Source organism: Adiantum capillus-veneris, chromosome 29, assembly GCF_014529385.1.
Source record: "Adiantum capillus-veneris isolate H3 chromosome 29, ASM1452938v2, whole genome shotgun sequence".
Taxonomy (NCBI): Eukaryota; Viridiplantae; Streptophyta; class Polypodiopsida; order Polypodiales; family Pteridaceae; genus Adiantum; species Adiantum capillus-veneris.
In genome coordinates, this window is record NC_140959.1 from 133954028 (window position 1) to 134026116 (window position 72089).

The 72089-nt window shown below is 42.6% G+C and overlaps 1 protein-coding gene across 2 annotated transcripts; it reads right to left on the minus strand.

Annotated features, from left to right (window-relative positions):
- Window positions 1-6409: 6409 nt before the first annotated feature.
- On the minus strand, window positions 6410-42215 carry ARA6 (Ras-related small GTP-binding family protein). 2 transcript variants are annotated; one of them, XM_086506023.1, is made up of 8 exons: window positions 42066-42214; window positions 41773-41834; window positions 41415-41498; window positions 41232-41326; window positions 41056-41161; window positions 40891-40980; window positions 40718-40804; window positions 6410-6670 (listed from the first exon to the last, which is right to left on the minus strand). In XM_086506023.1, exons 1-8 carry the CDS (start codon window positions 42088-42090, stop codon window positions 6626-6628), a joined length of 594 nt encoding a protein of 197 aa, XP_086362149.1. In that variant the 5' UTR covers window positions 42091-42214; the 3' UTR covers window positions 6410-6625. The 2 variants fall into 2 exon arrangements, with proteins under 2 accessions (XP_086362149.1, XP_086362150.1); XM_086506024.1 differs by lacking the exon at window positions 6410-6670 and having other exon boundaries at window positions 40685-40804; window positions 42066-42215.
- Window positions 42216-72089: the final 29874 nt, after the last annotated feature.

Genomic DNA, 72089 nt, shown 5'->3' on the forward strand with positions numbered 1-72089 from the left:
CTAGTGACCTAAGCCTATATAAAGATAGCTGAGGAGGAAATTTCAATTGATATCTTCTGCTCGAGACCCAGTTTTGGAGAAAGGGATGGTGGGCAAAGTATCTACACATGACCAACTTTGCATATAGTTATAGTGATATAGATGGGAACAACTACCAACCATAATATGAGTCACCTAGAATCACTAGTGATTACAAATTTGAGATAAGGTGGATGTACATTGTCAAAGATTTCTCAAGACTCAAGGCTAACCAAAAGGAGTGGGAAAATGAAGACTTGAAGAGCTTTAAAAAATGTAGTAGCTTGGAAGGTGGACTCTTTAGTTATGAGTTTAGGCATCTCCAAAGGCCACATCAAGGTCACTACCAACATCACTACCTAAGAGATAGATAAAGGTTGAAAGCACCTTGGATCTAGTAAGGTCAAAAATGACAGGGAGGCAAGCCAACAATGCAAAACAAGGCCACCCTCAAGAAAATCAAAGTAAGCATGAGAAAAATGAGAGCAGGATCCATGAGAGAGTTCATCTAAGCAAAATAGATTTTGAATTCTAGGCCAAGATAAACCATTTGGTCAAGCTCAAGCATGAGAAAAATGAGAGCAGGATCCATGAGAGAGTTCATCTAAGCAAAATAGATTTTGAATTCTAGGCCAAGATAAACCATTTGGTCAAGCTCAAGTTAACTTTGGGTTAGAGAATGTTGGGTTTCCAAGCCCTCATGGATTTTGATGTCAGCCCATGGGAACAAGTTCTTAAAGGCATGCGAGTCACTTATAGTTTGCATGGCATTTTTTAACTTTATATGTAAGGCTTTACAATCAATCAAAATATAGCGTGTTTTTATTTTTTTGACTGCAGTGTCGATCTCTCTCTCCTCTCTCGCTCTCGTTTTTGTTGCACCTGCACCACGCTATGGTAGTTCCTCGCCTTCACCCCCCATAGCCCCCTCGTTTCCCAACACCTGGTAGACAGCAGAGCATCAGGCTCTCAGGCGGGCAGGAAGATCATCACGCTACTATTTTGATAGGCGGCAACTGCGGTCGTTACAGCAGGCAAGAGCGTAGACGTCACTAGTAAGCACTGCATATCATGATGCAAGCAAAATAATAGGCGTTTAAACCAGTGATTTCAGCAAGACCAGGAAGGCGTTAACGCTGCCAGAGCCCAGGCACAACGAAAACTACCAATAGATTACTAGCTCATGCTGCATACGTCTGCTGCCTTTGGCACTGCATAGCTGGTGATCCTTTAGTTCTTTCAAACATGCTTAAAGAAGCCTAGAAACTTGTAGAAGTTGTTGGAAGCCCCTTATCTACAAGCTTCTGGCGTGAACAAAGACTGCGATGTCCCATGTGGTTCAGTGCTGGGACACAGTGACGAGCTTAGCAGTCCAATATGAAGTCCATGTAATCGATATCATGCGGCTCAATAACATGATGAGTGATCATGGCATTTATAGTCGGAAAAGGCTCTTAATTCCAGTCTTGCATGCAAAGATGGTAGTGGGAAGGACTGGCTACGTTGAGGTGGATCCTTCTGTGAAGTGCGAGGTGGTCGTATTTTATTTAGGGAATGACAAACCGCCTAAGCCTGCAAGGACCGAGGCAATTATTGCAGAAAGGTTTTTAAAAAAAGGAGTCATTGACTCTTTGAAGACAAGTTTGCAGTTGGATGATGCAAAGGAGGATTTGCAAAATATTCAAAAAGACTACACAGATTGGCAAAAACAACATGCCTTGTATGTGTTAAAGGTTGTTTCTCGATTTACATATGAGTTGTGCTCGAGCGGAGATTTTGGAGCTAAGTTGTTTTATATGAAACATCAGTTGTCATGCATGGATGTTGGCTTCAAAAATGCGGTATATGACTTCAAATTCAAAGCTCATGCAGCAAAAAAGGAAAGCTCATTCAACAGTTTGCTCAGAACATTCTACATATACATAGTCCAAAATTTTATTCTATGTTTCTTGTTGAGTGTCATAGACTTATGGTTTGTCTTTTGTCGACACAATTCTCTTTTTCAGTCAAAACCTCTTTTACCTGATCTGTTGTCAATCATGCCATGATAAAATTTGTACGGGCTAGACACTGCCACACATAAGTGGTAAGACCTCCCAAAAATATATCAGTTCTCAGCCTATTTTTCTCATCTCTTGTGAGGTTACTGGGTACACCTTAAACCCAAGGTTTGGCAGTGAACCAAAAACTCCATTTTTGGTAGCTAACTTTTTGACCTACACCCTATCTCTTCAAGGGGGGGTTACTGACATAGCACCAGGTTATGGATACACCAGAAATCCTTGGTTGTGAGAGAACCTAAAACTCACGGTTGACGAGTATACCAAAAAACTCGAGGTATCATGAGAGTGGTCTGTCCAGTTCAAGCTTGGCGGGGGGATTGTTGGGTTTCCAAGCCCTCATGGATTTTGATGTCAGTCCATGGGAACAAGCTCTTAAAGGCATGCAGGTCACTTATAGTTTGCATGGCATTTTTTTACTTTATATGTAAGGCTTTACAATCAATCAAAATATAGCGTGTTTTTATTTTTCTGGCTGTAGTGTCGATCTCTCTCTCCTCTCTCGCTCTCGTTTCTGTTGCACCTGCACCACACAATGGTAGTTCCTCGCCTTCACCCCCCATAGCCCCCTCGTTTCCCAACAGAGAAGAATGGGGATTTATCTAGTAAAGTGATGCTACAAAAAGCTCCAAAGCTGATTTCCATGTCACTTCATTCAGAAAGAAATTATAGGGGAGTGTTTTACACTTGCACCATTATCAATTCACAGCTTTTAAAAGACGATTATAAACTTACAAGAAAATCTAATTTTGGGCAAGTTTCTAGTGACCAAAATCTATAGAAATACAAACGTCCCAAGTGATGATGGGCAAGAGGACGGTGACACATTCAAGAAAATACTCATACGGTAACAAGTAAAACTCAAGTGGAAGGTCACATATGAGAGCCTAATCAAGGACGATCATGCACAATTAATCACAACCAAAAGAAACCACATTAAAAAATTTCAAATGGAAGTGACATCAATCTTGAAGGATGATGATGTCAAAGCTACAATTCAAGTGATACACTCCACTCCAAAGGTACAAATTGTTGAAGGCCCAGTAAAGCAAGGATTGTCTCAAGTTCAAAACAGAAACAAGGTCAAGGTAAAATGGCTAACAATGCTACCTTCAAAGATTGATTCAAAAATGATGCTTTTTGTACCTCTATTGGAAAGAGCCAATATGGGACCAGCACCTTGCAAATAGCTTCATCCAAAGGTACATTTGTGTAGTGCAAAGGAGTTACAAAAACCCCCATAGACATTAAACACTAGCTGTAATTAGAGAAAATATGTGTCATGGTTCGAAGAAGCTTGTAAGCTAGTTCCAAGTAGGACACATATGCATACAGCCAAATAAATACCGTTGGTGAAAGTGATTTCAACCACCAAACTCAATGGAGTTTTACATTATAGAACTAGTGGCTCTAAGGATAGGTGCTATACCAAGGCCATACTATGAAACCACCTCCCAAAGAGGCTATATCGAGTCCACAACAAAATGACCTTACATCCTCTATAGTTGAAGTCCATAGACAATCTTGTCTTTCCCAAGTAGTAATGCTTAATTTAATGATCTGGTTTGGCTTAAAGTTCCAAAAATACACGGGGTGGATAGCCTCTCAATATTGCTTGCAAGAGCAACACGACAATTGAGCTTCCTGCAACACTATGAAGTAAGTCTATTGAAACCCCAAATCTTGACGACCTTGGATGTAAAGACCCTCTAACTTGAATAGGGAGGCCAAAATGCTCCCCAAATGGAATGGAAATCAAACTGCCAAATTTCAGTCCAAACGACTTTCATCCGTCACTCTTGTTTGTTTCTCACAGGTCCTTAGCCACAACCAAGCTTTGATACCATGTAAAGGATAGAGAAGGAGAAAGCTTCAACTCTTGCAAGAACACATGCGCACACCTAGAGAGCACACTCATAGAAAATCAATGTTTGCTTCTCCACTACATAAAATGATAAGATAGGTCCACAAACATAAGTAAGAAATGCAACATACACAGTGCCTATGTACAACGTTGTGAATGTACAATCGCTAGTGAGTGAGCTAGCAAGGTAAGGAACTATCGCTCTTGGTAGTTAGACCACGTCAATGAAGTCGAGTAGTGGTATCATCAGTGATGATCCTCGCGTCCACTACCTCATTCTAGTGATCTGAGAAGTCATCCAGGCGAGCCATGTGTTTAGCTTAATATCTCAACAAGGTGGATATGCTAGATGCCCTTGCACGTAATCACACCAATCAAAGCAATCTAGGAGTTTTTGTCTCTTCCCATCTCTAGCACTCAATGCAGCAAGAAAAGAGCTTCTTTATGACACTTTGCGATTGGTGGAGATCACAACATGTGGCAAACCTTTGTCTATCGCTCAAATCCTAGGACAAGCTTTCATGCTACATGCATAGGTAACGTTATGTGGAAGGATGTCCTCATATTTGATTTATTCAAAATAGAGCATATCTTGCTATCAGACACCGCGGTTTGCATATGTCCATGAGACCACCACTTACTACAATGTGATACTTCAAGAAACATTGCCTTGGCTGCACATCAATCGCGTTGTACTATAAACATGAAGAAAGAAAGGTGACAGACTATGCCTAAATAGCATACAAACCATTGTATCTCATGTCGAGGGCGTTAACCATCCATAAGCTCATCCTCCTAAATGTGCCACTTGACCTTCTTGTTCTCCTCCTCTTGGCTCGTTAATCTCTTGTTTACTTTTGCAAGCTACACAGCTTCTCAAGTTGGAGCCCGGTTGTGGCTGCTGGATGTTTTGGAAAGGCATGGCCAATCCTGAACCCTTTCAACTGAGTACCTTAGCCAAGGTCAATGATCCCTTCCAAAATGAAGTTGAGATTAGATTCTCTCTCTTTTTAAAACAATTGGGCAAATCTTAAGACCATACACCAAGAAATAGAGGCATAATCAATGTCTAGCATACCGCTGATATGACTAATCCCTATTAAAAGCATCGTTATTAAGAGGCTTGAGGTCTACACTCTTTGAATTGCTTCTTTTTCTTTGGTACAATTATCTTTTCACCTCCATAGGCAAGCCCTTGTGAGTTTCTCACCGTGTTATTTATGCTCTTACGCCGCCCTTGTACAAACTACTTTTACCAAGAGTTGTAGGAAAGCACGCCCTTTTTGCTCCACTTGAAAACTTAATATTCTGTGCGCCAAGGCACAAGATCCATATTTATCCACTCCCATCATATCTGTAAAAGGGGTAAAGATACCTTGCACCAATTAACCACTACACCTCTCATACCGCCTGATGCGAGATGGTGATGGTACTCTCACACGAGGGAGAAGAGCAATTACTTAAGTTGTTCTCTTCTTGTTTCATGCAAAGAAATTAGTTGAAGCTCAAAGAGCGATTATTGAAGTTGTTTTCTTCTTGTTTCATGCACCAAGTAGCCCTCATGGCACTCGCTATTTCAAAAACTAAGGAAATTTTTGTTTGGTTGAAAACTCTTCGCTCAAGATTCGGGACTCCTCAAGTCCACCAGGAGCTAGCAAACCCCATTGATACAAACATAAAGAAAGAGGTAGTATTCAATAACAGAAGCTCTCTTGGCCCAATTAGAGTGTTCTAGGATGTCCTCTCAGCAATGTGCACAGCCCCCTATCATGGTCTGTACCCGATGCTTCAAAATAACTCCTATATAAGAACATGGTAAAGAGGCAGTGAGAGAGCATCCAAACACCCACATCAATTCGGCTATATCCATTGGTCTGCTATCTTCAGGTCTGTTTGTGGCTCATAGTTGGTCGTCTTATTGCAACATATGATTCTCTTGGCTATTACCATTCATTAAGCTCTATATCGCAGGAAGTGCAATATGTATTACTTGACTTCGCTTGTCTTGGCAGCGTGTGCTGGTGCAGCAGCAAGTTACACCCCACTTAATAGTGGTCATTAAGGAACAAACATTATATTTATGTAGCTACAAGCGGGCAGGACTATTATAACAAGCCGTTACAAGAACATGGGAGTTCCGTAAGGGGATGTGAATTTAATTGGTGGGGGTTTATGTGGGGTGTGCGCAAGCGTAGCTTTGCCCAGTGTAAAACCCATGTCCACCAAAAATGATTGACGTTGAACGTCTAAGACGAGACATTTGAGTTGTTAAACATGTACTCTTAACTACACATAACCATGACTTCTGACTGATTTGAATAAGTGTATCAACTTAAGCATGCATGACCACGCTTTAGTGGCCACCAAACCATACTCTTACAATCTCTGAGTATATCCTCTCAAGCATTTACAAGCCACCTAACACAAAAGGCAATTCCAATTTGCATAAGCAAAAAACAGCAGCCACTATCACTAACTAACAAATGAATTTCCAAAATTCCAAAACCATAACGCAGACTTATCTGACACTTAACTGCCTGCAATTCTTTTGCTTTTTGCAGTGATGAGAATCTTCAATATCAGCATCAACAATCTAAGCTGTCATTGCTTTATATGTACAGTAAAACTACAGAGTGAATGTAAACCCACATAGGTTGACAATCTACCCACATGAGCCTTTTGCTTAACTCTTCTGTGCTGGTGGTCGTGGCAACCTTTTTCCAATCTCCTGGGGCAATCAATAAACAGAAACATGTCATGAATAGAAATTAAGCTCAAAAACATATAATTCAGACCCAAACACACGGGAATTTGCAAATAAGAAAATAAATCCACTGATATGATACGTGCATTGTTCGTCACCCTCAGATAAGGTATGTGATGTATTGAAACAAACACGTTAAAAAAATTATTTCTACATCATTGATCATAGATAAAAGTTTTGGCAAACCACATACATAGAGTAGATATTTCAAGTGAGGCTACAGTGATGCTGTCAAACTATCAGAAAGAACTTGAAAGTGTAAAGGATGGCCATGCCACCACACCTTTTCTAATTTGAAAAAATGTAGTATTTGAGACAAACGTATCCATAGAATACGTAAGGTATGGGAATAAGGGATTAGGTACGCGAATGGATGCAACCGTACAAATCCCCCTGGCTAAAGGTGACCGATAGGAGTCTTAAGAGTATGTAAGAGTGCACGAGAGAGAGAGAGAGAGAGAGAGAGAGAGAGAGATTTTATTATTGTTCTTGGAGGTCAAATATGACCTATGGGACCAAAGATACATGTGATGTGCTATGTATGGGGCTGATAAGTGATTCTCGATGTTCCATGATTGTGGTGATGAGACTCGCAATGGAGATCCCACACTCTAGCTGGGAGAGGAAAGTGTGTAGGTCTAGGTCATGGCTGAAAATGTGAGGAAAGCAAGTTCAGATGTGAGCGAAAGTTGAGCACTCTAGAAGTGTGTGGTACTCGGACTCTCAAACTTGCAGTGAGCATAATGTGCTAGGTTTCTATATATACTTGCTTGTGAAAATTGCCCTACCCAATTTCCAACAAAAGTCACTTAAAAATAATAAGTGAAAACTGGCTAAAATAGGGAAAATAGATCTATGCACTGTAAAAATGCTCCTGATGGGTTCTGACTGAAATCTGATGATCATGGCATCATGCTATGTGCAATCAAAGGATATGCACCTAATCTAAGTGTCTGGTCGTCATGCACGGTGTGCGAACAGACTCCAAGAGTGCCAGAACACTTCCTATTCTAGACTGACTGAACCGAATTGCACCCTTGTCATAAAGTAGCTTGTCCACGTACACAAAGGGTTAGATGTGCACGTGACATTTTCACTGTAAACTGCTTTTGGGACCTAGGGCCTTTAAATATGAGGCCATGGGCTCATTCTCGGGCATCCTTCATGGAGAAGGTGCAGAGTTGGACTACCGGCTTGTACTGTGTTGATGCAATATAAAGAAATACCGAAAGGGGCGCCAAAATTTAAGATCAATACTCTCCGGGTGGAATTCCGTCTACGTTCAGATGCTCTGCAGAGTGGGAACCCAAATCACTTATTCAATGATTACAAGGGATGCCAAAAGCAGAGCCTCGAAAAGCTTCAAATCAAAAGCCTGAATAAAAGCAAAGGCTCTCTTCTCTCTCAAACTCTCTTGAGTTTTTTTTTTTTTAAATAAAGCAAGAGATTCTCTTTCTTTCTATCTCAATTTGCGTAGAGCAAAAAGATGCTTTTCCCAACGCAAAATCTTGAAAGTTCCGTACGGTGCCACGTCATCATGTCAACGCTTTTTCCGAGTTCAACTTGCTTTAGGGTTAGGGTTAGGATTTCTGCTGTTTTTAGGGTTTTTGGTAGATTTTAGGGTTTGCAAGTTTTAGGGTTAGGATTTTCAAAATTAGGGTTTTCAGCAACAGTTAGGGTTTCAGTTTCTGGGCGGCCACATCATCACTTTGTGACATACCCCCCTCTTGAAAGCATTGTAATCGCCCTCGATTACGCCTGCAAAACAGACAGAGGCCATAAACCGTCTTAGCAGACACTGACTGTTAGTACCTACGTACTAGGAACACACATCTAGCACATGCACCAATCAACAGTCACATCACAGGACATCACATGACATTCAACATTCATTCGGATCTTAGACCATGATTTATCGGTAATGTAGCTTACAATCGCATCTAGATCCAATCGGGACCTCATCGATGTCCGATTGACTAACCCTTATTGCAACCATGTCTATTCGAGATCAATCAGACCAAAATGATGCAGTCATTTCGAAGAAGAAGAAGAAGAATTGGATACTCCTTCAGATCGAACACGCTTCTTCTATTTCTTTGCCTTATCAAATGTTGATTGACGACCCAAATAACCCGAGAAGTCAATGCCTTTCTTCTGCTTTTTGCCGTGCTTTTTAGCTTTGTTCTGCGTGTCAAAAAGCTAAGCAATCCGTGCATCAACCACCTCTTCTAATTTCTTCTCTAAATATGTCTTGTGAGCAGAAGGTTTCTTGAGAGCGAGTTTCGGGGGTGGTGTTGTGGTTTTCTGCCACTGCTCGCGCACTTCCAAAAAAGAAGTCTCGCTCATATATTTTGCCAATTTTGGGTCCTTCGCAAAACTGAGCATCATCTTTGTTGCATCGCCGATCAATTGACGACGCTCCGCCTGAGTAGGCCGAGGCGGGCCATACTCCTTGCTTGAATCTTCGTTGTTATCCCTTCCCACATCTCCAGATGCAGAGAGAGTCGACTGACCTTTGCTTGAAGCCATAGGTGCCGCGGGAAAAAAAAAAAAAAAAAAAATCGGATCGGATTTCCCGTAGAAGAGAAATCGGTCGTGCTCTGATACCACTGTAACAGACTTGGACACTCCAAGTCAAGAATCTACCACGACAGCACCAAATAACCACTTCAAAACAGTTCACAGTTCACAATAGATTTGCACTGGCCCGGCGGAGATCCGTGCCTAGAGATATTGGCCGCAAAGACTGGCGCCCCTTTCGATATTTCTTTTTGTATTAATCTGTGTTCAAAGTACAAGAGTGGTTCAGGTGTCACTCTCAGACTTTGCGTCCAGATGCTCTGCAGCCCAAACCACTTATTTAATGATTACAAGGGATGCCAAAAGTAGAGCCCCGAAAAGCTTCAAATCAAAAGCCTAAATAAAAGCAAAGGCTCTCTTCTCTCTCAAACTCTCTTGAGTTTTTTTTTTAAAAATAAAGCAAGGGATTCTCTCTCTTCCTATCTCAATTTGCGTAGAGCAAAAAGATGCTTCTCCCAACGCAAAATCCGGAAAGTTCCGTACGGTGCCACGTCATCATGTCAACGCTTTTTCCGGGTTCAGTCTGCTGTCCTTTTAGGGTTAGGGTTTTTGCTGTTTTTAGGGTTTTTGGCAAGTTTTAGGGTTAGGGTTTCCAGAACTAGGGTTTTCAAAATTAGGGTTTTTAGCAGCAGTTAGGGTTTCAGTTTCTGGGCAACCACGTCATCACTTTGTGACATACGCTCTATGGCTACGACTCTTTCTTCGCTTTCTAACTTACTGTCCATCATCCTCTTGTCGAAAGCCTCCATAGGAGTTAGTGCAATCCTTGGCATAGATGGGGAAGGGGGAGGGTCGGAAAAACCTCCTGGTGGGGAAAACTCTTCTTCGCCACTCCCATGCTCACCACCTCCATGCGAAGTATCCATTCCACTTCGGGTGATGACCATCCACTGAAGTCTTGGGTTCTGAAGTTCACGAGGAACTTGGGTTCTTGTGGATCTTGGATTCTTGGGTTCTTGAGGTTCTTGAGTTGTTGAGGTTCTTGAGGTTCTTGAGGTTCTTCTTTCGCTTGCAATCTATGTTAGAGAAGGATCTTCTCTTCACCCGAGTTCTTCTCTTTTCCCGGGGCGCACCCCTTGGCAGCCTTGCGCTCACACCAAGGTTGCTTTTTCCCACCTCACGTCGATTGGCCGGTCGCTAAGTGCACCGTCCGCTCTCAACGAGTGAAAAGAGGCACAAGGGGAGGCTGGACAAGCCCTTCTTTCTTGGATTTCATGTCACTCTTCAAAAACATAATAAGGAATCGACACACCCAAGAGGACTTGGGTTACGTGCGATCGCAACAAGAAAAAAAATATTTCTTGTGGTTCTTTCCTTGAGTGATACAAAACACTATCAAAGCTCTCATACCAATGTCAGGTGCAGCGGAAGTGAATGTTGAACTTTGCTCAAGATGAGTGCTCCGAACTGTGCTCAAGGGTTCCTTTTACTTACGGAGGGAAGAGCCTTCCGTTCCTTTAGTGAGAGAGTGCAATGGACACAAACAACGTGGTGAACACTGTGAATGAAGGTGCACGAGACTGAGAGATATAGAGAGAAGAATACGACACCAGAATGTTGTCAAACCCTCCTCCAAAGGCCCCACTCTCTATGGCGAGAGCGATCTACTATTGATTGCATAAATCTCTACAATGCTTGGACTTGCCGACAATGTCGACGACAATGAGGACGACGACGAGACGGGCTGAAATCTGAAAACGCTGACGGCTGAAATCTGCAAATCTTTATCTGCTGAATTCTGACTCTATGTCGGTGACGATGTCGATGGCGACAACGACGCGCTGAAAACGCAGATGCTGAATTTTGGGGCTGAAACTGCAAACTTCGATGAATCTGACCGTGCAACGAGGATCTGCTGCAGGAAGGTGAGATCTGCGAGGTTTGGGACTTCTTCTGCACGTTCAAACAGCTGAAAACTGAAAACGCTGGTCTATGGGCTGATTCTGTCGCTAAGATCTGCAAAAACGCTGAGGGTGTCAAGCTGATGCAAAAACGTTAGGGCTGATTTGGGCTCTGCTGTGGAATCTGCTAACGCTGGGGCTGATCTGCTGTGTCTTGTGATCGCCGAGGCTGATCTGCCATGCAAAAACGCCAAGGCTGGCCTGTGGATTTAAAACGCTAGGTCCTTACTGTGATGGAAAAACGCTAGGCCTGCTGGGGGTCCTGCTGAGAAGGTGCCTGTTGAACCGAAGTCCCTGCTGCCTCCTCTGACAGAAAGTGCTAGCGCTAGGTTTCTTTACGTACTTGCTTTCTAAAATTGCCCTACCTAGTTCCCAACAAAAGTCACTTAAAAATAATAAGTGAAAATTGGCTAAAATAGGGAAAATAGGTCTATGCACTGTAAAAATGCTCCTGATGGGTTCTGATGGTAATCTGATGATCATGTTGTGTGCAACCAAAGGATATGCATCTATTCTAAGTGTCTGGTCATGCACGGTCTGCGAACAGACTCAGTTGGATGTGTCACGTGACAAGATTCTACCGCGACACGACAGAGATTTACTTTAAAACAGTTCACACAGACGACACAGCCCGGCGTGTGCCGTACCAAGAGGTATTGGCCCCAAAGACTGGCGCCCCTTTCAGTATTTCTTTTTATATTAATCAATGTGCAAAGTTCAAAGAGAGCCCGCGGGTGCTCACTCGCAGACTTTGCGTCCAGATGTCCTGAGAAGAGAGCCCCAAAGGCCACTTATAAAGGATTTACAAGGGATGCTGAAAATAGAGCCCCAAAAGCTTCTCAAACTCAAAAGTAGTGATCTCCAAAAGCTTTTAAAATTTAAAGCATAATGCCCAAAAAGCTTCTCAACGTAATTTCCGGAAATCCATACGGCTATCAACGTAAAAAGCGGGGCGTCCGTACTGCTGTCCCTATGGTGTCACGTGACACATTCAACCCTATGTATTCGTGGACAAGCTACAACATGATCAGGGTTCAGTTCAGTCAAGTCAGTCTAGAATAGAAAGTGATCTGGCACTTTTGTGAGTCTGTTCGCAGACCGTGCATGTCCAGACACTTAGATTAGATGCATATCCTCTGGTTGCACACAGCATGATCATCAACATTCCCATCAGAATCCATCAAGGGAATTTTCCAGTGCATTAAACCTATTTTTCCTATTTTTGACATTTTTCACTTATTATTTTTGAGTGACTTTTGTTGGAAAGTAGGTAGAGTAATTTTGCTAAGATAATATATAATCAAACCAAAACTAGCACTTTCTGGCAGAAGAGCCAGCAGGAGCATCTTGCTCAACAGGCAACTTCTCAGCAAGACCGACCCCCGCGACAACTCTAATGTTTTCAGCATTGCAGAAGGCCTAGCGTTTTTGCACCAGATCAGCCAACGTTTTTGCACTTGCATATTCCCGGCGACAGTAAACAGCAGATCAGCCCTAGCGTTAACAGATTTCCCCGAAACAGCAGATCAGCCATAGCGTTAGCAGTTTCTTCAGCAAGGACAGATTTCAACCCCTAGCGTTTTTGGTTTGCAGATCAACCTTAGCGTTTTTGTAGATCTTCGCGACAGAATCAGCCCTAGACTCAGCGTTTTCAGTTTTCAGCAATCAGTTTCCGCAATAGAACCCCCAAACCTCACAGATCTCACCTTCCCGCAGCAGATCCTCGCTGCACGGTCAGGTTCCGCAAGGTTTGCAATTTCAGCCCGGAAAACGCAGATTTCAGCATCTGCGTTTTCAGCGTGTCGTTGACGCATCGTCACCATCGCTCACCGACATAGAGTCAGAATTCAGCAGATAAAGATTTGCAGATTTCAGCCATTAGCATTTTCAGATTTCAGCCCGTCTCCTCGTTGTCCTCATCGTCGTCGACATCGTCGGCAAGTCTAAGCATTGTAGAGATTTGTGCAATCATAAGTAAACCACTCTCGCCATAGAGAGTGGGGCCTTCAGAGGAGGGTTTGACAACATTCTGGTGTCGTATTCTCTTCTCTCTCTATCTCTCAGTCTCAGCACCTTCACGCACAGTGTCTATTCACTTTGTTTGTGATCACTTGCACTCTCTCACTAAAGGAACGGAAGGCTCTCCCTTCCGTAAGTAAAAGGAACCCTTGAGCACAGTTCGGAACACTCATCTTGAGCAAAGTTCATCATTCATTCCACTGCGCCTTACATGCGGTCTGCCACGTCAGCATGTCAGCGCGTTTTGCGATGGATTTTCTGCAGGGACCCCAGGTTTACGAGTTTGTTTTGGATAGCTATTTAAGAGAACATAGGCACGCGGTTGCAGTTCTCATCATCGTTTCACCCGCCGACTGACGGGCAATCAAAGATTGCTAATTCAGTGGTACTGGATTTGTTGAAGTCTTCTTCGTTGGATCAGAAGACTACATCGAAAAGGTGTTTACCTTTGGTGGAATATGCCTACATTAACTCTTTGATGGGGAAGGTGTCATTTGACATTATTGAATACCTTGAAGCTTTTGGTTTAGCATAGTCTATTCCAAATGGAACCCCGAATTCAGCTTGGCCGGATATCTGGTGCAGTGGGTATGCACAAGAGGGGAGTTACTCCGCTCCTTTGTCAACAGATGCCTCGACCTTTGATACTAGAGTCACTGATGTCTCTTTGAGCTTCAGGGATACTGAGAGCTGACAGTATTCTCATGTATGACTTTATAAATTGGAATTCCCGAACATGATACTGACTTGTTCTTGACTTGTTTAAGTGCAGGAACTGATAGACGAAATGACTGCAGCATTTTGGTCTAAATGATCTAGATAGACATGGTTGCTGTCACGTGACACATCCAACCCTATGTGTCCGTGGACAAGCTACAGCACGACAAGAGTTCAGTCAGTCCAGTCAGTCTAGATTTAGAAGTGAGCTGGCACTTTTTGCGAGTCTATTCGTAGACCATGCATGCCCAGTCACTTAGTGTAGATGCATATCCTCTGTTTGCACACAGCATGATCATCAATAATTGCATCAGTTTCCATGCATCATCATTGTACCAATTTGTGCAATCATAAGTAGACCACTCGCGCCGACAAGAGTGGGGCCTTAGGAGGAGGGTTTTACAACGTCTCTGGTGTCGTATCTCTCTTCTCTCTCTATCTCTCAGTCTCATACACTTGCACGCACAGTGTCCATTCACTTTGTTTGTGATCATAGCATTCTCTCACTAAGAACGGAAGGCTCTCCCTTCCATAAGAACAAAAGGAACCTTGAGCACAGTTCGGAGCACTCATCTTGAGCAAAGTGCATTCATTCATTCCGTTGCACCTAACAGTTGCAATAGGGAATAGTCAATCGGGCATCTATGAGGTCCTGAATGGATTTAGATGCGATTGCTAATTGCATTGCTGATAAATCATGGTCTAAGATCCGAATGAATGTTGAATGTGATTTGTCATATGATGTCCTGTGATGTCAAGTGATGTCCTGTGATGTCGCGTGATGTGACTGTCAATTGGTACATGTGCTAGATGTGTGTTCCTAGTGCATAGGTACTAACAGTAGGTGTCTGCTAAGACAGTTTATGGCTTCTGTCTGTTTTGCAGGCGTAATCGAGGGCGATTACAATGCTTTCAGGAGGGGGGTATGTCACAAACTGGTGACGTGGCTGCCTAGTACACACCCCCCCCGCCCCTCTTGCTGAAAACAGTCCACAGCGTACGAACTCCTGCTGAAATGCTGACGTGGCAGGCCCGCAAATTGCGCGGAAAACAGGGAGAACTGCTGACGTGGCATGCTGTACGGAATTCTGTGTTTTGCGCCAGAGAAAAAAACAGCAGCTTAGTTCTACACTAAAGCATGAGAGAAAAGCTTTGGATAAATTGCTTTAATTGTTTAACAAGGCTGGAAAAGAAATTGCTTTATTTTAGAAGCTTTTGAAAGCTTTGCTTTATTTTTTAATGCTTTAAATTGGCAGCTTTTGGGGCTCTGCTCCCTTGTAACTCTTTATAAGCGTGGTTTGGGCTCCCACTTTTCAGAGCATCTGGCGTAGAGTCTGAGAGTGAGACCCAACCACTCTATTGTACTTTGGCAAAAGATTTAATACAAAAAGAAATACCGAAAGGGACGCCAGTCTTTAGGGCCAATATCTTTAGGCACGGAACTCCGTCGGGCCAGTGTCGAAACAATTGTGAATTGTGAATTGTTTTGAAGTGAATTCTTGTGGTGTCGCGGTAGAATCTCAACTTGGAGTGTCCAAGTTTGTTACAAAATCAAGATGGACGTCCTGTTGCATTTGAAAGTAAGAAACTTTCTGACGCTGAGATGCGTTATCCAACGTATGAGAAGGAGCTTTACGTCGTAGTCCAGGCCTTGAGGAAATGGCGACACTACTTGTATGGCTCTACGTTCGTTGCATGGACAGACATCACTCTTGGGCGCTATGTCTATAATCAGGGTGATTTCAGAGCCTGAAAGGCTAGATGGGTTGTGTCACAAAGTGATGACGTGGCGGACAGCAGAAACCCTAATTTCTGCCAGAAACCCTAAAATTCCTGCAAACCCTAATTTCTGCCAAAAACCCTAATTTCCGGAAATCGCGGAGGCTGAAAAAAAAAGAAAAAAATTTTATTTTTAATTTTTTTGGAAAATGATGAGCGATGCGAATCTTGCTTTTTTTTATAAAAAAAGAGAAAAGACTCTCTAAGAGAGAGAGAACTAATGCTTTTTATTTTAAAAGCTTCTGGGGTTTTGCTTTTGGGCATCCCTTGTACCTTTAAATTAGTGGTGAGGGCCTCACTTCTCAGAGCATCTGGACGCAGAGTTTGAGAGTGAAACCCTAGCCACTCTCTTGTACTTTGATGTGATTAATATAAAAAGAAATACTGAAAGGGACGCAAGTCTTTGGGGCCAATATCTCTAGGCACGGAACTCCGCCGGGCCAGTGCAAATCTATTGTGATCTGTGAATTGTTTTGAAGTGGTTATTTGGTGCTGTCGCGATTGATTTTTGACTTGGAGTGTCCAAGTCTGTTACAGTGGTATTAGAGCACGGCCGATTTCTCTTCGACGGGAAAGCCGATCCCCGAAAATTTTTTCCGCGGCACTATGGCTTCAAGCAATGATCAGTCGACTCCCTCTGCATCCGGAGATGCGGGCTGGGATCACAACGAAGATTCAGACAGAGAGTATGGCCCGCCTTGGCCTACTTAGGCGGAGCGGCGAGAGATGGAGCGTCGCCAGTTGATCGGCGATGCAACAAAGATGATGCTCAATTTTGCCAAGGACCCGAAGATGGCAAAATATATGAACCAGACCTCTTTGGAAGAGGTACAGATGGAGTGGCAAAGAACCACAACACCACTCCCGAAACCCGCTCTCAAGAAACCTTCTGCCTCCAAGAAAATATACGGAGAAGAAACTGGAGAACGTGGTTGATGCACGGATTGCTCAGCTTTTTGACACGCAAAAGAAAGCCAAAAAGCACGGCAAAAAGCGAAGCAAGAAACAACGCTTCGGAAAGGGCAAGAAAAAAGCAAAGAAGGCTACATCTCGCCCAGAGACTGACAGTTCTACTGAGGACTCGTCTACAGACAGCTCAAATTCCGATGACGGAAAGTTTTATGCGAACAAGAAGAATTTTTACAAAGCCAACCAGTATGACTTTCTCGAAGATAAAAGCAAGAAAGTCCGAGAGTTTAAGGAAGGTGGCCACTCGATCAAGTTTGATACTTTTTCAGGATACCGGGCTGAGAAAGCAACTTTGATAAATGAAGGGCTTAGAGATTGTACTTGATGAACTTCAGTTTCTTACTCATTCTTTTGGGAGAGAACTGAACGCTGGATAAAGGTTGAATATGTTTTGACCTGATCAAAAGAACGCCAAGATTTTTCTCCACACTCATGCCGATTGCTTTTCAAAGGGCCTGAAGATCAAACCATTGATCTGATACCTAGAAGCACGCCACCGAATCGGCCACCTTACCGTGTGAGCCGAGTACAGAATGAAAAGATTATGAGCCCAGTGAAAGACCTCTTGGAAAAGGGTCTTGTCCAGCCTAGTACTTCACCATATTGCTCTCCAGTGTTGTTGGTTTTGAAGAAAGACGGATCTTGGAGAATGTGCATCGATTATAGCACTCTCAACGAAATCACCATCAAGAACAGATTTTCGATTCCTAGGATCGATGATATACTCGACAGGTTACAGGGATCCTCGTGCTTTAGCAGGATTGACTTGAAGAGTGGATATCATCAGATCAGGATAGCACCGAGAGATGTCTACAAGACAGCTTTTCGGATGACTTTTGGGTTATTTGAGTTTTTGGTGATGCCTTTTGGCTTAACCAATGCTCCTGCGACATTTAACCGGATGATGGACAGGATTTTTCGAGAGTACAGGCTATTTATTGGCACTTTCTTTGACGACATCATTGTTTTCTCCAAGAATGAGGCAGAACACAGAGATCATCTGCTTCAAGGCTTTCAGGCATTACGAGATCACACGTTAGTGATTAATGCAAAGAAAAGTGAATTTTTCCTACCAGAGATACACTTTTTGGGACACATTGTGTCAGCAGCAGGAGTGCAAATGGACCCGGCCAAGATAGAGACTATCCATGATTGGCCCGATTTGAGGAATGTCCATGAAGTTAGAAGCTTCTTGGGACTGTGTTCATACTACAGGCGGTTCATACGAAAATTTGCAGAGGTTGCTTCCCCTTTGTATACCTTGACACAGAAAGGAGTACCTTTTTCGTGGAGACCCACAGAGGTGACTGCCTTTCGGACATTGAAAGAGAAATTGACTACGGGACCTATTTTGACTTTGCCGGACTTGCAGAAGTCATTTGAAGTATATTGTGATGCTTGTGGTCGTAGTCTGGGTGCGGTCTTGATGCAAGAAGGCCATGTCATAGCTTACGAGATCCGTTTGTTCTCTAGGCCGGAGATGACAGCACAGATCTATGAGAAAGAGCTTTTGGCGGTTATCCATGCTCTTACTCAGTGGCAGCATTACCTACTCGGAGCGGATTTTACTGTCTTTACAGACCATCAGAGTTTGCGCTACTTCTTGTCACAGAAGCAGCTTTCGGAAAAGCAGATGCGGTGGGCAAACATCTTGTCACAGTTCCACTTCCAGATTGTCCATGTGCAGGGACAGAAGAATGTGGTGGCAGATGCTTTGTCTCGGAAACCGTTGGTTCTGGCTGTTTCCGCGATACATCATAGGAGCTTCGAGGATATGGTCGATCAGTATGCCACAGATACAGATTTTGCAGATATTTTCACACGGATACAGGATGGGGAGACAGTAGCTGGATATTCCCCTCAGGAAGACTACATGATGAAAAAGACTATGTTGTGCGTTACACAGCCATTGAGGGAAAAGGTTATGACTGAATGCCACTATCCACCTTTTACGGGTCACCGCGGCATTGCTACCACCATGAAAGGGGTAGAGAGATACTTCTTTTGGCCATGCTCAAAAAAGGACGTGGAAGAGTTGTGCACAGTATGCCAGAAGGTCAAGTTTGACAGGCACAGGGATTGTTACACCCTTTACCCATACCTACCTGCCCCTGGGAAAGTATTGAAATGGATTTCATTTTTGATATCCCGAGAACACAGAATGATCACAATGATTTTCCGATTACATGGCACGTCTGAGACGATTGTCTCAGACAGAGACCCCAGATTTATGAGTTTGTTTTGGAAGGCAATTTGGGAGAACATTGGCACGCAGTTGCAGTTCTCATCATCGTTCCACTTGCAGACTGACGGGCAATTTGAGATTGCCAATTCAGTGATTTTAGATTTATTGAAGTCTTGTATCTCGGATCAGAAGACTCAATGGGAAAAGAACTTACCTTTGGTGGAATTTACCTACAATAACACGATACACTCTTCGACGGGGAAGACGCCATGTGAGATTGTTGAAAGTGCTGCGAAGGTTCCATCCTTCCTGAGCACAAATGATTAGATATTTGAAGCGGATGAATATTCGCGAGATTTGGATATGGCTATTGCCAAGGTTCGCGAGACTTTGCAGGAGTCTCAAGAACGACAGAAAAAGGCAGCGGATCGCCATCGTCGCGACTTGAAATTGAAGGAGGATGATTGGGTGCTCTTACTTTTGAGAAGGCACGCCTAGGAAAGAAAAAAGGGAAAGGAGAGGCTTTTTCCAAAGCTTAGTATGCGATACTACGGACCTTTCCAGATCACTGACAAGATAAATGATGTCTCCTTCCGATTGAAACTACCAGATACTTGGAGGATTCATAATGCATTGCATGTGAGTCTCTTGAACCCTGTTAAGGGTGATGTGCCTGATGATGGGAAGCCTGATGAGCAACCCGAAGTGGAAGAAAACGAGATCCTTGTTCCTGAACAGATTTTGGCACATAACGATATGAAGAAAGGTAAAGTTCGAAGGCGGTTCTTGGTTTAGTTCAAGAACTTTCCTGCATTTGATGCAAAGTGGATGGAGGAGGAGGACCTAGCAGATACTCCTCGGATTGTGAAACTTTACCTCGATGTTTTGGTTTAGCATAGTCTACTCCAAACGGAACCCAGAAACTCAGCTTGGCCGAAGATCTGGTGTAGTGGGATGCACAAGAGGGGAGTTACTCCGCTCCTTTGTCAACAGATGCCTCGATTTTGATACTAAAGTCACTTATGTCTCTTTGAGCTTCAGGGATACTGAGAGCTGACAGTATTCTACTGGATGACTTTATGAAATGGAATTCCTGATAATGATACTGATTTGTTCTTGACTTCTTTTGAGTGCAGGAACTGATAGCCGAAATGACTGCAGCATTTTCGTCTGATTGATCTCGAATAGACATGGTTGCAATAGGGGTTAGTCAATCGGACATCGATGAGGTCCCGATTGGACCTAGATGTGATTGCTAGCTACATTGCCGATAAATCATGGTCTAAGATCCGAATGAATGTTGAATGTCATGTGATGTCCTGTGATGTCTGGTGATGTCCTGTGATGTCGTGTGATGTGACTGTCGATTTTGTACATGTGCTAGATGTGTGTTCCTAGTATGTAGGTACTAACAGTCAGTGTCTGCTAAGACGGTTTATGGCTTTTGTGTCACGATTGTGACTATGTTAACAGCAATACATCTACTCCTAGTTGCAGATACGCGAAGTGCCATGCCAAGCAGAACCCCTGCGCTTGGATGGTCACACCCCTTCGCCCAAAGGACGTGTCTCTTCGCCAAAAGCCACACTCCTTCGACGACTGGTCACACCCCTTCGCTCTACGGGTGCGACTCTTCGCCCAATGGTTGAAGCTCTTCGCCGAAAGGATATGTCTTTACGTCTAAAGTCGCGTCTCTTCACCATGAGACGTGTCTTTTCATTTGTGTCTCTTCGTCTCCTATATAAGGAGCCTATTGTACTCAGTTTTCAACAAGTTCAATCAATCAAACACAGAGTCTTCTAAGTCTTGTTCCGAGTTCAGTTTCAGTTTCTTAAGTCTTAATCATGAGTTTAAGTACTTAATTAAGGATTAGCGACTAAAATCCTTACAGTGGTATCAGAGCAAAAAAATTTCCCGAGACCCTACGGTTGTGAGCCTCTCACCCTTGACGCTACACTCTACCCCTCTCCCGGCGTTGTATGGAATCCGAAGAACGGTGGCCTACGACCACATCTCGATATGAGGTAGCTTAATTTACTTCTGTTCTCGTATAATACATACTACACCCACCCAAGACAACAGTATGGCTGTGTGCAAACGTGATTCTCGTGCTGCTGAATGGACAAGAGAGAAAGTTTGTGCCTTTTCAAGCTACAGGGTGTACCTCTGCAATTGAGTACCCCTTCGTGTGAGAAGAAGAAATTATGGGAACGCTGGCTGAGTGCATCCCTTCGCTGGAGCCTTCTCGCGGTACATCCTCTCCCAAGCGGTACATGCTCTTATCCAAGCGGCACATGCGCTGATTCACCAAGCGGCAGAAGTCCAAGCAGCAGCTGAAATTTTCTTACGCAAGGCATTTTCTTACGCTGGGCACCTTAATACGCTGGCAGCCCTCCACTTTTACGTTTTTTTTTTTTTTTTTAAGGGCCCCTCAAATTCCTTGTTTTCAGTGGCCGCCAAAAGTACCAAATTTTTTAACCCAAGTGTGAAGCTCCTTTTGATTACACCTCTTACTGGGAATTGCAAAGGCATGGCTGCTGGAGGTTTTACGCAGGGCACTCTAAGTTGCTTCCTTCCTCTCCATGTGTCCGTCTGCACCCCTCTGGAATTCGTACGCTGGTTTGATTAATTCCGCTGGGCCTTTTCGCTGGTGACATTATTTCGCATGTGCCTATTGCACACTTCACATTGGTGGTCGGCCTTTTTCCCCACTTGGGCCACTTGATGACATGGAGATTTTTTAAATCAAGCAAACTGTCCAGCGCATAAACAGCCCGCGAACTGGGGCCTCCAGCGTATTTACCAACAGAGTTAAATTTTAAGAAAAAAAAGGAAATCGTGGGCAGCCAGGCAGTGTGGGATTCCAGCTTCGAACCCCATCATACCCCTGATTTGGGCGATTACCACTCTTAGCCCACAACATAGTTTCGCTACTCCTTGGTGCCGGATTTGCAGACAAGCAAAGCTCAGCAGGAAACATGTGTTCTTCCAAGCTTGCTCCCGATGTTCCTGGGTGGTTCCCCATACTCTTCTCCCAGTAGCTATTGTTACATAATCGGCGATGGAGATAAGATGGCGACGACACTATATCACCGAAGATCCGATAGCAATTTTAAAAAAACAGATGGAAGCAATTTCATCAATCCTTGCATCGATTCACACTCGCTTGGATCAGATGCAAATGCAAACCTCTTCTCGGAGTCAACCAACAGCTTCTCGGACAATACAGGCATCTTCTTCCGACGCTTCAGTGGTCGCCCAGAAAGAACCACTCAAACATAAGCCTTCAGAACTCAAATTTTCTCACCCAAAGCATGGTTTCTCAGAGACAACTAGACACAAAGTACCTTCGTGCGAGCAGCAAAAGTCTCAACATGAATATACTTGCAAAAGTTACAGTCCTAAGCAGCAAACTTCTTATTGGAATCATCAGCAACAAAAGCAGCAATATGAAGCTTCCAACAGATCATCAGCAATATCACGATGGGCTTACTTAGTGGCACATATATCCGACCCTCGTCAAGTATGGTCGTGAACGCCGCGACGCTGGACAAGTTCCCCCTCGCGAGCCAAGCCCTACATTTAAGTCTTTCTTGTCTAATGGTGGTAAAGTTGAAGATTCATTAATCCTTTCCTTGTGCAAGACGATCCTTCAGAGGTCTAAGAGGCGACAACTCCCTCGACCTCCCCCTTCCCAACTGGAAGCCTTAATACCCGCTAAGAAAGCTAAAGATTCAGAAGATTCCAATTCTTATGTGACAACCAACAAGCACATAACCCCTTCTTTGGCCGTGATCCAGGCAAGAAAATTCGCCTCGTCACCACCCTTACAGAATACAGTCTTTGTTTCTAAACAGATACCAAATGCAGTGGTGAATGATAATTCTTCAAAGTTGAAGACTCCACTCTTTACCTTCAATGATACAAAGGATAAAGCAGATACAGACTCTTGCAGCAAGACTTCAGTCGCTGCAAATGAATCTTTGGACACAACTTGTTCCACAAATAAACCTTTACAGATGGATATACCTTCAAGCACTACTCAGTCTCAGTCTAGGACATTCCTTCAAAAGGATTTTACGGTTCCAGACAAACCAATGGAATACCTTACAGAATTCCAACCAGTGGTCTTTACTCAAAAGAAAACTCAAGTCAGTTTACCAATAATTTCACTCGAAGCAGATACAGACTCAATCTTTTATAGGACAAAGCTCGAAGTTACAAATGACTTTGACAAAGGCAATAATCAAGTTGCAAATGTGATACTCATACTTTTGACAAAGATGAGACAAGTTGAAGATATGATCATTTCACAGTTTGACAAAATAGTCATGGTCAATAAGAGTGCCATGACGTGGGACTTAACAGAAAGAGCTTTGGATGCAGAAGCACAACAACAATACATTTCCTTCTCTCGGAGTTTCTTCAACTACCCTGGGTTTTATTTAAAGAGGGAGGGAATGTCACGATTGTGACTATGTTAACAGCAATACATCTACTCCTAGTTTGCAGATACGCGAAGTGCCATGCCAAGCAGAACCCCTGCGCTTGGATGGTCACACCCCTTCGCCCAAAGGACGTGTCTCTTCGCCAAAATCCACACTCCTTCGACGACTGGTCACACCCCTTCGCTCTACGGGTGCGACTCTTCGCCCAATGGTTGCAGCTCTTCGCCGAAAGGATGTGTCTTTACGTCTAAAGTCGCGTCTCTTCACCATGAGACGTGTCTTTTCATTTGTGTCTCTTCGTCTCCTATATAAGGAGCCTATTGTACTCAATTTTCAACAAGTTCAATCAATCAAACACAGAGTCTTCTAAGTCTTGTTCTGCTTTCAGTTTCAGTTTCTTAAGTCTTAATCATGAGTTTAAGTACTTAATTAAGGATTAGCGACTAGAATCCTTACATTTTGTCGGTTTTGCAGGCATAATCGCAGTCGATTACGATGCTTTCAAGAGGGGGGTATGTCACAAAGTGATGACGTGGCGGACAACAGAAACCCTAATTTCTGCAAGAAACCCTAAAATTTATGCAAACACTAATTTCTGCCAAAAACCCTAATTTCCGGAAATCACAGAGGCTGAAAAAAAAATTTGGAAAATGATGAGCGACGCGAATTTTGCTGTTTTTTATAAAAAAAGAGAAAAGACTCTCTAAGAGAGAGAGAGAGAACTAATGCTTTTTATTTTAAAAGCTTTTGGGGCTCTGCTTTTGGGCATCCCTTGTACCTTTAAATTAGTGGTGAGGGCCTCACTTCTCAGAGCGTCTGGACGCAGAGTCTGAGAGTGAAACCCTAGCCACTCTCTTGTACTTTGATGTGATTAATATAAAAAGATATACCGAAAGGGGCACCAGTCTTTGGGGCCAATATCTCTAGGCACGGAACTCCGCCGGGCCAGTGCAAATTTATTGTGATCTGTGAATTGTTTTGAAGTGGTTATTTGGTGCTGTCGCGATTGATTTTTGACTTGTAGTGTCCAAGTCTGTTACAGGTTGAACTTATGCAAGAGTTTGACTTTTGAGATCCGTGATAGAAAAGATCAACAATCGAGTTGCCAAAGCACTCAACAGAATTCCTGAAGTTAATGCTATGGCTAAACTCTCTACGGATCTCTCTCTCTCTCTCTCTCTCTCTCTCTCTCTCTCTCTCTCTCTCTCTCTCTCTCTCTCCAAGGGCTATGTCGTTCCGACAGCCATTTTAGCAAGATATGAGACGAGGTCGAAGCGAGGCATGACTCGTGTACAAACTTGGGTGGTGCGCAGACCCAAGTGAGTCGTGCTAGAGAGACGAGACAACGACAATATTCCATTAGCTTCAGAGGGCAAGTAGCCCAACAAGTGCGGGAGTACGAGGGCTTGCTATGGATGTGTTCGGTTCGCGAAACGGAGCCCAAAACTGAAAATTACAGTCTGGTGTGTAAATTTGCAGGTTTAGGGTTTCGACCCTACTTGGTCCCTAATACCCCAGGAGGTCCAGGGAAGCGAGGGGATCGTTAAATAGGCGATTTGGCACAATTTCAGGGCAGGAAACAGAGAACTCGGCGTGCTGCAGATTCTCGCCAGGTTTTGTAAAGTGTCCGTATGCGCCATGAAAGTCATCCATTGCGTGGGGATTTTGTCTATGAAGTTTCCTAGTACAATTATGCTGCCAAAATTGGGCCAGAACAGGCCTTTTTCAAACGGATTATACGGGACAGCTTGTAGGAATTCACAGGTTTTGTTCCCTTTTTTATTTTATAAGAATAAAGAAATACCGAAAGGGGCGCCAGTTTTGGGGCAAACAGGTTGTCAGCATTTTCTTGGAACGCTCTCTCTTCCAAGCCGTGTGTGTTCGAAGTGTTAATTCCAATTCCAGGTTTTATTTGCAAAATTTCTCTGTGTCCTAAAGTCTAAAATAAAGTTTCAGGTGAAACCCAAAGTCTACTGTCACGTGACACATCCCAACCCTATGTGTTCGTGGACAAGCTACACCACAGCAGGGTTCAGTCAGTTCAGTCAAGGCTAGATTAGCAGTGATCTGGCACTTTTGTGAGTGTATTCGTAGACCGTGCATGCCCAGTCACTTAGCATAGGTGCATATCCTCCGGTTGCACACAGCATGATCATCGGAATTCCCATCAGAATCCATTAGCATCAATTAGGGGAATTTTCCACTGCATTTAGCCTATTTTTCCTATTTATTGGTTATTTTCACTTATTATTTTTAAGTGACTTTCCAACAAAAGTAGGTAGGGCAATTTTGCTAAGTTAATATATAAGCAAACCCAAGTTAGCACTTTCTGGCAGAAGAGGCAGCAGGAGCTTCCCGCTCAACAGGCAACTTCTCAGCAGTACTCCCCCTCAAGGACCCCTAGCGTTCCTGTTCCCAACAGTAAACCCCCATCTCTGGCGTTTTCCTCACTAGCAGTCATCGCCATCACCATCAACACACTAGCATTAGCAAATTGTTGCCATCGCAAAGATCATCAGCATTAGCGTTTTTTCCACAGTTCAGCCATGCCAGCGTTTTTGCTTTGAAGATGCAGATTAGCCTAGCGTTTTTGACAATAGATATAGCCATCCAGCGTTTTTGATCCTCAGTCCAAACCAGCAGCCTTTCCAACGTTTTCATCCTCAACTACTAACGCTAGGAAACCTGCAAATTCAGCAGTGACAAAACGCAGGAATTCAGCAGATCAGCCTTAGACGGTTGCAGATGTTTCCCCAAGTTTAGCCCAAGAAAATGATGAGCGTGCGGCGGTGTGTGCAAGTGAAAGAGCACGCGAGGAAGTGCAGTGTGTGTGCAGAGAGGGGAGGCGAAGAGCAACAGGAAAGGAAGCACTATCAGAAGAAGAGGGAGAGAGAGAGAGAGAGCTCACGTTTTTGGGGAAAACTCAATAAGTGAGTTTTGGGTTTTTCCACTTTTATTATAAGTGACCTTTAAAAAATGTGTCCAGGTTCAATATGAACCTGGACAAAGTAAAAAAATGTACAAAAAGGGGTTATTTAGGCCTTTAACCCAACAACCTCCCACTTAAAGGCATAAATGGCGCCTTTAAGCTACGTGACTCCCACCATCTCTCTGCATAGATGATGTTGTGCTTTGGGTAAGCACTTAGTGAGAGCATCGGCTGGATTTTGTGATGTATGGACCTTAACCAATGTAATAAGGCCATCCTCAAGCACTTCTCGTATGAAGTGATACCGCACATCAATATGCTTTGTGCGTGCATGAAACATGGCGTTCTTTGCCAGACATATAGCACTCTGGCTATCACAAACAAGCATAGGTGCCTTGGCAAGCAAGCTAAACTCACTGCATAGGCTTGCTAACCAAATAGCTTCTTTGGAAGCCTCAGTGGCTGAAATATATTCAGCCTCTGTAGTAGACAATGCAACAATCTTTTGCAATCTAGAACACCATGAAACAGCACCTCCCGCAAGAGTAAATACATAGCCACTTGTGGATTTCCGTGTATCCACATCACCAGCCATGTCAGAGTCACAAAATCCCTTCAACTCCATTGGTCCTTTACCATAGCAGAGGTATTTGTTTTTAGTCCCTTTCAAGTACCTCATAATGGACTTCACTGCATCCCAATGTAACCTACCTGGATTAGCCATAAACCGGCTAACAACTCCCACTGCATGGGCTATGTCAGGCCTAATAGCAACCATAGCATACATAAGTGAACCACAAGCTGAAGCATAAGGCACACTTTGCATGTCATTGGCTTCTTCCTTTGACTTGGGACAATCATCCTTGGAAATTTTAACACATGGCTGTAATGGCACACCAAGAGGCTTTGCTTCAGCCATGTTAAATCTGTCCAACACCTTTTCAAGGTACTTTTCTTGCGACAAATACAATAGGCGCTTGTCTCTTTGCTCTGTAACACGCACTCCAAGTATATGTTCAACTGCCCCAAGGTCTTTCATTGAAAACGCAGATTTCAGCTGCCCTTTAAGAGCATCTACAGTGCTTCTTTTCTTTGCAGCTATCAACATATCGTCTACATAGAGCACAAGAATGATCGGTCTGCCATCCTCATCACGTTTGGTATACAAACAATGGTCTTCATGGCTTCTTTTGTAACCATGTTTAAGCATGAAGTGATCAAACTTCTTGTACCACTGTCTACATGATTATTTCAGCCCATACAAGCTTCTATTGAGCATACATACCAAATGTTCCTTGCCAGGGATGACAAAACCCTCGGGTTGCTTCATGTAAAGCTCTTCTTCCACATCACCATGCAAGAAAGCGGTATGTACATCCATTTGATCCATTTCCAAATCAAGAGCAGCCACAATGGCAAACAATACACGCAAAGTGGTCATCTTCACAACAGGAGAACACTTCCTGAAAGTCTATGCCCTTGGTTTGAACATATCCCTTTGCCACAAGCCTTGCCTTATACTTGGGTTTTGCATCAACAGTCTTGATTTTATACACCCATTTGTTAGGAATAGCCTTCCTTCCTTTGGGCAATTCAACCAAATCCCAAGTATGATTAGCATGCAAAGCTTTAATCTCTTCTTGCATAGCAAGCTCCCACTTGTCGTTGTGCTCACGTCTTTGCCTTTTTATACGTAAGAGGTTCTCCCTCATCTATCAACATAATGTAATGCAAAGAGGGGTCATATCGACTCACAGGCCGTCTTTGACGAGTAGACCGCCTCACCCAATGATCCACATTATCCGGCAATGGGTTTACATCAGGTGGCACGACAAAATCATCAACAATGGGCTGTTGTACATCATTTCCAGCACCATTTTCAGCATTGTTTCTTGGCTGCAAATGCCCTTCACGACCCTCAATTTGCTGTCCAACATCATCTGGCTCAAACACCACTGGATCATCTACATTTTCAACCATTTGTGGTGCATCCTGAGGGTCAAAAATAGGCCTAACAGGTGGCTGGTCATGCTGAAATTTCACCCTTTTATGGTCATGCATTGAGAGACAATTGTTTTGAAGCAGCCTTGCCTCATTAAAAACAACATCTCGGCTGCGTACAACCCTTTTGAGCCGAGGTAACCAAATCTTGTAACCCATTTCGCCTTCTTCACCATATCCCATGAAGAGGCCTTTAATGGACTTCGCATCTAGTTTACTCCTCAACTCAGGTCTGACATGCACAAAAGCTTCGCAACCAAAAATGCGTAAGTGATCATATAAAGCAGGCTTGCCAGACCAAACCTCTTCAGGGATGTCACCTTTCAAAGACATGTGAGGGGATCGATTTCATATATGCACTGCAATTTTCAAAGCTTCTCCCCAAAATCCATGAGAGAGATTAGCTGTGGAAAGCATGCATCTCACCCTCTCACAGAGTGTCCTATTGAATCTTTCAGCCACACCATTAGAAGAGGGACTGTATGGTACAGTAAGCTCCCTCTGAATGCCCAAATTTTCACAAAACTTGTTAAATTCAGCACTTGTGTACTCCCCCCCATTGTCTGTACGCAAGCATTTTAGCTTTCTACCTGTTTGGGTGGTCACAAATGCATGAAATCTCTTAAACACAGCAAAGGCTTCATCCTTAGACTTAAGCAAATAAACCCAAATTTTCCTAGAATGATCATCAACAAAGGAGACAAACTAACATGCACCACCCATAGACTTAGTAGGCATGCTACATACATCGGAATGTACAAGATCAAGCACACAAGATTTACGAGCGACACCAGAGTAATAAGAACGCTTTACTTGCTTGCCATATTGACATTCATTACAAAAGTCAAGCTTTGTGCCTTTAGCATCAAGCTTGTTCAAAGTACAAAGCTTAGAAAGGCCCTTTTGGCTCATATGGCCAAGCCTCTTGTGCCACAACTCCATGTGAGAGTTAATTTCAGCCAATGCAATAAACTTGCCCAACACGGCCTTTCCATGCATGCAGTAAAGTGTCCCTTTCTTTGTGCCCTTTACAATCAGCCTTAAGCCTTTGGTCATTTTCCATGACCCTCTCTCAAACAAGATGGTGTAACCATGACCCTCTCTCAAACAAGATGCTGTAACCATGCATATCCATCTGACCAACAGAAAGCAGACTCTTCTTGATTCCCGGCACATATCGAACAGCATGCAAGACAAGCTCATTTGTGCCATCTATGGAGAGATGCACAGTGCCAATACCCTCAATGGAATATGCATGATTGTTTCCAAGGTATACATGGCCACGCTTGCCTGCATCAATAGTAGAGAAACACTCCTTGATAGGAGTCACATGAAATGAAGCACCGGAATCAACAATCCAAGTCTGGGACAATGCATCATTGACAGTCAACAGAGCATCGATAAGATCACTCTTGGTGATCTGCATGTCCTGTGAATGAACATTAAGAGAGGCATCATAGTCATAAGCATCATCATCTGACAAAGTGGCACACAAGATGTCCTCTACGTCTGACAGCTCCTCAATCACGACACTAGAAGCCACATTGGCCTTCTCTTTGTCCTTTGAGCTATCCTATGCGTTTGCCTTGACTTCCTTCTTCTCTTTCTTTTTATCTCCGCCATTCCTTTTCCTTTCTAACTCAGCTTCATAGTACCTGCAATCGGGTTTCTTGTGACTTTTCCTGCCACATTGATAGCAAGTCACATCACCCTTGCCTTTGCTTGCATTTCCCCTTTCTTTACTCTTACTCTTACTCCTTTGTGCATAAGCATTCTTCTTTTCTGTCCTGCCTCTGACCATGTTCGCAGAGCTGCCTCTCTCTCCACTTGCTTTCCTGCTGATTTCTTCATTCAAGATACAACCCCTAATACCATCAAAGGTCAAATTGGGGTTATTGGACAACGAAACCACCAAAGTTTCCCATGACTCATGTAAGGTCATAAGCAAGAAGATAGCTTTCAGCTTATCATCAAAAGGGGGCAAGCCAGAATCCTGTAACTGCGACAAAGTACCTGCGAACAATGACAAGTGCTCTGCCGCGCTCTTGGACTCATCTAGTTGCTTGCCAACAAGTTTTCGCATCAAGCGCACCTGGTTGACAGGCATCGTATTTTCATACATTCCCTTTAACTTCTCCCACACATCAAAAGCAATCGTGAGACCTTTCACATCAATGACGGTCTCATCTGTCATGGCCATTTTAATGTATGTAACGACCTTCCTGTTCATGCTAACCCATGCTTCATCTGTCATATTCTGTGGCTTCACCTGTTCAAGTGCCCCTTCGCAATCCTTAAGAAATAGGATTCCCCGAATCCTGTCTTTCCAAAGATCAAAACATGTACCATCAAACCTCCTAATCTCGAGGAGGTTCTTCACATCCGAAGAAGATGAGGCCATAGTTGCACGAAATAAGAGGGATAATACGCTGATTTTTTTGGGCAAAATGCGCAAAAATCGGAGTATAGCCTCACAGAGATGTGCACTACAGCTCCAAATGGTCACAGGAGCAATTTGGGGCAAAATAGGACGATTTGGACACAAAATTCAATTTCTAAAATTTATGCGCAGGAAATTTCAGCGAGCGAATTTGTGCTCGAAAACAACGAATTTAGTTGTTTTTAGCCTCAGAAGACATACATAAGGCTAATACACAGCCTTTAGAAGCATGTAAGCGCAAAAGCCCCAATTTGTAGCATCAAAATTACATGAAATGAGCCACAAATGGTCATACATCGACAAAATTTGTCAAATGTGCGTAGATTGCATCGATTTGCACTTTCTCGAATGTAATCGCACCATAAAAACACTTGCAAAAACCTGCGTAAATCTGAAATTTGCTTAACACACCTGTTTTAGGGCTTGTTTTTCGGCAATTTCAGGGTTTTTGGGTAGCGGGGACTTAGCAAAAGTATTCCCACACCTTATGTCACGATTGTGACTATGCAATACATCTACTCCTGGTTGCAGATACGCGAAGTGCCATGCCAAGGAGGACCCCTGCGCTTGGATGGTCACACCCCTTCGCCTAAGAGACGTGCCTCTTCGCCAAAAGCCACACTCCTTCGACAAATGGTCACACCCCTTCGCTCTACGGGTGCGACTCTTCGCCCAATGGTTGCAGCTCTTCGCCGAAAGGATGTGTCTTTACGTCTAAAGTCATGTCTCTTCACCAAGAGACGTGTCTTTTCATTTATGTCTGATCGTCTCCTATATAAGGAACCCTTGTATCACACATTCAATCAATCAACACAGAGTCTTCTAATTCTTGTTTCTGAGTTCAGTTCAAGTTTCTTAAGTCTTAATCATGAGTTTAAGTACTTAATAAAGGATTAGTACCTAGAATCCTCACGGTATCAAAGCAAGTTTTGAGCCTTCTTGGAACACTTAATGGTCGCTCCATCAATATTTTGGTGGACAACGGATGCTCGAATAATTTCGTCAGCACTCAGATAGTTCAACAGCTTGGCTTACCAACTCAGAAGACATCTCACTTATATAATGTGGAATTAGCAGATGGATCGATTTTAACTTGTGATCAGACAGTTCGACAGTTGCAATTTGAGATTCAAACTTATGCAGATCAACTGGATTTTGAAGTCATGCCTTTATCTTATTACGACATGATTCTTGGTCAGCATTGGTTATTCCAATATGATCCAGCAATTAGCTTTCGAGGACATACTATCAATTTGTTCAAAGATGGACATGAATTGACTTTACACGGGCTTTCTCATGCGGAAAGAGTGATTCAAGCCTCACGTGTACTAGTCAATTGCAAACAGCATGATACAATGGATTATGAAGAGAATATGATTTCCAATGTAGATGCAGATATTATTATTGATGAATTTTTGAATTCATTAACTTCTCCTGAATCAATTGATGAAGACAAAGATAAAAATATAGTTGCAGATTCTGAGTCTGAAGACGACTATGCTTTCCTTGATTCTTTACTGGATGATGATATGCCAATTACAAGTCATAAAGTAACAGTTCCTGAAGATAATTCTGAAGAATTTTGGAATTCGTTATTGAAAGATGATTACAGTCTCAAGCCAAAATCCTCTCCAGTGATTACTAAAGTTGAAGTCACCCCATCTGAAGAGTACCTTGAGAAGATTTCCTCTTCCCCAAATATTTCGCAGTTACTCGAAGATTTTGAACCAGAAATCTTACATCGCATAAAGGATTTTGAAGATCAACCTCTTGTTGCAGTCAACCTGATTATGCCAGATTCCTCTAAAAAGTCTTTGAATAATGCAATGATATGGGATTTAGCAGTCAAAGAAAAAAGGTTTCGCAAGAAGCAAAGGTTCAAGACAAAGACTTCAGATAACTCAAAGACTGAAGATTTTCGAAGATTCAATGCGTTTCCAGAGTACTATCAACATCAGAAGTCATTTCTTTGACACGGGCTCTCATTTTAAATGGGAGGGAATGTCACGATTGTGACTATGTTAACAGCAATACATCTACTCCTAGTTGCAGGTACGCGAAGTGCCATGCCAAGGAGGACCCCTGCGCTTGAATAGTCACACCCCTTCACCCAAGAGACGTGCCTCTTCGCCAAAAGCCACACTCCTTCAACAAATGGTCACACCCCTTCGCTCTACGGGTGCGACTCTTCGCCCAATGGTTGCAGCTCTTCGCCGAAAGGATGTGTCTTTACGTTTAAAGTCATGTCTCTTCACCAAGAGACGTGTCTTTTCATTTATGTTTCTTCGTCTCCTATATAAGGAACCCTTGTATCACACATTCAATCAATCAACACAGAGTCTTCTAATTCTTGTTTCTGAGTTCAGTTCAAGTTTCTTAAGTTTTAATCATGAGTTTAAGTACTTAATAAAGGATTAGTACCTAGAATCCTCACACCTTAATACATCATTTGCAAAACCTGTATTTTCGTTGTCATAACCTGTAATTTCTTGTTTTTGACCTAATTTCAGACTGTTTTAGGTCAATTTGGGTTGCCGGGAGCTCTCTGGTGTCCGGGGACGAGTCCTTTGGCGACGAAATTGCAAAATCTCGCGATAAAGTTGACCTTCTTGGCTGAAATTCAGCGTTTGCACGTTCGGGGGCAAACCCTAATCGGGCTCTGATACCAGTTGATGAGCGCGCGGCGGTGTGTGCAAGTGAAAGAGCACACGAGGAAGTGCAGTGTGTGTGCAGAGAGGGGAGGCGAAGAGCAGCAGGAGAGGAAACGCTAGCAGAAGAAGAGGGAGAGAGAGAGAGCGCTCACGTTTTTGGGGAAAACTCAATAAGTGAGTTTTGGGTTTTCCCACTTTTATTATAAGTGACCTTTAAAAAATGTGTCCAGGTTCAATATGAACCTGGACAAAGTAAAAAAATGTACAAAAAGGGGTTATTTAGGCCTTTAACCCAACAGAAAACACAGCCAAAACAGTCATTTTCAGTCACCAAAACAGTCCCCGAATTCAGCAATTAGAAGATCACAGATTTCAGCCATCAAGCCGTCGTCGTCGTCATCGGCATAGTCCCATTGCATCTGTCCATTGCATACGCATTGTACACCTTTGTGCAATCAAAGTAGACCACTCTCGCCGACGAGAGTGGGGCCTTCGGAGGAGGGTTTTACAACCTCTCGGGTGTCGTATCTCTTCTCTCTCAGTCTCTCAGTCTCATTCACTTGCACGCACAATCCACTCACTTTGTTCGTGACCACAGTACTCTACAAGACGGAAAGCTCTCTCTTTCCCTAAAGAACTAAAAGGAACCTTGAGCAATAAAGATCACTAATCTTGAGAAAATACAACATTCATTCTGCTGCACCTTACATTGGTATCAGAGCTTTGGAAGTGTTCTGCATTACTCAAGGAAAGAACCACGAGAACCACAAGAATTTTTTTTTGCTTGTTGCGATCGTACGAACCCAAGTTTACTTGGGCGTGGCGATTCCTAATCGTGTTTTGTTGAAGAGTGACAGGAATCCCAAGAAAGAAGGGCTTGTCCAGCCTCCCCTTGTGTCTCTTTTCACTCATTGAGAGCGGACCGTGCACTTAGCGGCCGGCCAATCGACATGAGGTGGGAAAAAGCAACCTTGGTGTGAGAGCAAGGCCGCCAAGGGGTGCGCCTGCAGAAAAGGGTAGAACTCAGGTGAAGAGAAGATCCTTCTCCAACGCGATTTGCAAGCGACAGAAAACCTCAAGAACCCCAAGAACCCAAGACCCTCAAGACTCAAGAACCCTAGATTCTCACGAATCAAGGACCTCAAGAACCTCAAGACCCTCAAGAACCCAAGTTCCTCGCGAACTTCAGAACCCAAGATTATAGTGCATGGTCGTCACCCGAAGCGGAATGGATATTTCGCATACAGGTGATGAGCATGAGAGAGGCGGCGAAGATTTTTCCCCACCAGGAGACTTTTTCAACCCTCCCCCTTCGCCATCTACGCCACGAGTTGCACTCACTCCTATGGAGATGACGGTCAAGTCGATGTTGGACATGATGGCACAACAACAAGAAACGAATCGAGTTGCATTGGCACAACTCGCAAGCAAAGCAGAAGCACAAGAAGCCAAGGACCGCTAGCGCGATGAAAGAAACGCCACTCTTGCCGCAAACAAGAAGAAAATCGCCTTGCTCAGGAGCGTGAGCGCATTGCTCTTGCCACAAAACAAGAAGAAAATCGACTTGCTTTCGAACGCAAGCGCGATGAACGAGAGGCTCAAAGAGAGATTCGTCATCAAGAGTTTATTTCCCACATCCTAGCGTCGAAGACCGAACCACCCAAAGATCGTGGGAATTCGTCAAGTGGCGCAAGCCACGATGCGGATTCCAACCATCCAGTCACAGAAAAGTTGACTTTCAGTAAGTATGACGGTAAGATGGATGCTACAGTTATTCATTCTTGGTTGCATCAATTTAATGCTTATTTTGCGACAACTAAGAAGACAGGAAATAGCAAAGTTTTGATGGCAACTATGTACCTTGCCAGTGATGCCATTAATTGGTACCACGCATGGCAAGAGGCACAGCTAGCCGTGCACCTAGAGGCAGCCGACGATTTCGCGCCCCTCTCTTTTAGTTGGGCTGATTTCCAAGACAAGCTCAAGGCGCGGTTTATGCCACCTCAGTACCTCGCACGATTGAAGGACGATTGGCGCGCTCTCAAGCAAAATGGTATGCCGGTTATGTCTTTTTCTAATCGTGTTTTGCAGCTAGGTACCCAATTACGCATGTCGGATGATGAGCGCAAAGAGGCTTTTCTCGTTGGATTGGACGAGTATATCAAGTACGATGTCGAGGTATTCGATCCAATCGATCTCAACAAGGCGGTAGCGATTACTCTCGCACAGGAGATGAAGCACAACAAGGGAAAGCCTAAGGAGAACAAGACTTCCACCAGTACCTCGCAGACTTCTCAGAACCCTCAGAACGGTAAGAACGGTAAGAATGGTAAGAATGATAACTCTTCTAACCAATCTTCCAACAGTCTCTCATCAAAGAATTCTTCCAATGAATCTAAGGGTAAGGCTAACACAATTGCTAAACCTAAGCTTACTCCATATGAAAAGGTAGCACGAGGAATTGTAGGAGGTTACATCACTTCAGAAGAACAAAGCACTTATTCTGAAGAAGGTCGTTGTTTTCATTGTCACATTAAGGGTCACATCAAAAGAACATGTCCTAAGCTTGAATCTAAAGAACCCACTACATCTGTCAATGCAATGAATGATAACACGATTGTGCCCAAAGTTTCTAAAGACCCTCCCATTAATGATTCTCTTATTAAATGTTATGGTCGTACGTCGGGGCACCGTTTTGTCATATTGTTTGACCCAAGTAGTATGCATGATGTGATCAGTTTCTCTCTTGTTGAGAGAGCCCACCTCGAAGTTAGTCCGAGATCTCCTATCGAGGTCTCTGGCTTTCGTCCTGGTATGGACGCTCTCATCACCGAGAATGCCTTGATGTGTTATTTGCAATTAAACAGACTGCCTTCACTAGAAGATTTGTTGTTTCTCCTCTCTCAGGATGTGATATGATTTTGGGCATTCGATGGTTTCGTGATAATGACGCTCTCATGGATTTTCTGACTAACACTATAACTCTCAATGCCAAAAGTGATTCTCCTATTGTCATTCATGGAGAGGACATTGCTCCTTCTCCATCTCTCATTGCTAATATGCAGGACAAGGTTGAAAGGATTCGAGATAAGGAGAATCTCTCAGTCTCTTTTTCTCCACAATATGACACACAGGATTTGCATGATTATGAGAAGCATGAGGATTTGAATGATAATGATTTGCATGATGATTTGGATGAAAAAGACAAGCATGATAAATTGCATGAAGATGATGTGATTGTTCACAAGGATGTTATGTGTTAGTGGATGCTTTTTCTAGCGAAGCTAACCTCGTTGCAGATTCGATCAATCACGAAGGATCGATCTTGGCTTTCGAGCCTAGGTCCCAAGAACCCCTTCAGGAAGAACCGATCTTGGCTCTCAAGCCTTGGTCCAAAGAACCCTCACAGGAAGTATTATGTGCTCGCATGATTGATACGCACGCATTGTTCGAGTGTTTCATTCATGACGGTTTCTTGTATTTTAGTCAGCATCGTTATGTGATCCCTTTTCCTAGGTATGACGTATTGTATGTTGAGCACGTTTCTCTCATGAATGGGCACGAATGTATGCGGATTGTTCATGAAAAGTTGAAAAGTTTGTATGTCAGGAAGTCACATTCCATGTTTCTTCCGTGGCATGACACAGTTTTCGAAAGAGCACATGATAGTATGAGCACCAAACATGAGCATTTCCATTGTGATTTGCCACAGTTGCTTGATTTTGATCAAACAGAAAAGATTCGATCTCATTGTTTGCATGTGTTTGATGAACGGGTTGTCACTCCGTCTCTATGTTCATCGACATTGCATACACAATCTTTAGAGAAGACAAGATTTTTTTCCTTCACTTTACATGGAATGGGTATGTTCATGGTTTTGTGTTGGAGATGGTTTCAGGAATTTTCAGCCATGGAGATTCTTGAAGACAAAAGAAGCAAGACTCTAAACGAAGTGGAAGCAAGGAAGGAGATTCAGAAGATTTTGTGTGCTTTTGGCGCGGCCCAAAGAAGCAAGCGTTGCAGACCTTTATGAAGTTCAAGTACCGCACGACCCACACATCAGAGTGGGCCGGCGAAGAGTCCCTTCCAGGATTCCGGATGCTGTTAGCGATCTCCCTCGACGCCATACAATTCGGTACTAGTACCTCACTTTGAAAAGGAGGGGATGTCACGTGACACATCCCAACCCTATGTGTCCGTGGACAAGCTACACCACAGCAAGGTTCAGTCAGTTCAATCAAGTCTAGATTAGCAGTGATCTGGCACTTTTGTGAGTGTATTCGTAGACCGTGCATGCCCAGTCACTTAGCATAGATGCATATCCTCCGATTGCACACAGCATGATCATCGGAATTCCCATCAGAATCCATTAGCATCAATTAGGGGAATTTTCCACTGCATTTAGCCTATTTTTCCTATTTATTGGTTATTTTCACTTATTATTTCTAAGTGACTTTCCAACAAAAGTAGGTAGGGCAATTTTGCTAAGTTAATATATAAGCAAACCCAAGTTAGCACTTTCTGGCAGAAGAGGCAGCAGGAGCTTCCCGCTCAACAGGCAACTTCTCAGCAGTACTCCCCCTCAAGGACCCCTAGCGTTCCTGTTCCCAGCAGTAAACCCCCATCTCTGGCGTTTTCCTCACTAGCAGTCATCGCCATCACCCTCAACACACTAGCATTAGCAAATTGTTGCCATCGCAAAGATCATCAGCATTAGCGTTTTTTCCACAGTTCAGCCATGCCAGCGTTTTTGCTTTGAAGATGCAGATTAGCCTGGCGTTTTTGACAATAGATATAGCCATCCAGCGTTTTTGATCCTCAGCCCAAACCAGCAGCCTTTCCAACGTTTTCATCCCCAACTACTAACGCTAGGAAACCTGCAAATTCAGCAGTGACAAAACGCAAGAATTCAGCCATAGACGTAGTATAGCAGACTAGCCTTAGACGGTTGCAAATGTTCCCCCAAGTTTAGCCCAAGAAAACGCAGCCAAAACAGTCATTTTCAGCCACCAAAACAGTCCCCGAATTCAGCGATTAGAAGATCACAGATTTCAGCCATCAAGCCGTCATCGTCATCACCGTCGTCGGCGGCGGCATAGTCCCATTGCATCTGTCCATTGCATACGCATTGTACACCTTTGTGCAATCAAAGTAGACCACTCTCGCCGAGAGTGGGGCCTTCGGAGGAGAGTGTTACAACCTCTCGGGTGTCGTATCTCTTCTCTCTCCTTCTCTCGGTCTCATTCACTTGCACGCACAATCCACTCACTTTGTTCGTGACCATAGCACTCTACAAGACGGAAAGCTCTCTCTTTCCCTAAAGAACTAAAAGGAACCTTGAGCAATAAAGATCACTAATCTTGAGAAAATACAACATTCATTCCGCTGCACCTTACATCTACCGCCCTACGGGCCGGTTTCAATACCCATAAAAGTTGGAACAACTTATACAGTGACTTTGGTGTCCAGGTAGTGATGCCACGTCATCAGTTTGTGACATACCCCCTCTTGAAGAATTGTAATCGCCCTCGATTACGCCTGTGAAATCAAACATAAGCCATAAACTAGTTCAGTAGACACTGACTCTAAGTACCGACGCACTAGACGACACAATCCAGCACTTGAACAAAGAAGACAGTCACTGAACATTCACGTCATATTCGAATCAAATCACATAGAATCCATGAAGATAGAGGACCATGGTTCCTGGCAACGTATTTAACAATCGCATCTAGATCCACACAGGACCTCACTGATGTTAGATTAACTAATCCTTATTGCGATCATGTCCAGACTGCCAGAGTGAGAGCCATGGGTCGTATTTAAAAACAGTTTACATGAAAAGCTTCAAGTTCTAAAAGCATCTAGTCCCAAAAGCTCAGCACAAAAACAGGAAATCCGTACAGTTGAAACGTCAGCATTGCTAGCGGAAAATCTGGGTTGTCCGTACAGTAGTGCCACGTCATCAGCTGATCGCAAGTCCTTTTTGTGTGTGTTCGCTGCTTTATTTTAATCCTAGAGACTAGGGCCATTGCACGGGGTCCCATAAGTTGGTGGGAACTTCTTTTAAACTTAGGCCACGCGGCAAGACTTTGTGAGTTGGTCAGACGTCTTCTCTTGCTGCTACTACTTCTGTTGCTTCTACTCTCTTCTGTTGCTTCTACTCTGAGGGTTTAGGCCCCTTCGTCATTGAAGAACGGAACGAACCTGCACATCCCAGCCGAGGGGCCTAAACCCTAAGAACTAGAAGCAGCAACAGAAGAAGCAGAAGAAGTTCCCACCAACTTATGCAACCTTGTCCGCTGGGGCCCAAGCGACCTAAAGATAAAGCAAGATCCACTCACACACACACACAGAGAAGAATCGCATGGAACATGACGACGTGGCAACTGTACGGACATCCCACAAAACGCGCTGGCATGCTCATGCGTCACCTGAACGGATTTCCACGTTTTACGATGATGCTTTTCATAGACCAAGGGCCTTTAGATTTGTGCCATGGGCTCATTCTTTGGCACGCTTCCGAGTGAAGGTACAGAACATGGAGTACCGGCTTGTATTCAGTTCAAGCAATATAAAGAAATACCAAAAGGGGCGCCAAGGTTTGGGGCCAATGCTCTCTTGGGGTGGTGTGTCATGCACTCTCTATTTCTTTTAGTTCAGTTGTTATTTAAAGTGCTTAAAGTTGTTCAATCTATTCTTTTCCATTGGCACGTGGTGTTTGTCCCCGTTACGTTGTCACTGGCTAGACATGACACATCAGCAGTTTGTGACAAGAGAAGATGGAGAGAGTGTGGATAAGCCCTACAGGGCAACAAACTCTGCTAGCAAGAGTATACAAAGCTCTACACGCCCCCCCCTCCTACCTATACAAGGGAGCAATAAAACTGCCCGACCCACATCCATAAAACCCACGACCCAAAATTTGGGAATAAATATAAAACTCGTAAAAAAAATATGGGGCCCACCAAAAGGGCCACAAGTGGCGAGCAGGACAAATGTTTGTCCAAGTTGCTAGGAAAAAATAACCAGCAAGTAGCAAGATATTATCCTGCATGACATAAGGGTAAATAACTTTTCAACTGAAATATGCGCAGTACCCTGTATCTAGAGCAGATAGTATCTCACTGGGAATAACTGCTAAAAATAGAGCATAACTGAGATAAGCAACAGCTGCAAAAGCCTTATCCTTAAGTCCAGAAGCTAGTCCTACCACCTCGCTTGAGAGGGGCAACAAATAAAAGATCAATAGACATCAGTTTTATCTTACATCACAAAAGATGATGACAAAAATTTTCACCAAAAGGCGAAGCTTTACGTCAACTATTGCACAGAAGACAGAAACAAGCTTGATAACAACTACTGAGCAGAAAGCGCAAACCATTGTCTTACCTCAAACAACTGATTAATGTTGTCTGCAGTCTTGGCCGACGTCTCAATGAAGAACATACCATTGCTCTCAGCGTACTCTTGAGCAGCCTGTCAAGTATCCAGAGCATCAGGCTTGTGCAAAAAAAACTTGGGGCAGACAAGGCAGGTGAAAGAGAGTCTATAGAAGTATGTACTTCAGCAGTCACTTTTCTTGAAGCATGCAGATCAGACTTGTTCCCCACCAAAGCCATTACAATGTTGGGACTCCCAAACTTTTGAAGTTCCTGAACGTGTAACAAGTATGCATCATAATCCAGCTCTTCAAATAACAAAAACCGGACAGAAATTTGAGTACTTACTTTGACCCAGTATTGAGCTTTCTGAAAAGTTTCTGGGCTTGTGATATCATATACTACGACTGCTGCAGCTGCTCCCCGATAATAAAGAGGAGCAAGGGATGCATATCTGCAAGTGAAACAGATATTGAGCACTGTTCTAAAGCTATGTCAAAATGGTCCTTATATACAATCAAGACCTCTCTTGTCCAGCAGTATCCCATATTTCGAACTTGACTGTGGTTGAGTCTTGAAGTGCGATTGTTTGTGACAAAAAAGATGCTCCTACTGTAACCTGAACAGAGAGATATGAAGGAGGCTCTCAGTACAAACTTTCCAAACTGCCAGTAAAACAATTGTTTGCCAAGGGAAAGAAGATAAACCTTAGATGATGGATCAAACTGTCCACGGACAAACCTTAGTACAATGCAACTTTTTCCTACACCCGAGTCTCCAAGGAGAACCAGCTGCGAAAGCGAGTCGAATTGTAACCGATGAACAGTGTTACCGGCAACCTATCCGCTCTATTCACAACCTAAAACACTTTCAAAAGGCTATGATCTAAACAGAATGAACCAAAACTATTCAATCACTGCCTGCACCTTAAAAAAAAACCTTGACAATTCTCTATATTCACATTTCTATTCATGACAGACTATTCAATGAAGAATTAAAATTTTTGTTATCTTCACTTTTGAAACCAATTCATCTGCACAACAAAGCAATAAACCAAAGACACACCTTGACACGCATGTTTTTGGAATCAATTGCTCCTCTATCATCAAAGCTGCCATTCTTCTTAGCTGATAAAGCGACAAAACCCTCGTGAGTAAGAGAATTAGACTACCAAACTCAAGATTAACAGACAATCAAATAGGAACTGCATTCAGCGCTTGTATTCCTATGAATCTGGCACGACATGCACGATTCTAGAAAGGCAGTACGATAGAGCTTAGCACATGATTGAAAGAGCCGCAACAGATAGATCGCAACAGATCGATAGCCGTTAATTCAGAAAAACAAGAAGCACGTACCCGGAGAAGAAGCAGAGCAGCCCATTGCGAGTCTCGCGGAGGCAGCACGAGCTTTGGTGTTGCTTCCTCTAGCACTCTATAAACTCTTTGAGGAGCGCTCAAGGATAACAATCATAAAATCCATCGTATTGATTCTCGAGGGGGGTGTTTTAATGTTGTAGAATTTGTCCTATAACCACGCTTCCTACATCGCATGTCCGGTAGAAGTGAACTGTGAAGATCATTGTGCATTAGCATGACTTTTTACTACACATGAGAACTATAGGTGCTTGGGAGTGTTACAAGATGGGCGATATCACTCTTGAGCATGCGAACAAAAAGGGAAAGCAATTCTATGATGAGATTTTGATACAAAGCTTGTCGCAATAGTATGTTGTGACAAATAATTCTCTATTGGATATGCATGCCAAGTATTTAGACGAGTAGATGCAAGGATATGGCATCATGTTGAGTAAGAGTCTCATAAATATTGTATATCAAGCAGCCAAAGAAGCAAAACAAACATGGAAGATTATCAAGCAAGGGCATCATCGTCGATTTTTGTGATCATTTAATCAAAATAACCAAGAGCTTGTAATTTTTCCTACCCATGGTGGATGTATTGTGTAATAATTGACGCCTAACAGACAACATGCTTGACAGAAATCTCATGAATAACTTCTGCTTAAGCAAGTGTATCATGTTAAATGTACAATCACTAATGTTTTCTCTTCGTATGATAATTTCTCGAGTACCAATGTCATGAATGTATCCCGGTCCTAAGTCAATCTTGATAAGAGAAAGATGGAGAGAGAGAGAGAGAGAGAGAGAGAGAGAGAGAGAGAGACTCGAAATGCAAATTGTGGTTTTCCCTTAATAGGACATCATCCACCTCTTTGAGAAGAGAAATCCTTACAAATCCAAGGTACTTAATTGAAATTGCAACGTCTATAGTGAATTGGTATGTCCTCCTTTATAGACATGTGTTAAAATCTCCTTGCAAACACAAACAACAAAAACCAATAAATAATTTTTATTATGTTTTTGTTAGATCCATAAGTCATATTTGTGACACCGCACACACGATCGTTCAAGATGAGTGTGTAGGGGGAGATGGCCCTATTTTCCCCTATTTATTAACACTAGTTTTGTAATCGGGCACTCAAGTGTCCCAAGACACTAAAGTGTCCTATTTTCTTAGCAGCTTGTCATAATTATTTAGTGAAGCAAAAAAAAAAAAATCACAGATCCTGTTCATACTTTAGGTCAGTAATGAGGTGAAGAACATAGCCAAATTATAAGTTTGTCAAAATTAATAACAAAATAAGATGATGGTGTTAAGTTTTGGGATGGGAAAATCATAAAAAATTAGTTCAATTTTAACAAAATTTTCATAGATTGAATATAAATTCTCATCAAAATAAGATTTTGCATAGATTTCAAGGTGTATGGATAAGAAAAAACTTATTATAGCAAGAAATCAAGCTTGATAACTTAGTTTTGAGACTAGATTTTTGGTATAATTAATAAACCAAAATCTTGAAAAACACTAACAAACAGGAAAATTTTGGTCTTTCAAGAACTCTTTCATTAACATGATGAAGTTATGGGACAAAACTTAAGGTCTATAATGTATTTATTAGCCAATATCCATCAACAAAGCATTTTTCAAGGTTTCAAACTCACACGCATCTTGTAATTTAAGCTCATAAAAGAAATTTTATAGTGCATAATTTCTTGCAAAAAATCATTGCTATGAAAAACTAATGGAAGTGCGCATATAAATTCCCTGATCGTGGCCAGATGAGGGGTATATAAATAAGTGAGATGAATGGAGCAATCCAAAAGTGGACGTTATTTTAAGGCTAATCTTTGATAAATAGAAAATAAGAATTACAACATGTGTAGTTTTTTGGGATATGACATAAATCACCAAATGTGGCTTGCATAACCATCAAATAGTAACACCTTATATAATGGAGTTATACATCGAGTACATATGCATCATAAAACATTGCAAATTTAGATGAACTAAATGTTTTATGCTGTGATCAACTGAATTCGTAGAGAAATTTTTTTTACATAACAATTGCAAAAATGTCAAACACATATATGAGTGGTCACCATGGATTATTGCATGCACCTTGTTCATTTTTTTCTTAGACTAGAGTACAAGTTTTAGTGAAACATTGACCGTTGTTTTGTGTAGGTGCTTTTTACAAGTGTAGTTACTATTGACATTGTGTACAAAGTGACGGATTATAATTTTTATGAGTACTTTGGATAACATTTTATAAGTTTGCAAAAGAATTTAATGAGTTGTTTTCTAGATTTTATGTACCATTTTATTTAAATTCATGAAAAAAGGACACTAAGGTGTCCTTTTTGGTGCCAAACTAGTGTTAAATAATCATAGAAAGATGTACCCTACTTTTCATTAGGATAGGGGACTCCTAGCATTAGGGGTTGGGTTTGGACTTCTAGTGTTGGAAACAAAATTTCTAGAAATGCCCAAATGAAATTTAGACCTACGTTCCTAAATATCAATGTCAATGTTTGTTGCTTGCACATGTTGCTTAAACTCCTTTATTTCACTACAAAGGAGCATGTGAGTGAAATACGAAATTATATCATTTTCTTTTTCCACAATTGTCCTCGACTATTATCTCAACATGCATAATTTTGCTCGTGCAACTTTCTTGTGATATTCCATAAGCTTCAAAAATGCAAGAAAATGTGATCATACCTTGATGAAGTCCCTCACTTTGCCCGTAAAAATTGTTCAAAACTAGGCTATGGGCTTGTTAGGCATAATTTCATTTTGGCCTTCGAAGGCGTTTAATGTAACATTTTATTTCATTTCATTTCGCGCTTTTCTACTGCATCTGACACCTCCACAACAGTGCCCCCCCACCCGAGACTACTTACCAAAGCGGACATTCACAAAACTCTTCCATCATTAATACAATACTTTTTGCGACGACGCCCAATGTCGGGCATCCACAGGACTTGACGACAACAACAATGGTTTTAGTCTACTTTTCATCCCTAGACATCGTATTAGATCCACAAGGATTGTCTCACTTTATTTTCGTAGGTAATTTTTGCATTTTCAAGACGGGTACGATAACATTTCATTTTATTTCTCTCTCTCCTTTCACAACCCCCCGCCTACCCCTATTGTTATGCTAATTGACGCCAATCATGTTATATTTTTGACAATTATACAACGTATATAAAATCCACTGATTGCATTAAAAATATATGTATATAATAATAATAATAAAAATACATTGGCGAACACGCATCTACCTGGTACCTGAACAGTGCAAAAGCCAAGTGTCATACACTAACCGTGCTCCGGATTGCCGCTTATCCCGAGCAACTTTGCTCATTCTAGTTGAACATGGTCACTCAGTTGATAGCAGTGTTCGATGACACCCTAAACCAAAATTAAGTGTTTCAAAACTATATATTGGTATTCAAATGTTCATCATTGTGTTCTATGTTTATTTAGCATTATTTTAAAATGAATCTACCTGAATTTTAATTACACACACTCTTTGTGCCATTATATTTTCACTTTTTATGCCACTGGTAAGTAGATATATCACACATTCATGTCGACTTCTCATTGTTAACATGGCATGTCTCGTGCATATCTATCACTATGATTGTTCCCATTTTGTACAAATTCTCTTCCACATTATCAGTTTTGAAATTAATATGACTCAAGATATTCCGCCTTTTGGCTGTATGATTAAATTGTTGTTGAATCTAACACAAAATCATCTTTAGTGCTTTGTCCTTGAGAAGCCCTTTTTCAGATGAAACCCACTACAATGCTATCATATCAAAGAACCTTCATGTATGAAATTTTTCATTGCATTTCAATAATATACTCTAGTAAGCTCTCTCTATCATCTTTGAGCTGCTGTGATTCATAACTCGTATCTTAGATTAATGTCAATTGTCAGCACCTCTCGTAGCACATGATTCTCGCATGCTTTACACTTTCTAGCCATCTAATTGTCATTATATTTTCATTTCGTGAATGCCTTTAATCAGCACAGGCTAGTACAAAAAAATAATTATTATTATTATCTACTGATTTAGGGTTCATCAGAATCACAATGTAATGCTGAGGCTTTTTTTTTGGAAATTTACATCCAGTTATAGCTAGGCTATACCATATGATCTTCTCTGTGATTCCGTTCATCGATTCAACTTCTCAATAGTCAGGCATTCATAAGTTGTCTTACAATTTGTTGCACTTCTAAAACAATGAATATTTTCTTGCTTTTGTCCTCTTCAAATGGCTCATTGCTATATTTTACTAGTTGCTGATTACATATCACTGGTCAACACCATTACCTTTATTAGGTTTTGCACAATTGTCTCATTGATTAAAGGCTTTTTCATTAAGATCATTTGTCATTAAGCTATACAGCTACTCATGCTCTACGATAGTAAACAACAGTTTGTAAACACCCTCGTACTCGAACATGCTCCACATTGGTCCTACACATGTGATAAATGTTATATTTTTTATGTCTCGCCTAGTCCATTGGTCACAGACACACAGATTCGCCGATTTAGGCAGTGTGTAAATACTCATCTTGGTGCAGATCCGCCGATTTAGGCAACACATTGACAAACTTCATATTTATTATTTTTAAACAATATCCAATGCAGATCCGCCGATTTAGGCAGCATTAATGCAGATTCGCCGATTTAGGCAGCACGTCTTATTGGTGTAGATTTGCCGATTTAGGCAACACCAATCACAAAATCATGCTGCATTGGCTGGCCACCACTGCAACTAGTATGATTTTGTTACCCGGGTACATAATGAAAGTGATTTGGATTTGGACTTATATTGTGGAATTGGAATTGGATTGGGATTTGGTATCTGGTGATTATTACAACAGTGTTTATGTGATGAGACTTGACATTATGAGTTGATGATGAGTGTGACCAATGATATCCTGATTCATCAGGGTATGACAGATACTGCTTATTCTAGTGGTATGGGACACTAGAATAGGTAGTATGTGGATGATGGCAAGCATAAGATAGTGTTGTTTAGTTTCATAAATTTTTCTTTTATTATGTGATGTTTTTGACACAACATACTAATCACTGTTTTTGACAAGTATTGTTTGCATATTTTTATCTTCACAACTGAGGACACTTGCTTTCCAACGGAGAGGTATGTTATAGAATTGATATTTTATTATCTATTGCAGCTGACAGGTGGCAAGAGCATCAACAGATAATGGATATGCAGAAGGATGTTACATTTTATGTATATTTGATTATTCAAGGGCTCTTTGTGAGCTTTGGCCAATTATGTCCGGTCGGCCAGTTTGTACTCACTTTGACCATTCAAGAATCTATAAATTAAATACGTGCAAGAGGAAAATGGCCACTCTTGCACGAGGGGAGATTGCACCCAGTGTTTGCGTTGCTCTTCTCTCCTCTCCCCTCTTCTCTCTTCTCTCTCGTCGTGTCGACATAGCACTCTGCTCTAGGAGGTGCGCCTACACGTGCTCTCTCGCTCTATCTCTCTCTCTCTTCGTGTTGGGCTTGATTATGTGCGTGTGCGACGATTCAGGTATGCCGATTTATCGTTTATGGTTTGTATTGTTCTATTTTGAGTATTTTGGCAGGGCCATCGCGCCTCCTTCTGTAGCATACGAAGTCAGGGTCTATGGTGCTAACTACTGAGACACAAGGATACCATGTTTTGGTAGACAAGGTCTCATGGTCCGCCTTCTCCCATTTTCACTTCGCCAAGGCAGAAGCGCGGGTTGTGGCATTCCCACATGATCTGAAATGCCACTTTGTTGGCCCCAAATCTTTTATCTTGAAAGTAGCATTCAAATCCGCCTTAAATTCAGCAATATGTCTCTCATTTGGTCCAGTGATTAGCAAATCATCCACATAGAGAACCACAATGAGAAGTACATTACCCTCACGCTTTACATACAATGTGCTTTCTATTGGACTATTACGAATGCTTCGTTTGACCAAATGAGTGTCAGCTTTCTCATACCAAGCATGAGGAGATTGCTTCAACCCATACAAAGCTTTCTTACATCTGCACACTTTATCCTCTTGTCCTTTCTTGACAAAATTGCGAGTCTATGTTACATAAACTTCCTCAAATATGTCACCATTCAAGAAAGCAGTAACAATGTCTGACTGATGTACATCCCAACCAAAATGAGATGCCAATGCACATAGAAAATGCACATTAGTCATACGACAAGTGGGAGCAAAAGTCTCTTCATAATCTATGCCTTTTTGTTGTGCATAACCTTTTGCAACAAGTCGATCCTTATAGCAATCAATCTCACCATCCGACTTGCATTTCAACTTGTAAACCCACTTCGTACCAATGGACTTTTTACCAGGAGGCAAATCACATGAAGTCCATGTGTCGTTTTCTATAAGTGCATCATATTCTCATTGCATGGCAGCCATCCAATTTTTTGAATTCTGTGCTTCATCAAAAGATAGAGGTTCTTCAACATCATGTAAGCTAGCCACAACCAAAGCATAACGATCTGATGCATAAGATGCATGGCGAGAACTTGAACGAGTACGACTAGACAAAGGTGCATCCAATATACTGTCACGCAAAGTATGCACCAGCCATTTAGGCATAACTCTAGCCTGCTCATTCTCAACCCTTTTCTCATCAAGTGCATCATGTACAGTTGTATCAGTAATAGGCTGATCTGTAACAATTTCAGAAAACCCCATAGGCTGTACATTTGCCTCATTGGAATTTACATTCAAACTTCCACCATTGGAAAGAGGCAACAAAGTGTCATAAATGTCATGTGAGCTTACATTATTGTCTCTAGTACATGACAGCATGGGCTGAACAAAATCTTCCACAAACGCAATATCCCGTGAGACCAAGATACACTTTTTTTGTGGATGATACAACCTGTAATTTTTGCTTTCAGCACTATAACCAACAAAAATACATTTGACAGCCTTATCATCCAATTTCCTGCGCTACATTTGTGGCACCAAAGCATATGCCAAACAGCCAAAAACACGCATGTGCTCAATAGAAGGCTTTCTATCATGCCATGCTTCATATGGAGTCATAGACTGCAAAGCTTTTGTAGGAAACCTGTTTAGTACATAAGTGGCATACATGATGGCCTCAAGCCAAAACGAATGCGGCAAAACTTGATTTTGACCATACATCATGCCATTTTCGTAAGTGACCTGTTTTTCCTCTCAGTAACACCATTTTGTTGAGGCATACAAGGCACTATACATTGGTGTTTTATTCCATGACTATCCAAAAATGCATTAAATTCATGAGACATATACTCCCCCCCTCGATCGGAACGGAGGGTGCTAATAGTATATTTTGAGACATTGTCAGCCATAGACAGAAATTACTTGAAGCACAAAAACACTTCGGACTTAGATTTAAGCAGATATACCCATGCTTGGAGTAATCATGAATGAAATTCACTAAGTATAGGTAATTGAACAAGGACGGAGTTTGCATGGGCCCACAAACATTACTATGCACAAGTTGCAACCTGCATGTGGCCCTATCTGAACCATCCTTTGGAAACTTAGAATGTTGTATCTTACCCAAAATGCAGCCTTCACAAACATGTTTGACAAGTGCTTCAAGAGGCGGCAAAGAAGCAACCATATCAGATTTCTGCAAACGCAATAAACTGGCAAAATTTAGATGCCCAAAACGTGCATGCCAAAGTTTTTCCTCTGAAATAGCCTTAGAATCCACAACTGCATTTGCAAAATTTTGCCCACATTGTCATACAAAGTGAGCTTACACAGCCCACCTCATAAAATACCAAATGCAACAATTTCATCACCAAAACTGAGATCATGTATTGTACATCTGTCATCCACAAATTTGACTACAAGACCAAGTCTAGCAAGTGCAGATACATGAAAGGGCGGTGGTAATGCATGTGCTAGTCTCCACCCAACCGTGCTATCTTATAGCCTCCCCCTAGTGTACACACTGTCCGACGTGCCGGTGGCCTTGCCGATAGGACCCATGTCCTTACAATACCCCCCCTTGGAGAATCATTTTCGTCCTCGAAAACGAACGTAGGAAAACGTTTCTCAAGTACGGAGACATTCTCCCATGTAGAGCCTTCTTCAGGTCTATCTAGCCATTTTACCAACACCTATTCTCTGAAATGATGTCTAGTGCGAAGCTCATGAGAATCCAAAATCTTTTCGGGCTCATGAGGAATGCTTGGCGGTGTGATAAGGTCAACCAACACACCTATGTCAATGACATTATCATTCTATCCTAGCTATTTTCGTAAACGGCTAACATGAAAAACAAGATGAACTCGTGAGTGCTCTGGAAGAGCTAACTTATAGGCCACTTAATTTATACATTTGAGAATGGTGAATGGTCCACAATAGCATGGTGAAAGTTTAGCAACTTTTCCCGTCTTCAGACTTTCTGAATGCTCCAGAACTTTGAGGAAAAACCTTGTCTCCTTCTTCGAAAGTAGCAAGACGACGATGCTCATCTGCGTACTTCCTATATCGATCTTGAGCTTGCTTAACATTTTGTCGAGCAACTCGAAGCATGTCAAAATGGTCTTGGAGAAAATCCTTTGCTTGTTGTATCTTCTCCTTAGCCAACCCCACCGTGACGGGTGATCTAGGTTGAAATCCATACAAAAGCATAAATGGACTTAACCCTAGAGTCACATGCTTTGAACTATTATAAGCAAATTCCAATATAGGTAAGTATTCTTCCCAATTGGTTTGCTTCTTACGAATGTATGCTCGTAGCATATCCTCTAGCACTTGATTAACTCTTTCTGTTCGACCATCTGTTTCTAGATGATCAACCGTACTTAGATTAAGTTTAGTTTCCAACTTTTGGAACACAGCTCTCCATAAGTGATTATCGAACTTTTGATCTCTGTAACTAATGATACTAGCTGGAAGACCGTAGAGTTTATATATATTCTCTACAAATAGCCATGCTAATTCCGGTGTCTTAACAGTAGTCTTGGTGGGAATGAATCGACCCATCTTTGTGAGACGGTCTACAATTACCCAAATGGCATCATAGCGATGATTTGTAGTAGGTAGTCCTACTAAAAAATCCATAGAGATACTCTCCTACTTACCTTGTGGAATCTCTAAAGGATGTAAAAGGCCACCTACCTTGAGGTGCTCTGTCTTATCAACTTGGCAGTGTTGGCAGTTTAGTACGTACTCTTGAACCTCATGATGTAAGCTCAACCAATAAAATTGCCGTCGAACTAAGGCATATTACTGTAAATGAGAATGCCATCAAGGAAAACCACAACAAATTTTCCAAGATAGGGACGTAAGACACTATCCATGAGTGTCATAAATGTAGATGGAGCATTGGTTAGATCAAAAGGCATAACCAAAAATTCAAAATGCCCGAACCGTGTTCTAAAGGCAGTTTACGTACCTGGTGGTATCCTGAACGAAGATCTATCTTTGTATAGTATCTTGCTCCATGGAGTTGATCAAACAACTCATCCACTCGATGCAGAGGATACTTGTTCTTGATGGTTATCGCATTTAATCCGCGATAATCTATGCACATGCACATAATACCATCTTTCTTTTTTACCAATAGAATTGGTGATGCCCAAGGTGAAGTGCTAGGTCTAATGAAACCACGAGCGAGGTAGTCAGCCAATTGACTCTCAACCTCCTTGGCTTCTTTAGCACTCATATGATAAGGTGGTTTACTCACCGGTTTAGTGCCTGGCAAGACATCTATGCCATGCTGCACATCACGTGTAGGGGGTAAACCCGGTGGTAAATCACTTGAGAACACATCACTATACTCCTTGAGTAAGTGAGTCAGCTTTTGCCGTGCAAAAGGAGAAAGTAAACTAGAGTTATGCTGGAATGGAGAATCTTGTAATGTTTGTTTTACAACAGTTGCACGTTGCTCTATAGAATTAAAATTGAGAGCACTTTGCTCGTTAGATTTGTTAACACTTTGTTTATCATTAGAATTCATTGCACTTTGCATACCATTACTAGAATTCACCGCACTTTGCTCTTGAGAATTCACAAGACTTGGAGACAAGCAGTCACACAAAAAGACTTCATCTATTAAATCTGCTTTCTACAAAATAGAAAGCTCGGTTGTACATATAAGAGGTGCAGATGGTATATTTTTCTCACCAAGAAAAAACACATGTTTACCATTGGCCATAAAGGATAAGGAGTTGTGTTCATAACTAGTGTGCAATGTGTTTCCTAAACCATGTAGCCACTCCCGTCCTAAAACTATATTAGCACGGTCCATGTTCATAACTTGGAAGTCAAGGGTCATCGTATGATCTTGAACAACAACCCCTTGAACTACCGTGTCCCATACTTCTTTATCATTCCCAAACATCTGCTCCACCACATTCTTGTGAGAGCAGGGAGTCTGTGTAATTCCTTGACTAGCTTATAGTTCAAGAAGTTATGAGTTGCACCATCATCCACTAAAATATGAACACGTTGTCCGTTAATAGTGCCATGCATGCGAATCAAATCATGGGGGCCAAAGGTGGGCTGCCACATTGAAGCGGGCACACAACACTTGTGCTTTTCTTCCATATGAAGAACCTTGACAACACAATATTTAGGAGATGAATCTAATGTGAGGCGTTGCACCGTGTGCATGGCCTTTTCTTTGCCTTGCAAAAGAGGACAATATTTCTTGTTATGTTGGTCCGAAAGACATCTAAAACACAAATTGTGTTTCTTTGCACGCTCAAAATCAGAAGTGCTGAGAGACCCACGTGGAGTATCTCGTGATTGCTTAGGCTTCTTAGCCTCTTGTGGGCGTGGAGAGATAGATTGTCTCTTATTCCTCTTGGTGTTACCATATACATGTGGTAGTGATGTGTGTGAACACACTAGGACTGCCGGGGCATTTTTCCCCTCTTTAGGAGGTTTTTTCCCCCGTGCATTGTATATACGCCCATCACTCTAGGGCTATCTATCTTTTCATTGCACACTAAGTAACACACTCTCTATTGTGTGCCTTGATCTTCCTTCATCTTCTCCAAGTTGTGTGTGTTTCTCTGCAACCCTAATTCCAACAATTGGTATCAGAGCAAGTTACGTCCTCCCGGGCTTAGTCGCAGTTGCTCCAGCACACGCTTGCTCACTTTCTCCGATTATAGTGAGTTTTGGCGAGCGTTTGCAGATCGACAAATATTTCGGGTGCGCTCATAGAGCTCAGTCTGCTCAGATTTCTAATTCGGGCTCATTTTGGCCTCCGTTTTCACTACAGGCAAGTCTGCACAGGCAATTTCGTCATTTTGTGTAGAATTTTAGTCAGTGCCGTTTTCTAAATATCATGTGCCTTACAGTCTTCTACGGTTTATATAGCACGTGTTGTTCTCGCTCCGTTTCTCCTCTTTTCGGGTAGTTTTCACAAGAGGTGCATCATTTACCATGGCTGACAACAACACAGATGTCTTCAAGATGTTTGCTTCTGAGGACAGGTTGGATGGAGACAATTACCCTATGTGGGCTTATATGATGCAACATGTTCTTGTGTCAAAGGGCATCTAGAATATTGTGCAGGGCATTGATGTACGTCCTGGTTCTGGGGATGTAGGTGATGTTGAGGATGTTGCAGGTCTTGCTGTAAGGATTGCTGCTATTAGAGTTGTTTTGATTACGGCAAAACAAGCTCGTTGGGATGTAAAGGATGCACAGGCTTATGCATTGATTGCGTTGTCTGTGAAGTGCACCATTGTTCCTCACATCCGTTCAACAAAATCTGCAAAACAGGCTTGGGATATTTTGGCTGGTCTTTATGCAAGTCACAATGAGGCTAAAATTGCTTTGCTGCGTAAAGAGTTGGAGTCGAAGATTATGCATGAGGAAGATGATATGGACACTTTCCTTGCTAGTGTCAAGGATATCAATGAGCAACTTATTTCTGCATGTGAAGTGTCAGGACAAGGATCCTACGGGGCAAGGCCCAACCTAGGGGGTCAGGGACCTAGGCCAAGGGCCTAGACTGGACCAGTGCGGACTGGGGATCCGCTTAGGGCAAGAGTTAGGAGCTAGGCCTATATAAGGGGCGGTAGGGAGGAGGATCCTAAGCTCAGTTACCCTAGGTCTTACATTGGTATCAAAGCAAGGGTTTCTAAATTTGGGAAGGCACAGTCGTGGTCTTGCATGCTTTTTGCATGTCGGGGTCACTGAGGGCGTGGAGACCATCTCCTATGAAGGGGACGAAGAAGGCGGGACTGCGTGGGCAAGCGCCCTTGGCAAGGAGAGTCGCCGAGGGAAGCTGGTCCATATCCCGCGGGCCGGCTCAACAAGAGCGCCCCGGGATTCTGAGCAGGGTTCGACACAGGGGCAGCCCCTGTTTCTCCTCGCAGCGCTCCCGCTCACCTCCGTGAGCTCTCGCGCTACCTGTCGGGCTGCCATCGCCTGTGTAAGTTCTTTTTTTTCTTTCACACCCCATGGGCGCCCAACCCGTTTGGGGTTAGAGGCCAAGGGTTTTTCACCATCCAAGGGACGGTACCCACAGCGGGGTACCCTCCCCCCCCCCCCCCCCCCCCCCCCCCCCCCCCCCCCCCTCTTGTGAAGCCCGGGCACGGCTCGGCATACCGACAAGGATTCTGTTGTCAGCACAACCTCTATTTTTCGGTAGATTTTTTGAACTTGCAGATTTACAATTATCTCCAGTGCATTTGAACGCTTGTTCTTCTGCTATTTTTCGACGCTCCACGGGCCCTGAAGACCGGAACTTGTGGACCAAATTTTGGCAACCAACATTTGCAAGCCCCTTCATCAAGTCCGCATACGGTGACTTGCAACTTGCGGGACTGCATCCAATGCCAGGGAGTTTATTGGGAAGCTCGGCTTTTGAGACACCTTCAAGGTCATCGGCAATTTGAAATTCCTCGGCGATTGAGCCGCCGAGCGAAAGTTAGTACGGCTCATCACTGGCCTCTGTGTTCGATATGGCTACGAACTTTTTTACACTCCAAGGTACTATTTTCTCTTCTGTTCGCACAACACGGATTCTCCATGAGTGCGGAAATTGATGATCATCACATGTTTGACTTCAAATACTTGGCGTTTGTTTCACCGGTGGATGCCGTGTGGCCGGATACTCTCACGGAGGGTATCCACATGGCAACCGGGATGGATGATGCACACCCAAGCAGTCTATCTTTCTCTCCGCGAGTATCTACACCTCCTCCTCAGAGCGTGTTTGATATTCTGGAGGATGATAGTAACTTGCCGGATGCTAGGGAGTTCGTCACTCGACAGGACTGGCAAACTTTTGAGACACAATTTCGCAAGCTAGCTGTACGGGTCCAAATATTGGCTACGCAAGTGGACAACCTCACACGATTAATTTACAATATGTTACCAGAATCAGCTTCTCACTCGCTAGCAACCCAAGGGATTGTCTGCCCAACAGTTATGACCAAAGAGGTCCAGTAGGTACAAGAGAAATCGGTTGTCGATACAAATTTGGTCGTGACCAACGTGGTCAGGAAGCGACTCTCACAATCAGACTTTCAATGGGCAAAGCATCAAAAATTATGCTTTTATTGCTTAGGAACGCATTAAAAAAAGCAGTGTCCACATGCCCGACAACTTAAGCATGATGCATGAGTTCGTGATTTGACATAAACTCCAATTTTGGTGCATGGCACAATAGTTATATGGCTTTTGAACATGTTATGCTTAGCCATTTTCTCATACTTGAATATGGATTTTCAGCGTATTGTAAGTTTTTTGAATTGGGTACTGTTACGCCCCAATTGCTTTTCTGCCATAGTCATTTTTGGTACAACCAGTCACATCATCTCGGCTTATACAATTCGCCGAAAACATTATGAGATGCATGCAAGATCACTGAATTAGGTTGTATATGATACACGTGTCCTACAATTTTACGTTTCACATTTCCTTTGGACAGTATTGTTTGTTGTGAAAAGCCAAATGCTTGGCCCATTTCACATGAAACAAGGCTTCTAATTCGTACTCCGATTAACTCGGCGTCAAGAGAAGCTGGCAACCAAGTTTGGGGCACCTACATTAATCAGGATATCACCTCATCGAATCCCTACTAGTCTAGCCGATGCAAGGCACTTATGGTGTTGACTTTTACGGTTGTCACGGTAGCCACGGGCTTCCGTTTTTGTATGCAAGGCATGCTACCCAGGTGGTATAAAGTATGCTCTCACACAATCACTCTATCAAGGACAATATTAGTTATGCATTGTTTCCCATAATTTTATTTATGGTTGCTATCAAGGCACACACCTCTAAAAAGAACCTAAAATTTCTACTGGATTCACTGGCAAGGTGCCCTATTCAAGTCATCCCCATACAGTCACAACCCATACACGGTAGATGGCCAAGATGTGACTTGTGTTCCCTCTTGCGAGGCGAGCATCATACAGTCAGATGTTTGCATGCTTATAGGATAAGCTGCCAGTCAGGCATAAGATGTCTAAGAGCACACATTCTGGGCACACACACACTAGAAATTTAAGGAAAGTTCCTCAGCCCAGCATGCTCTTCTGTTCGTTCTTCATCTCTTTCTCTAAGGAACAAAATGAAAATTTTCTACGAAGTTTTGTTTCATGTTTCACTACTGAGTTCTCCTGAGCCAAGATGCTCTAAAACTCTCGGCTAGAAATTGGGCAAGGTGCCATCCACATTAGTTTTCATCCGTTTGACGATTGAACACTAATTGCCATGATGGCTATGAACCACGCACGCTGGCTAAGAGCCATTGCTAAACCTAGGATAAGATCCACTTGTTGGTATTCCCTGGACGATTGTTCTTAAGATCAAACAGCTCTACCCAGTGGAGTACACATTGACGTTAATTGACAAGCAAGCGTCTTGTCATTACGGATGTCATTACGGATGTTTAGGGTGTCATTTTTGCACATACATGTTTTCAGTGCAACGCTCAAGTGCGTTTTTGATAATCTTAAACTCACACCGACTGATCTCTACCACGGAGTATAGACGCAGCAATCAGTTGTGACAACATGGTTGTAAGGGATCGGTAGTTCACTCATGTGGGTCTCCTGCTCTCTCTATAGCACTACGGAGTGTCTATGGACATATTGTTTTGGAGTAAGACCCGACGGGTGATTGCTACATCACCCCATAGGCATTAATGATCACATTTTGATCTGCATTGAGGATCACAGTTGATCTCTCCCAGTTATACTTTCAAGGAAATAATTCCGCAATCTACCACGCAGTAACAGACGAACACACTTTTCAACTTGATTCCACTCAATCTGTACACGGTTAACTATGTCGGTTACCGTTTTGCTAGTTGAGCAGTTTCTACAAAGAGTCTTATCAAGGGGTTTGACTACATAGATTCTAATCCAAGGGAATGGTTTGCAAGGGCAACACCGCGGGTTCCCAGTGCAATGCTGTTTGTTTTTTTCAGGTAGGGGACGTGCTCCTCTCCATTTGCATACGGGTAAGTGAACATTACGTTCAAATCTCCAGGTACGCATTTATTGATTTGGTGTTATTCCACTAATTTCAGTATGCTTTGCTTGGTTTTTCAAGACGTCTAAGTACGCTTGAATGCTACAGAGCCATGACAAGGGCATGTTGGCACAAAGTATTTTGGGCCAAGTGTCCAATCTATCTTTCTGCCTTATGCTGTTACGAACCTACTTGTAGGGTTCAATTTGGGACATGTTGTCACATGGGATACAATATGGTCTCGGAACTCAAGGAGTTCGGTTTAGCCAGTGGAGCAAGGCTAATGAGGGTCCCTCTCACTCCCGTCATAGAGTGTTTGCAGTTACCTCCACACACAAGTACATCTTGTACTTGAAGGATGTTCTTTTTTACACATCCTTACATGAGACATATTCCACAGGTGGAGAATATGAGTCTCTGGACTGACACTGGCGCCATTATTTGAATTATGTGTCACGACAAAGTCCCTAGGTGCTGGTCACATTTGTTTTCTAGACCAATTTTAGCACGACGTATCAGGAGCAATTTTGTGGCCAAAAATTGTCGGATACTTAGAATGACTTGTTAAGGTACAAGTACTACTAAATAGCATTACAGATGGTTGTTTATACATATAGCAAGGCTATAAGTTGTTACTGAAAAAGTTTCATTGTCTGTATCTAGAAGTGCTCAACGTTTCACCTTCTATTGTGATTCAGACGTTTCAGCAAGGCTTGCAAAAGATTGCAACTAAAAGTATTTAGTTTCTTTTCAGAACTATTTACATTCCTTTTAATGCGTGCTAGGTGCATCACATTTGCCATAAGTATTGGCAAGGATCATTATGGATATACAGGTTCGAGTTAGTTTTTGCTAAATGCATGCACACTAGGTGTTATGGGCCCTAGTGTTTAGCAAAGGCTGATTTGGAACGGCATGCATATTCCTCAGGTTGTTGCTTATGGAGCATTTTGCACTCTATGTACACTATCTCTATGAGATTATTTTTGGGTCTACTAATCACCAACAGAGGTCATGGCTCGGTTTGGGTGTTTGTAGATTTTTTCAAGTTAACCACGATGGTTATTTCGGACATTGTTGATTCCTCACCAATGTTATGCACTACTGTGATTCCCTGTTTACTAGTCATCTGGGACGACTGTCTGTAAACCGTGAGGAAAACACACCTCAGTACTGTCAGTTATCCAAGGGGATAGGCAGATTACATAGAGTAATCTTCTGCTAAAGGATCTACTAAGAGCATACGTTAGCACAACACATTTTTGAATAGATGATTTTCTCCCTATTCTAGAATTTGCTTAAGTACGATTTTTGACTTTGAACACCTCTTGTGGTGGGGTTGGAGATTGTGTCAATACTTTCATACGTCAAGGACTTACCAGGTGTGCTGACAAAGTATGTTGGCAACTAACCTTCATTAGGGATGAACATGTAGTTCTTTGTGTTCCAAACTATTTAGAATTCTAACACGAGGACACTCCCTATCTATGAACTTTTCAAGATACTCAGGCGAGTAGGAAATCTGGCTCACAAGTGCATGGAAAGTTACGCCAAGGTTTCCTTGCATTATTCTAGTACCTTCAGAAGATCTGAAAACTGGTTATGCCTTTGGACAACTCTTAGTTGTGGTTACTTCTTTACAGTACTCAAGTGAGTTATAAATGGAGTTACCATTTAGATCCAAGTGGTTGCAAATGGACAACAATGTTGAAAATCAAGATGTTGCTCTTGGTTTCATTGAACCTCCTCACTGCACCAATTATCGGTCATACAGACAACTGGCTCACTTATGGGACGTCAATAAAGAAAACATCAGTATTCTTAAGAAGATATTATTACTTGTGTTCTTGAAGACGAAAACTCTTCCTTAAGGGGGGAGTAATGTCAGGACAAGGGTCCTACGGGACAAGGCCCAACCTAGGGGGTCAGGGACCTAGGCCAAGGGCCTGGACTGAACCAATGCGGACTGGGGATCCACTTAGGGCAAGAGCTAGGAGCTAGGCCTATATAAGGGGCGGAAGGGAGGAGGATCCTAAGTTCAGTTACCCTTGGTCTTACATGAAGTCATTTCAGACAGTTCCCTTGTGTATACTGTTCTTGATGCATTACCAAATTCTTACCAGACTTTTGCTAGTACTTGGAGACTTATGACCCAAGGAAATCCAGAAGTTGTCAAGTTTGATGCATTATGCACATTGCGGTTGCAAGAGTCACTTTCCAAAAAAAACAGGACTAGACAGCGTGCAGTTGAACATGCTTTTATTGCTTCTCAAAGAAAGGGTGGTAACAGCAACGCAACCACTTCTTATGGTTTTGCTGCGAGTGGCAAAACTTCTGTTCCTAATGCTTCTGCTGGCAGCAATTCATCTAGAAATTTTGGTGATAAGGGAAAAAAGAAAATGCGTTGCCATTATTGTAAAGCTAATGATCACTTGATCAAGTCGTGTCTTAAGTTGAAGGCCAAAGAGGCTAAGAAGAGAGAGGGTGGTTCCACTGCAAATGCTCGTTCCACTACAAATGTAGCCATTGTTGAGTCTTCTTTGAAAGGAGACTGTGATGCTGATGTTGATGCAGAATGGGCCTTTAGTGCAAAGTGTACCTTTAATCCTACTGTCCATGATGCATGCATGTCAGTTGCTGCAGATTCACATGTATGGTATTACGACAGTGGTGGTACAAAGTGAAGGAGTACGAGCGGTAGTGCGACGCGAGAGAGAGTGCGAGAAGAAGAGCACGGCGATATGGTGAACTCGCTCTACTGTAATGTGTAGAGCATAGTGAGTTCTTATTAGGTTTTTACAAAAGAATATGTGTACATACCTGGCGGCCCGCCCACTTACCTGGGCGACCACATTGGGCTTTATACCCCAACAACCTCCCACTTAAAGTCCAATGTGGTACTTTAAGTGTGAGAGAAGCTACTATACAAGCTAATATACAAGAGATGTAGAGAAGTGATGTACTACCCTACATCTAACTGCTTGCAAAAATGTGCAAAGCTCTCTGAGGGAAGTCCTTTTGTAAGTAGATCAGCAGGATTTTCTGTGGTGTGAACTTTGACAAGCTGAAGTTGCTTATCCTCGAGCATTTCCCTGATGAAATGATACTTCACATCCACATGCTTTGTCTTTGAGTGATAAACTGGATTGCGAGCCAATTGTATAGCACTTTGACTATCACAATATAACACAGGCATCTCTTCTTTGATTCCCAAATCTGTTACTAGTCGATTAAGCCAAATTGATTCTTTGCATGCCTCTGATGCTGCAACATATTCAGCCTCTGTAGTAGACTGAGTAACACAATCTTGTATTCTAGAACGCCATGATACTGCTCCACCAGCCAATGTAAAGACATACCCTGACGTAGACCTTCGGTTGTCTAAGTCACCTGCATAATCTGAGTCTGTAAAACCCTTTACACTTAGCTCCTGACTCCCATAACATATACGCATACTCTTTGTAGCTTTCAGGTATCTCAATATTCCTTTCACTGCCTCCCAATGTTTCTTGCCTGGGTTTGACATGTATCGACTTACTACTCCCACTGCAAATGCAATGTCTGCGCGAGTAGCAATCATTGCATACATCAAACTACCCACTGCAGACGCATATGGAATCTTATCCATTTCAGCCTGTTCTTCCTCAGACACAGGACAATCTTGTTTGCTAAGTTTCACATATGGTGCCAATGGAACACTCAATGCCTTTCCCTTCTCCGTATTGAAACGTTGCAAAACCTTGTCAATATACTCTGTTTGAGATAACCAAATAAACTTCTTTGATCTGTCTCTCTCAATGCGCATACCAAGTATATGACTTGCCTCACCCATGTCTTTTATGTCAAACGATTTTGCCATCTTTGACTTCAAAGCTGAAATTTCTTCCAAGTGCTTGCCAGCAAGCAACATGTCATCCACATACAAAATAAGCATCAGCCAACTGCCATCCTTAGCCTTCTTTGTATATAGACAGTGATCGAACTCCCTACGTTTGTAGCCTTGAGAAAGCATAAACTTGTGGAATTTATGGTACCATGCCCTCGGTGATTGTTTTAAGCCATAAAGACTCTTTAACAACTGGCATACCCAATCTTCCTTGCCTTTCTCAACAAACCCTTCTGGCTGCTGCATGTAAATTTCCACATCTAAATCACCATGCAAGAACGCTGTCTTGACATCCATTTGGTGCAACACCAAATCTAATATGGCAACCAATGCAAGAAAGCATCTCAATGTAGTCATCTTGACCACCGGAGAGAGGACTTCATCAAAGTCAATGCCTTGTTCTTGCTTAAAGCCCTTGGCAATAAGCCTTGCTTTGTACTTTGGCTGACTATCATGAGCGGTGATCTTATACCTGTAAACCCATTTACAAGGTAGAGCCTTTTTGCCATGTGGTAATTTAACTAGCTTTCATGTCTTGTTTTTATGCAGAGCTGTCATCTCTGATTGCATGGCCAATTGCCAATTCCCGGAGTCCTTTATTTGCACTGCTTCCTTGTAACATGAAGGCTCATTGCAATCAGTCAACATGACATAGTTCATAGATGGAACAAACCTATCAGGAGGTCGCGTGACACGTCCAGATCTATGCACAATAGGTGGCTCAGGCTCAACCACAACCTGTGGTTCCACTCTATCCTGTCCTTGCTCCTCTTGAGCCCTGACATTTTGTCTTGCACGTGCAGGTCCATCTTCTTGGAAGACAACTCTTCTAATCTCCTCAACCCTCTCTGGTTTAGAATGCTATTTGGCTTCATTAAAGTAAACATCATTGCTGCGGACAACCTTTCTGGATTCGGGATCCCAAAGTCTGTACCCCATCTCAACAGAATTACCATAGCCTAGAAAGATGCACTTTCTACTCTTTGGCTCAAGTTTGTTCCTAAATTCCTTTGCAACGTGAGTATATGCCTCACGGCCAAAGACTCTGAGATGCTTGTATGAGGGCACTTTGCCTGACCATACCATCTCTGGCACTGAATCCTTCTGCAAAACCTTGCTAGGAGATCTATTTACAAGATGAACAGCTGTTGATACAGCTTCAGCCCAAAACCCATTTGGCAGCTGTGCATTAGACAACATACTTCTGACCTTCTCTTGTATGGTCCTATTCATCCTCTCAGCAACACCAGTTTGAGGAGGATTGTAAGGAGCAGTAAGTTCACGTTTTATACCTTTTGACTCACAAAAGTCGTGAAAGGCCTTCGAAGCATACTCTCCACCATTGTCAGTGCGTAAGCATTTAAGCTTCTTGCCACTCTGATTCTCCACAAGTGTCACAAACGTTTTGAAAACACTAAACGCTTCATCCTTGTGCTTGAGAAAGTAAACCCATACTTTCCTCGAGTAATCATCTATAAATGTCATAAAGTAAGAAGCTCCCCCTAGAGATAGGTTAGGCATAGGTCCACACAAATCACTATGAACAAGTGCCAACTGTGTATCTCTTCTACTGCTTCTATGCTTATGTGGCTACTGTGTTTGCTTACCATACAGACAATGTTCACAGAATCCAAAATCATTAAATGAAAAGCCAGGCAAATAACCAGAACGAGACAAGATTTCCATTCCCTTCTTGGACATATGTCCTAACCAGCTATGCCACAAAGAAACGTTCGGCTGCTCGGTTACATTGATTACATTTTTAGAGACATTTGATACATAAATCATGTAAAGTCCTCCAGACTTTACTCCATGTGCTACTGTCATAGAACCCTTGGTATCTTCCACATGTTCTGTCCAAAAGTGGTGACGTAGCCAGCATCATCAAGGAAACCTGTGCTGATCAAGCTCTTTGTAATTGCGGGAACATGTCTCACATTCTTCAGCGTGAAAGAAGAGCCATTCTGAAACTTCAATTGAACATCTCCAACACCTAAGATCTCACATGTCTGCCCATTGCCTAGCCGAACATGATCTTTAGTGGTCACAGAAGAAGTAAACCACTCCTTGTTTGGAGACACATGAAGTGATGCCCCTGAGTCTATAATCCAGTCACTCAGTGCATTTCCATCAGATGCTGTAAGAAGAGCTGAGTCCATTGTATTCTTCAAGAAGTAGATGTCTCCTGACACTAGACTGTCATCCTCTGCAACAGTGTTTGTCACATTTATTTCTTGAATCTTCACTGAGGACTTGTTCTTCTCACCATGGTCTTCAGCTTTCTCTTTGCCTTTTTCTGCTTTCCATTCTCTGCAGTCTCTTTTCATGTGACCCTTCTTGCCACAATGGTAGCATTCTATGTCACTCTTGCCTTTAGCACTGCGGGACTTGCTACGAGACTGATTCCTCTTTCCACCTTTGTACTTTTCTTTGGTCCTTCCCCTGACAACTAAGGCTGTTCCTTTGCCTTTGTCCATTGCCATTTCTATTGGTTTCTTCAGTAAGCAGACTTCCTTCTACACCTGCTATGTTCAAACCATTTGGAGGTGCAGAATTACTCAAAGCTGTGCGAAAAGTGTCCCAACTTTTCGGCAATGTGATCAATAGGAACATAGCTCTAACAGGTTCATCAAACTTGACACCTTGAGCTGACAACTGACTGTAGATTGTGTTGAATTCATTTAGATGATTGGACATAGGTGTCCCTTCTTTCATCTTCAAGTCAACAAGCTTCTTAAGCCAGTATACCTGTGAAGCTGCACTCTGCTTCTCATAAAGATCACCCAGCTTTAACCATGCTTGATATGCCGACATCTCGTCTGCTACATTGAAGTAAACGCTTTTTGCCAAAGTCAGCATAATGGTAGAAAGTGCCAATTCATCCATTTCGCTCCATTCATCTTCGTCCATATCTTTTGGTTTTATCCCCTTGAGCTTTATAGGTTTTATCTGATTCTTTTGTACCAACACGTGCCAAATTTTCTTCTTCCACAATGGGAAATTGGTTCCATCCAGCTTCTTGATATTGTAAAGAGCAGTGTCCAGTGATCCAGCCATAGCTACGCTTCACAGTGGTTTACTTTCTTGGGAAAAATTCGGCAGAGTTTCCCCTGTAAACTGACCTCTGAACCAATATCAACCTGTCAAATGATCCAAGAAAGCTTTAGATTCTGCATAAATTTTGGCAGAGTCTCCTTTGTAAAATGGCTCTGGTGTACTCAAAAACAGATCAAAAAACAGCTCAAAAAACACTGTCTCTCTGACACTATAAGCTGCGGGTAAACCTGTCCTGCAACTGTACTATCTCTCACTGTCCTATCACTGTCCTGTAAGCATAGACTGCGACAATGCCTCAACGGCAGTAAAGCAAAGATGCAATCCCAACTGTCTAACTCACAGTCAATACATCCTAGCTGCCTATTTAAGGGTATTCGAGGGATCTCTCCAAGACCTGTATCACCAAAAGGATCTCAACATTCGAGAATCCCCCAGCTCAATAAAACCTCACTCGACCCTCAACAAAGGCTGCAGTAAATCTGACAGTACATAGACTTCCACAAAGTCATACATCCACAAATTTCCCACTGTATGCTGTAACCGCTGCGGCGGTTGTTTGCTGCGTGACTCACAGCCAGCAAACCCTCAACAGACATACATCATCTCTGACAATACATCCCATGTGGAAGTACCTGGAATGTCAGGATGAAATCTGGAATATCAAGTAGCAAACACAAGCTACCTGATGAACTAGTGGATGTCGCCTACAGTCTGTGTGTAGATGCGCCCGTGTCGTATGTGACACGCCTCCAAGAACTGTGAGCCGTCCTTCGATGTGTATACAGCCACAAATCAACACTCTGGGAGTGTTGATATCCTCAACACCTGCAGTCGTAGGCTGAAAACCCCAAATTTGCAGAGTCGAATCTGCACCCGTCGAGACCACGTAGTCGAAAATGGCCTGCGCAGACCTTTGTCGAAGGCGAACAGTGACCGAGATGACCTCATAATGAAATTTTGAGCACACCAAGCCCTTCGGGTTCTCCCACGAGATTTGGGGCCGTGTCTTCGCCTGTCGAATTTCACTCCAATATGAGATGGTAACTCTAGCCTCCTGCAGTGCTGCCCCGAGCCTCGATCTGAGCTCTGATACCAGTTGAAGGAGTACGAGCGGAAGTGCGATGCGAGAGAGAGTGCGAGAAGAAGAGCACGACGATATGGTGAACTCGCTCTACTGTAATGTGTAGAGCATAGTGAGTTCTTATTAGGTTTTTACAAAAGAATATGTGTACATACCTGGCGGTCCGCCCACTTACCTGGGCGACCACATTGGGCTTTATACCCCAACACAAAGCACATTACCTCACATCGTGAATTGTTCACCCCTCTCGAGTCTGTCCCTCATGGGAATTCAGTCACTTGTACCAACAATGCCTCTTATCCGGTTCATGGAGTTGGAAAGATTGTGCTTACTATTGCAAATGGCAGTTCCTTCACACTTGTTGATGCACTTTATGTACATGGGATCAAGAAGAATCTCTTATCTGTATCCGCACTTGCTAGACATGGACTTGTAGTCAAATTTGTGGATGACAGATGTACATTTGATGATCTCAGTTTTGGTGATAAAATTGTTGCATCTGGCCTTTTGTGCCGTGGGCTGTATAAGCTCACTTTGGTTGACAAGTGTGGACAAAATTTTGCAAATGTTGTTGCAGATTCAAGGGCTATTTCAGATGCAAAACTTTGGCATGCACGTTTAGGTCATCTGAATTTTGCCAGTTTGCTGCGTTTGCAAAAATTGGATATTGTTGCTTCTTTGCCGCCTCTTGAAGCATCTGTCAAACATGTTTGTGAAGGCTGTGTTTTGGGTAAGATACAGGGTTCTAAGTTTCCAAAGGATGGTTCAGTTTGGGCCACATGCAGGTTGTAGCTTGTGCATAGTGATGTTTGTGGGCCCATGCAAACTCCATCCTTGGGCAATTACCTTTACTTCGTGACTTCAATTGATGATTACTCCAGGCATGCATGGGTATTTCCGCTTAAAGCGAAGTTCCAAGTTTTTATGTGCTTCAAACAATTTCTGGCTATGGCTGAAAATGTCTCGAAATGTACTATGGGCACCCTCCGTTCCAATCGAGGGGGGGCGTCCTGATCAAGGGGGGGAGTATATGTCTCATGAATTCAATGCATTTCTAGCTAGTCGTGGGATAAAACACCAATGTACAGTGCCTTATACACCTTAGAAAAATGGTGTTGCTAAGAGGAAAAACAGGTCACTTACGGAAATGGCACAATGTATGGTCAAAAGTCAAGCTTTACCGCATTCTTTTTGGCTTGAGGCCATCATGTGTGCCACTTACATACTAAACAGGTGTCCTACAAAAGCTTTGCAGTCTATTACTCCATATGAAGCATGGCATGATAGAAAGCCTTCTATTGAACACATGCGTGTTTTTGGTTGTTTGGCATATGCTTTGGTGCCACAAACACAGCGCAGAAAATTGGATGATAAGGCTGTCAAATGTATTTTTGTTGGTTATAGTGCTGAAAGCAAAGGTTATAGGTTGTATCATCCGCAAACAAAACGTATTCTGGTTTCATGGGATGTAGTGTTTGTGAAAGATTTTGTTCAGCCCTTGCTGTCATGTACTAGAGACAGTAATGTAAGCTCACAGAACATTTATGACACTTTGTTGCCTCTTTCAGTGGTGGAAATACGAATGTAAGTTTCAATGATGCAAATGTACAGCCTATGGGGGTTTCTAAAAATGTTATAGATTAGCCTATTATTGATGCAGATGTACATGACGTACTTGATGAGGAAAGGGCTAAAAATGAGCAGGCTAGAGGTATGCCAAAATGGCTAGTGCACACTTTGCGTGATAGTAAATTGAATGCACCTTTGTCTAGTTGTACTTATTCAGGTGCTTGCCATGCATCTTATGCATCATATTGTTATGCTTTAGCTGTGTCTAGCTTACATGGTGTTGAGGAACCTCTGTCTTTTGATGATGCACTTATAGAAAATGGCACATGGACTTTATGTGATTTGCCTCTTGGCAAAAAGGCCATTGGTACGAAGTGGGTTTACAAGTTGAAACGCAAGGCGATGGTGAGATCGATCGCCATAAGGCTCGACTTGTTGCAAAGGGTTATGCACAGCAAAAAGGCATAGATTATGAAGAGACCTTTGATCCCACTTGTCGTATGACTACTGTGTATTTTCTATGTGCATTGGAAAGTCATTTTGGTTGGGATGTACATCAATCAGACATTGTTACTGCTTTCTTGAATGGTGACATATTTGAGGAAGTTTATGTAACGCAGCCTCGCGGTTTTGTCAAGAAAGGACAAGAGGACAAAGTGTGAAAATGTAACAAGGCTTTGTATGGGTTGAAGCAATCTCCTCGTGTTTCGTATGAGAAAGCTGACACTCAATTGGTCAAACAAGGCTTTCCTAACAGTCCAACAGAAAGCACATTGTATGTAAAGCGTGAGGGTGATGTACTTCTCATTGTGGTTCTTTATGTAGATGATTTGCTGATCACTAGACCAAATGAGAGACATATTGCTGATGAATTTAAGGCTGATTTGAATGCTACTTTCAAGATGAAAGATTTGAGGTTGTTGCATCATTATTTGGGCATGCAGTTTAAGCAGTGTGATGGTGGTATTGCCTTGTGTCAGAAAAGTTACATAGAGACATTGCTATGTAAGTTTGAACTTGAGGATTGCAAACCTATTGCCACTCCCATGGAAACACGTTTGAAGTTGAGTTTACATGATGCTGGTGATCCTACTGATATCACTCTTTACCAAACTGTTGTTGGCTGCCTCATTTATGTATGCAACACGAGGCCGGATATTCAGTTTGCAGTCTCACAGGTCAGCAGATTTATGCATAGCCCAGGGTCTAAGCATTGGCAGGCTATCAAGAGGATTTTCCGCTACCTTAGTGGCACTTTACATCTTGGCATGTTTTATCCCAAGGGGGGATCACTGCCGCCAGACTTACATGCTTTTTCGGACTCAGATTGGGCTGGTTGTTTTGACACGAGAGTGTCCACAAGTGGTTTTTGTTTCATGCTTGGCAGTTCATGTATATCATGGTTGAGCAAGAAGCAACCTACTATGGCCGCTTCAAGTTGTGAGGATGAGTATAGGGCAGTCTTCACAGCTACGGTTGAGTGTGTATGGCTTAGACGCCTTATGGCTGATTTGGATGTTGGACAGGACACTGCCAACACTATCTACACTGACAGTTAGAGCGCATTGGCAGTTGCGAGGAACCCAATTTTTCATGCTCGCACAAAGCACACTGAGGTGCATTACCACTGTGTCAGGGAGAGGCTCTCAGCAGGAGAGATCAGCTTGGCTTATGTGCCAACATAGGACAACCTTGCAGATCTTTTCACAAAGGCATTGTCTCGTGAGAAGCTCAAAGCTTTCCGCAAAGCTTTGGCCTTGCTCCCCTTTGTGGAATGATTATGTCCTCAGGGCATGGCACTTCCCTTTACTCATGTGCCAGCTCTCGTTCACCGCATCACTCCAGGGGAGATTTTTTACCATATACATGTGGTAGTGATGTGTGTGAACACACTAGGACCCCCGGGGCATTTTTTCCCTCTTTAGGAGGTTTTTTCCCCCGTGCATTGTATATACGCCCGTCACTCTAGGGCTATCTATCTTTTCATTGCACACTAAGTAACACACTCTCTATTGTGTGACTTGAGCTTCCTTCATCTTCTCCAAGTTGTGTGTGTTTCTCTACAACCCTAATTCCAACACTTGGAACGTGTGGGAGATCTACCTCGCCATTGGCTCTTAGCCACATTGCTCTTAGCAAAAGTTTTCTTAGAGTAGGGAACATTTTCTTTCCTCTCCGTGTCATCATCATATCTTTGGGCATGACTGATGGCTTCTTCCAATGTTTTTGGATGTTGGGTCTTGACATGAAGACGATAGTCTTTGTCAAGACCACTATTAAAACCCCATATCTTTTGGAATTTATCTAGACCTTCTAGTTTTAATATGATTTCCTGATACTTTGAAAAGTACTGTGTGAGAGAGAGGCCAGACATGCGGCATGCATCCCATGCTAACCAATTCTTATCTTCTTCATTGGAGTCCAAAAACTCTTTGGAGAAAGAAGCTTGAAACGCAGCCCAAGACAAAGGACGAGCATCTATTGGAAGTGTCATCCACCACTTATAGGCATTGCCTTTAAGAGATAGAGTTGTTTCCACAGCCGTCTTTATATTTGGGGTGTGTCTCAATCTATGAATATCACTCCATTTGTGTAAGAACGTATTGATCGCATCTTTGTTGTGATCACGCTCTTCCCCGTGAAACTTAGGAATGGTGATATTACTAAGTAATGCATTGCTACCTTCTGCATCTTCTGTAGTACTTGTCTCTTGGATTTCTTGAGTCGTGCGAGCTTGGTTCCCTTGAACCATGCCACTTGTGGCTCCTTGAGTCGTTTGTGAATTCATACATTTCACAAGTAACTCCGTAAGATTGGTAACATTTGCATTGAGTGCAAAGAGGTTGCTTTCAAGTACGCTTTGGCAATTTTCCAAAGTCTTGAAAGAAGCCATATCTACAAACCCATGATCTCCTAGATCATCATCATCATGCATATTAGTGTCAGTAGCACCCGTGGTACCCTGATTTTGATCTACATGCTCAAAATGAAACGTGTGTGTAGGTGGGATATCCTCACTAGCCATGGTAAACACACATTGATGCAAAGAGAGAAAAAAAAAACGATAACTTGTACCTTGAGAAATTGAAGTCTTTGTGTTTTGTATGCTCCGTGATTTGCGTTGCATGCGAACCTCGCCTTGCGAGAATTTGAGCGCTTCACTTGTCGTTCGTTGTAAGAACATCTTTGTTGATTCTTCACAAAAACCCGTCATTTTTGTGAAGGCTTTTGTTCACTTTGAAGCTACCTCCTTGAGGAAGAAAGAATTTTTGGAGGAAAACTTGCCTTCCTCCAAGAGGTAAAAAGGAAGGGTGAAGCTACTTCCTTGAAGTTTAAAGCTTTCCCTTTCCTTCTAGTTTTCCTTTTAACACAAGTAAGCTATCTTTCCTTGTTATACACAACAAGGGTCAATAGCTTGATGGTAAAGTGTTGGCCTCTTGCCCTCATGGGGTGGGTTCAACCTGAAGGAGTACGAGCAAAAATGCGACGCGAGAGAGAGTGCGAGAAGAAGAGCACGACGATATGGTGAACTCGCTCTACTGTAATGTGTAGAGCATAGTGAGTTCTTATTAGGTTTTTACAAAAGAATATGTGTACATACCTGGCGGCCCGCCCACTTACCTGGGTGACCACATTGGGCTGTATACCCCAACAACCTCCCACTTAAAGTCCGATGTGGTACTTTAAGTGTGAGAGAAGCTACTATACAAGCTAATATGCAAGAGATGTAGAGAAGTGATGTACTACCCTACACCTAACTGCTTGCGAAAATGCACAAATCTCTCTGAGGGAAGTCCTTTTGTAAGTAGATCAGCAGGATTTTCTGTGGTGTGAACTTTGACAAGCTGAAGTTGCTTATCCTCGAGCATTTCCCTGATGAAATGATACTTCACATCCACATGCTTTGTCTTTGAGTGATAAACTGGATTGCGAGCCAATTGTATAGCACTTTGACTATCACAATATAACACAGGCATCTCTTCTTTGATTCCCAAATCTGTTACTAGTCGATTAAGCCAAATTGATTCTTTGCATGCCTCTGATGCTGCAACATATTCAGCCTCTGTAGTAGACTGAGTAACACAATCTTGTAATCTAGAACGCCATGATACTGCTCCACCAGCCAATGTAAAGACATACCCTGACGTAGACCTTCGGTTGTCTAAGTCACCTGCATAATCTGAGTCTGTAAAACCCTTTACACTTAGCTCTTGACTCCCATAGCATATATGCATACTCTTTGTAGCTTTCAGGTATCTCAATATTCCTTTCACTGCCTCCCAATGTTTCTTGCCTTGGTTTGACATGTATCGACTTACTACTCCCACTGCAAATGCAATGTCTGGGCGAGTAGCAATCATTGCATACATCAAACTACCCACTGTAGACGCATATGGAATCTTATCCATTTCAGCATGTTCTTCCTCAGACACAGCACAATCTTGTTTGCTAAGTTTCACATATGGTGGCAATGGAACACTCAATGCCTTTCCCTTCTCTGTATTGAAACGTTACAAAACCTTGTCAATATACTCTGTTTGAGATAACCAAATAAACTTCTTTGATCTGTCTCTCTCAATGCGCATACCAAGTATATGACTTGCCTCACCCATGTCTTTCATGTCAAACGATTTTGCCATCTTTGACTTCAAAGCTGAAATTTCTTCCAAGTGCTTGCAAGCAATCAACTGTCATCCACATACAAAATAAGGATCCACCAACTACCATCCTTAGCCTTCTTTGTATATAGACAGTGATTGAACTCACTACGTTTGTAGCCTTGAGAAAGCATAAACTTGTGGAATTTATGGTACCATGCCCTCGATGATTGTTTTAAGCCATAAAGACTCTTTAACAACTGGCATACCCAATCTTCCTTGCCTTTCTCAACAAACCCTTCTGGTTGCTGCATGTAAATTTC

What these genes read in the sequence shown, in the direction of transcription:
- ARA6 (XM_086506023.1), bottom strand. Translation starts at nt 42,090, where the DNA reads ATGGGCTGCTCTGCTTCTTCTCCGG. An exon ending in CTGCTCTGCTTCTTCTCCGG is followed by an intron (nt 41,835 to 42,065) that starts GTACGTGCTTCT and finishes TCGCTTTATCAG; the next exon opens with CTAAGAAGAATGGCAGCTTT. An exon ending in AGTTTGATCCATCATCTAAG is followed by an intron (nt 41,327 to 41,414) that starts GTTTATCTTCTT and finishes CTCTCTGTTCAG; the next exon opens with GTTACAGTAGGAGCATCTTT.